Source organism: Phytophthora infestans, genomic scaffold (assembly GCF_000142945.1).
Source record: "Phytophthora infestans T30-4 supercont1.40 genomic scaffold, whole genome shotgun sequence".
In the NCBI taxonomy this organism is placed as follows: Eukaryota; Oomycota; class Peronosporomycetes; order Peronosporales; family Peronosporaceae; genus Phytophthora; species Phytophthora infestans.
This window is the reverse complement of record NW_003303719.1, coordinates 1,083,929-1,135,519: the sequence shown is the minus strand read 5'-3', so window position 1 is coordinate 1,135,519 and position 51,591 is coordinate 1,083,929. Positions and strand designations below refer to the sequence as shown.

The window sequence follows — 51,591 nt, the reverse complement described above, 5'->3', positions numbered from 1 at the left end:
TACGTTGGCTGAAAGCCACACGTTATGCATTTGATTAGGTTTAACTATGCTAGATAGTTAAAGAGATACATTTACCCCTAGGCGGCTTGGCCGCAATAATAGTAAAATAAATCACTTCTGGTTTTGAAGCATAAAAGTTAAGGTGTTAACTTTGAGCCCTGGTCTTGGGCTGTAAGTGTCCTTTGGATAAGGAACTTAGTATTAGTGACTCTTTGAGTCGAACGTCTTCCTCTGACGCTAAAGCTACGGCAGCCCCGCTGCACTTCTTCCAGTTGAGCACTGAATCATGCCGTACAAGCCACGGCATGCCTAATACCAGGTCAAACTTATCGTCCGGGTCCAGGACGATAAGATCTTCCACAAAGACCCGTTGTTTTGTACGAGAAGCGCACGTGTTCTACATCCTTCTCTGTTCTTACGGTGACACTAGTTGCTAACCGCACCTCCATAACACTTCGAGGTGTTTTAATTTCCGCGAAGCTCAAATTCGGGAGACCTTCCAGTCAAACGAGGCTGTTCGACGCACCTGAGTCAACCAAAGCACGAAGAGAGCCTGCTCGCTTCGACGTTACTTTCAGAACAGGGGTTAACGGTAACCAAATATCATATGATATTTTTGATAGTAATAGTACTATTTTCGAAATTAAATACTAATAGTAATTCATTTTTGCAAAAGTTAACAGAATATTTTAATATTAACTCGGAGAGCTTAAAAATATTAGATACTACATGATAGTTTATGATATTTCCCCCTTAAGTACGTTTCTTGCCACCTTACCCTCTGTGAGCCGAGCGGAGCCAAAAATCTTTTTCGATCAGGTTCTAGAAAAGCAGTAGGCTTTAAGACTGACGAGTATTTGCTCTAGTACTTTACTGTGACACAGACAAAGGCGATCGAGATGGAAAAATGCAAACGCTTGCAGCTGTTTAACGTTGATAGAGCGAAATCAAGACATTTGTTCTTGTTCTCTACCGATCTCCTCGTCCACATCGTGCGTCTAATAAACCTGCTGCCTGTGGCGCTAGATTAATGCGCTCAGCAGTGCCAACGCACGACGCCAACCTTGCCGTCACTCTCACAATTGTCCCTCTCTCGCGGTTGATTATTAATACTTCAGCTAGTCGAGCAGTAACGACATCTGATTGGTTAATTTAGCCCGATTACGCAATCTTTGAAAAATATAATATTGTATCAGCTAGTATTAAGTTGATATTTAATAATATCATATTGTCTCAGAAGAAAATATTAGGTGATATTTTTTATATTAACTGGTCTACAATTGATATTTTCACAATATTAACTTCACCGATTTTGGAGTTACCATTAACCCCTGTTTCAGAATGACAAGATGTGGCTTGCCATCTTGCTTCTTGCAGCAAGAATTTCTCTCGCTGGCGGCTGCACTCATCAGTGTCGCGTGTCCGTTGTAGTCACGTGCGACTGAAATATCAGTAGGGCTCTCCGCGTCTACTGGTTCTCCACGTATTTTATTTTACGCGGCGATGTCGCCCCTGGCCGAGTGCACAGGCGCTGTGTACTCACGCGCAAAGTGTCCGATGTACCCACATCGGCAACACCAGACTTGACCCCAATACGCTTTTGGCGTCTAACAGCAGAAGCATTCGAGAGACCCATAGGCTCTGAGCCTCCCGCTTTCATCATTGGACGTGCCATCCCCGGCACGTTCGCATGCAGCTCAGCCTGCTTCAGGCTAAACGGCTCGTGCATCGCAAGAACAATCGCAGCTTCGAGAGTACTTGGGTACCATCAGAAAAGATAGGTCTTAACCGACCCACCTGTCATGCCCTTCATGAGCGTGAAGACCTTTGTCGCCTCGTCAATCGTCTTGGTTACCAAGCTCGAGAACAAGTACCGCGCACGTTGGGCGTAAGCATGACCGTCATGCTTACCTTGCGGCAGGTCGGGAGACTCCGCTCTCGACCGGAACTCATTCTGAGAGGGATCAAACACTTGTCTGAGTTCGTCCTTGAATATCACATACGTGCTAAAAACGCACGTATGATCTGTGAGCCAGCGGCCATACGCCCAGATTCTCGCGCATCCGCCAAGGCATGACATGGCGAACGCATCCTTCGACGGTTCGTCAGTGATATGACGAGCCGCTATGGCAGTGTCGACTTCGACAAGCCATCGGTTAAGGGGCTCGCCCTCTTTCCCCACATATCCGCTCACGTGCAGTTTCAGCGACTGCACGCACGGTGTCGTCCCGGGCGACACTTTCGCAGCAGCAGCATCGCGCTCCTCGCTCACGATGAAACCCAGAGCAACACTGTGTTGCTCTGTCGGCGACAGCGTACGTAGCATTGTTGTCACGGCTGCCTCTCCAATGACTGTTGACAGTCTTTGGAGAGCTTCCCACTCAGGATCCTCCAGCTGGGGACCGTCTGCATGCACAATGAGCGTAACAGAAGCACTTGGGCTACGCATGGACAAATTACCGTCCATAGGTTGGTTCTCCACCCTGTGTTCGTATTTCATACAAACTCATCAGTTAGGCGGTCGTTACGTTAAGCTGAAGTAGTGGGCTACTTCGGCTTACACGTTAGCGCACGTGTATGAGGAAGCGTAAGTTGCGTTTCACTTAGATTAACTAAACTTTCGTTTGAAAGTATAAAATCACTTAAGCAGGAAAGCAAACCCGATTTCCGGTTAAAAAAAATGGAGCTGTTTATTTGTTTGTTTGGGGTTTCCTCCTAATCTAATCCTCTAAATGAAAGGTACTTATCAGCAAATGCTTGACAGAATCCTACTATTGTACTATAGCTGAAGATATTGACTAACAACCAATGAATGTCCTAAACACATGCATACCAACAGTCTGCCAAATGTAACCATTGTTGTATATCACACCAACGTGGAAAACCTCTTTCGTAGCCAAGTGACTATGTGTAGCCACTTGCGTGTAACCCCGTTACATCTGGCACAGGGCTCTCAGACCTTGAGAGAAGATAACGCTGCGCTTCATGCGCAGCTGGTGTGGCAGCAGTCAGAGGGAACACGGTCGTCGAAGCGGCCGTGTCACTAGAAATCGCTGCAGAATAGTAGCAGCAAAGTAGGTCTACGTAGAAGATAGGTGGATACGTGGGTGTCCTAAGCGCAGTAGAAGGAATACTGCTACGGTGATCTGGGTCTACCAGTGTCCGTGAAGTCCGGTTAGCCAAGTCTTGAGGAGATGCATTGCGCTCGCGCTCGGCAGGGCGAGTGGGAACCGCGCCGAGTGCCTCGTGCGCAAAGCGGCGGGCTTCGACCGCGTTCAAAGGCGGTCAGAGCGATCAATATGCCGATTATTGGTCAAAGACGTTGCGTCCGTGATTTCGCTGCTGGGAGTAGCCGCAGGAACATCGCTGTGACCGGAGTAGTCGGAGCGCTTCATTCCAAGAGATGCTGGGACCCAAGGGTGACGACCGAAGTTGATAAAGAACAGCGTCATACCAGTGGAGAAAGTGGACGGCATTATTGATCGCAAAATCGACCATGGGGAGGAACGTGCACCAAGACATCGCGAGGCCCCACCATTGTCGCAGTTTTTTTGGGTCTTCAAGCGTGGGGCAGGCGCACATGGCTGCTACCTTCTTCGGGTCAGCACAAACGCTACCTTGATGACATACCTATCAAGGACTGGGATCTTGGGAACGTAGAAGGTGCACTTCTTCAGGTTGGCATACAACCTATTATCCCACATCACTTGGAATTGCAGGTGTTGGAGATAAACCTCAACGTGAGGCAGGCCGTCCTTGACTGGTTAGAAGCCCAAGGGAAAGAAAAATATCATCCTTGGCTCATCTTGCACGTCTGCTCGCGAAAAGAAGCCAGGCGTGCTAATCGGGAAAGATGACGAAACGGAAGGGTACCGTGTTACTCACCAAGGACCGCGTGGTACAAACAACACATCACGTTAAGAACGTGGAGACACTAAGTGGAGTGTCAAATGCACAGATCTAGCGCAAGATGTACACAGAGCTAACGGATGAAACGATTAGCACGAGTGACATGAAGGGCGTGACTGATACTGGTGTCTGCGTCGACCACTGACCAGACATGACTGTCAATCGTGCGTAAGGCCAAGACTGGCAATGACTCCACGATGAAGCACGGAATGAAGACTCCCTATGGGAGTTTGTCTAATGGGCCCCTCCATTACTTAAGTAGGTAGATTTCTTTACATAAGTAGGCGTGTGCTGAAATACTGTCATTCCATTGGCTGATATGTGAGGAGCCAGACCCATTATTAGTCAATTGGAATATGACGTGTATTTGAGTGGCCAGGGCTGTGACCTTGGTCCTAATATATAAAGTAAGAGTTGATTTTCCTTAAACCGGAGACTCAGTCGTTCTATTGCGAGCTTCCTCAGCACTATAGTGCAAGCGAGTAACGGAGTAAAACCTGGCCCGTTACACCTGGTAGCACTTCGTAGTCCTTCCAATGACCGAGTTCGATATTAGCCAGGAGCTCAACCACGCTGCTGTCCCCCATCGCACTTGGATCGGGTAGAAATCTCTCCACCGCCTGGCGGCGGTGTCCGGAGAAGCCGTCGTCACGTCACTGCTGCGCTCAGCGACGCCGGACGCGTTGCGGCACAAGCCATGGAACGCTAGCTTGCCGATGCAAATCGGCGAGTGTCAACTCCCTCACGTATCTCCACGAATGACGTCGTAAACCTAGAGATGTCCACCTACTTCGGTGTCAAAGAAGTCAGACGTCCGCTGAACCGTTGGTTAGGGCATCGCCATCAGCTCGACGTTGATCGAGGCGTCTTCCGCGGAGGTCCACTTCCTCCTCTCGCGGCTGTCTGGGAAAGCCAAGGAATGGGCCCTCGGCAAGTTGGTCGTCGACCCCAGCGCCTTCTCCACTCTGGATACCGTCCAGAGTGACCTTCGGCTTGCGTTCGAGCCACCGCAAGATGAATCCCGAATTCGGGCAGACTTCTTCGCCCTTCGGCAAGGCACGATGACCATGCGCGACTACGTCCAGAGGACACGACACCTTGCGTCGTGCATCGTGTCCAAGCCCGTTGATATGGTCTCTCAGGTTCATGTGTTTGTGCTCGGTATGCGCGAAGGCATGATGCGCTACTACCTTACAAGATCGGACCCCTCTTCACTCGAAGAGGCATTTGCCCTTGCACTACGCGAGGACTACGTGGCTGCGGCGTCATACGCTGACGCGCTGCTCACATCAGCTCGGAAAGCTGCGCCCGAGCCCATAGACATCGACGCTATCGATGTGACGATCAATCGTCAGCATCATGTAGCGCGTCGGAACGGTGCTCGGAACGGTCGTTCTCTCACCTGCTTCCGTTGCCGGAAGGTCGGTCATCGCGCGGCGGAGTGCCGCGCGCCAGCTCCAGTGCTTTCGCATGTAGATTCCGAGCCCGTGAGCTCTGAACAGCCAAAAAAGCAGTCAGGATCAGTAGGTGCGGGGCGCTGGAATGGAGGTGCGGGGCGCTGGATTGAATTCCGGGTCTCCCGGTGGCAACCCAACCTCCTAGTCCTCCTGTGCTACATGCACACTTTCATTCCACCACACGCCGAGGGATCAAGATTGATCATTGTCAGTCTTCATGTCGCCGGCGCCCGGCGACCACTGAGAGCGCTCCTTGATTCAGGAGCGACCAGCAACTTCTTCCGCGCGTCGTGCTTGCTGGTACTCCCGTCGGACATCACTGTGCGCAAAGGTAGAGGGGAGGTCGCTGTTAAATTGGCCGATGGGAAATCACGGCGAGTCGCACGGCGCGAGATTACACTTCCATACATGTTCGACGGTCTCCGAAGCAGCGACGACTTCCTCGTCATTGAAATGAATTACGCGTTTGACTGCATCCTAGGTATGCCGTGGTTGTCGTGCTATCAATCAGGGATCGACTGGTTGGCCCTGTCGGTCAAGCGTTGCAGTGGTTATGTGAGTGAGGTGTTCACGCACGTCCTGGTCGCCCAGTAGGATTGGCCTCACGTCACCATCGTGGACTGGTCATCCACAACGCACATTGTGCACAGAGTGAGCGATAGCATTCTCTGCACGGCTTGCGCAGTGCTGTTAAATGATGAATCCCCGCGGCGACGCGAGGATGAAGACCAACTGGCGGTCGAGCCGGTGGTTCCGCGGATGTACGCGATGGTCGTCGAGCAGGGGCTCCCGTTGACCAAAGAGATGACGGTCAAGCAGGGGCTCCCGTTAGTTGAGCCGGTGGTTGAACAGTTGGCGCTCCCGCTGAACACTACCACGGTCAAGGGAAGGCTCCCGCTAGAGGGGGTGAGATCTCGTCCAGCGTGAGCGACTCATCATCCTCGAGTTCGCACTCGAGGCGGCGAAAGAAGACATCGAAGCGGCGTCGGCTGAAACCTCGCCGAGAGTCCATACCAAGTGACAGCTCACCGAGAAAGATGGTCTGCGTGCTTGAGTATGTGGAAGGTACCTCCGGTCGCCGATGAACGCTCGAGCTTGCAAACCCACCTCGAGAGGTGCTGTCGATCACTCGACTTCCAGGTATTTCTTCCTTCGCGATCTCAAGGACGGTAAAATCGAACGGGTCTGTCTGATTAACGCCGATTCGGCGTCGCTCGAAGCGGGTGTATTCAGTGACGATGACGCTCCCTCGTGCCCAGAGAGCGCCAGATCGAAGTCGGCCCGCGGGGAGCGCTTCGCAGCGCAATCCTGAGAAGCGCTACGCGAATCAGACAACCCAGTCTACGAGTCCGCCCGCGAAAATGAAGATGTTTTCCGAATAAGATCCGAGCTGAGCTACCAGCTGACCGAGGAATTCGCTACGAGATCGATCTCGTGTGACGCTGCTGTGGTCGCTCCCGCGAGATCAGGTCCCCGCTATCGATGACTTCTTCGAGAGCCGCCGCAAGGCGGGTCGTGTGCGGGAGAGCACACATCGCCGCACTCCAGTCCGACCTTCTGTGTTAAAAAAAAAGCCACGGGTGGGTGGTGTATCGTCCCATGTCTTCAACAAGATGAACGACGCTACCATTCCTGCCCAGGCACCGATTACTCGAAAGGATATGGTGATCGACGCTATGTCGGGTAGTGAGGTCTACAGCGCCATGGACTTGATTGATGGGCTCTATCAAATCCTCATGAGGCTGAGTGACATACCGCTCACAGCGGTATGCACTCCCAGTGGTATGCTTTAGGAGGGGTTTGTTATGCCACAAGGCTTGAACAATACCCCCGCCACGCTCATTTGCATGGTCTCCCATGTGCTGCGCCCGCTCCGCGACTTCGCACCGAGTTAATTCGATCACATCTTCGTACACAGTCGCGCTGAGGGAGGCCTCAGCGCGATCGAAGTCCACTTGAAGCATCTGAGGCAAGTCTTCCCAGTGATGCGCGAAAACAAGCTGAACTTGAAGAGGTCTATCTTCTGTGCCCCAGAAATTCCGGTGCTTAGCTACTTTGTGAGCAAAACCGGCGTCCGCAACGACCCCGAGATAATGTCGTCGATATGTGCGTGGCCTAATCGAGCTGAATTGCGTCAGTGGCTGGGTCTCGCAAAACACCTCCACAAATACATGACCAATTACGGCGGTTTGATCCAGCCGCTTTCTTCCTTGCTGAAGAAAGATATGTCGTGATAGTGGACTTCCGCGCATCAAGCTGCCTTGGACTCGGTGAAGAAGAGTTTTGCTGAGGCCCCGATCCTCTCGCTCCCAGATGACTCGAAACCTTTTCACGTCGTCTGCGACGCGATCGACTTTGCCATCCGCTGTGCGCTGATGCATTTTGATGATGAAGACCGCGAGTGCGTCATCAGTAACCAGTCCAGACAGATGAAGCCGGCCGATCGCGAGTACCCTGTCCACGACATGGGGCTCCTCGCGATGCGCTACGCTCTACTCAAGTTCAGAGTGTACTTGTTGGGCATGAGGTTCTTCGCGGTGTACACCGACCATGCATCGCTGAGGACAGCGATGAAGAGTCCTCACGAATTCTTCTCGGAGTACAACTTCGTGGTTCATTACAAGCTCGGCAAGAATAACATTCTCGCCGACGCTTTATCTCGGCGTCCGGCTACGACCCACGCGGCGCATTGGGTCGACAAGCTTCGCTCGATGAAAATGATGTAGACGAGTGTGCTGCGTGCGGGGCGTCAGGAGTAAACCTGACGCACGCCTCCCCGGAATGCCACTTCGCGACAAAATCCGAGCTGCTTACGAGCATGACTCGACGTACTCCATTATCCTGCAGCTCCCCCGGTGCCGATACTGGGAGTTCTTTCACGCTCCGTTTCCACCGTTATCGGCTTGAGGATGGACCGCTGATGTACGTACAGCATCGACAACTTCGATGATCCACGTGTCGTTGATCCTAACGACCCCTATCTGTGCTTACGGATTATCCATGAGCTTCACGGAGCCCCGCTGAGAGCTCACCTTGGTCGTGAGAAGACGTTTGTCGCTGTGTCACGTGACCTATATTGGCCCATCTGTACAAATGGGTACGCAAGTGGGTGTGCGTCTGTGAGATCTGCCAGCGCTTAAAGCCTTCTTCATCGTTGCAGACTCCCCTGCGTTCTCTCCGTCACCGAGGCCTGGCGCTCGGTGTCGGTGGACTTCATCTTCGGGCTTCCACCCGATGTTAAAGGACGCACGGGTGTACTTATGTTCGTCGACAGCTTCAGCAAGATGGACCACCTGATCCCGTTGCCGGACTTGATCACCGCGGCTTAAACTGCGGTGCACTTCGTCGATGCTGTCTTCAGCCATCATGGGCTTCCTGAATCCATCGTCTCCGACCGCGACCCGCGTTTCACGTCGGCCTTTTGATCGAAACTATTCGATTTATTGGGCTCGAAGTTGTTGATGTTTCCGGCGGCCCATTCGGAAACGGACGGCTAGACTGACTGCGTAAATCGTTTTCTAGAAGGCGTTCTTCAAAGCTACGCGACGTCGTTCTCCTGTTGGAGCTCGTTCCCGCCTCTTGCCGAGTTCGTGCTGAACAACGCGGCGCACGTGTCGATGGGATTGGCGCCCTTCTTCGTTAATAACGCGCGCCACCCACGTGTTCCCACTCTCCTCGCCGTGGGATGTCCCACGGCGCCGTATATCTCCACTCTGGGTGGGGATGAAGCTGCGGACTAGCCGTCCACTCCTGATTTGACATCATTGACGACAGCGCCAGTGCTGATCCAAACGGTATCGATACCGGTTGTCCGTGATTCCTCGAGTGTAGTCTCAAAGGCCGCTTCGGCTAACGCGGTTACACGCACCCAAACTAGAGGATTCTGACCGGGCCGCACAGCACAGTGTCTCCTCTTGCAGCTTGGACTAGCCGTAACCTGATCATCCCCGGAGCTGCTTCGAGCGCACTTGCGTCAGCTAACTACGCGTCGAAGTGAGCGACGTGACCAATCGACTCCGCAGCCGTCTCCAACTTCGTACTACAACGCCAAGCGGTCAGCCTCTGTGTTCAAGACGCACTGCAGGACGCAGTGGACAAGCAAAAGGAGGGCGCTGACAAGACTGGCCGCAAGAACACGACTACGTTTACGACAGGGGAACGAGTACACCTGTCAGCTGATGGTATCAGAAACTCTGCGATTACCAACCTCGGCTCGAATAAACTCGCGCTGCGCTTTATTGGGCCGTTTACGGTAACCAAGGCTATTGGTGACGCCTACACGCTCGACATTCCTTCGACGGCTACATCCAACGCTCTACGTCAGACGTTTAAAGAAGTATCATCCGTCCAATACCCCGGACGCTGATTCGTCCTCGAGTGGCGCGGCAGCTTTCCAGCGAGGTGGCCCTCCTCCTTTTGATCGATTCTTCGGGTGCTCAGCGTAGGATCGTTGAGCGAATCGTCGACCATGACCTTCGCCAGTGCTGTGGAACTCGCGACGGACAATCCTAGGAGTCGCCATAGGACCACGCCCTGCGGAACAAGGAACGATACTATCGCGAGCGTTGGTTACGTCTCTCCTCGACGGAAGATATTTGGGAGCCACGCAGTCGCTTGATGGAGGATGTACCAGATGTGGTGAGCGAGTACGAGAAGTTACTTACGCCCAAAGCGTGAGTGGAAAAGGTGAACCGTCTCTGCGTGTGTGCGTAGATGCTCACCGCAGTAACTAAGAAGATAGTTGATGTCGACTCTGGGTTCGAACCAGCGACCGTCGGCGCGTGAACGCGCCGATGTACCACTGAATCACTCGGTGAGTGAGCCGAGCAAACGATTGAGTGAGTTAGTAGGATATTGAATGAGTGAGTGACTCGACGGGACGTGAGCAATTCGCAAGCTTCTCATCCTCCTGTCGCTCGCAGCGTTGCGAGTGTTGTCCAAGCCTGCAAACCTCCGTGTTTCGGCGTCGCAGTCCTTTTCGCAACTCATCGCTCATTCAACTGAGCGAATCTTCACGCGTAGTTGCTATTCAAAATCTCAAGCGGCTGGTGTAACGTCATCGTGTTTCTCGTGGATTCAACGTCTTGAGCGCTTGGTCGTTGTGGAAGTTCCACGTCGTCAGCAGCTCCTCTTGGCTCTGCTTGATGCGTCCTCGCCGGATAAAAACGGCTGCTGAACGTGGACCTGCCGACGTGCTCTCGGTGGAAATTGAACTCTCGTGAACTGCGCGAGAGCAAGCAGCGTTACGCAGTCGGACTACACGTCAAAATTCTGGCCGAGGTGGCGGGGATGACCACGTAAAGACTGAAGCGTCGCCTCAATAGAGCCTCGCGAGACCACGTCGAAGTTCACCAGCGTCGACACCGACACCGGTTCCGGCGTTCTCCCACGTTGTGTCTCGAGGTTACAGATCGCTGCGCACCCTCGTCGCCGAGCGTGACTGACAACCAGCTGAGGCGTCAGTGTCTTGGTGTCGCGAGCACCGTCGCCGCCGTCGCTGTCGTCTCCGCTGTCGTTCCAGGTGTATTCTCCAATGTTTTTCGTCCACGCTTATGTTGCTTAGCCCTATTGCTGCCGGAAATTTACTTGGATTTTGTATGGTAAATATCCCACAGAAAAATGTAAAACATGCATATATGCTGGGTTTTACTCCGCACCCCGCAGCATATTATATCATATTGCTTGGGTTTACCAAAAATTATTGCAATTATTGTAGTAAACCCAAGCAATATGCTTGGTTTTCCGCAAACCACATGATTCGCTCAAACTAAAAATCCTCACACTTTGGCTGAATAAAAAGTGTAAAACCAAGCATATTGCAGGGATTTAGTGGCAATGGCAGCAATAGGGCTAAGTGCAACATTAAGATGGGGTAATCAAACGGGCCCCTCCATTACTTAAATAGGTAGATTTCTTTACCTAAATAGGTGCATCAGCATTCGACTAGCGTGTGCTCAAATGCTGTCATTCCATTGGCTGATATATGGGGAGCCAGATCCATTATTATCCAGCTGAACTATGACGTGTATTTGAGTGGCCAGGGTTGTGGCCTTGGTCTTAAAATAAAGTCAGAGTTGAATTTTCCTTAAACCGGAGACTCAGTCGTTCTATTGCGAGCTTCCTCAAATCTATAGTGCAAGCGAGTAACGGAGTAAATACCTGGCCCGTTATAGTTTGAAGGTACCGGCGCGTGCGATTGTGGGTGCCGTGTACCACAAGGATCCCAAAAACTGAGCACAGCCATGTATTCCGGTGACCGTGATAAGTGGCGCGCGGCTGCGGCGTCAGAGATTACGTGGCTGTAAGACAGCTAAACGTGGGAGCTGGTGGCACGAACACACAAGATGAAACCGCTGTACACCAAGTTGGTTCTTAAAACAAAGACGGACGCGAGTGGCAAGGCGAGGTTGGTTGCCTGCGGAAACGAGCAAGTGTTCGGTGTCAACTACACAGTGACGTTCTTGGCGGTCCTGGACGTGACTTCCACCAAAGTGATTTCGGTACAGTCGTTGTTCTGGGGGTTCCGGCTCGTCACGGTGACATACCCAAATGTCACATGAAGGCCGAGCCAGAGCCTGACAATGATATCTACGTCTAGGTAGATGTCTATCAGCACGTCCCGCAGGGCATGACTGTAGATTTGAGCAAACTGCACGATTATGGTGCAACCAACAAGAATAATGTCGTAGTACGTCTTCGCCGAAGTCTATACGGGCTGAAGCAAGCTGGACGTCTGTGGGCCAGGACGCTGCATGATGAACTCATCAAAGGAGGATTTGTGCAGTGTATGACGGCCACATGCGTGTACTATAGGTCTGACTAATCGGGCGTGACTATTCTAGGCATGTACGTTGACGACCTACTCGTCGCTGGAGCGAGTGAAAAGCGAGTAAACGCGTTGTTCAGTATGCTTGCGACCTTACAGATCAAGGACTGGGTATGGTGAATAAGCTTCTGGGTACGTGAGTGAGACACGTGCCCAATAGATAATACGCTTTTGATCAGAAAGCAACAATTGACGAGCTCCTTGACAAGTCCGGTTTGAAAGATGCGCATGCCGTCACAACCCCAATCGCCTCCGAGAACGAGAGCGAGTTCCCCGGTGGCGACACACCACTACCAAACGGAAGCACAGTCGATGGCGCTACTGTCAAGACATTTCAGTCGACCGTGAGGTCGCTGCTCTGGCTGGCAATGTGGACGCGCCCGGATATTGCGTATGCGGTGCACAAGGCGACGCGACACATACATGCGCCGACCAAGAGCGACTGGATGATTGCATAATGTATCACACGGTACTTGAAGGGCACAAAAGAGGTTATGCGAATCGCCGATGTGATTGGTTCCGTGACAGACGCACTGCAGCTCTATAGCTACCGTGGCGCCCTACGCGGCAAACAAGACTGACCGCAAGTCTGTAAGCGGTGTCATGATGAGTAGGAAAACGCAGTTGTGGGGTGACTCTGCAAGAAACAGTCGATCGTGGCTCTCTCGGTCATGGAAGCAGAGTTCGTTGCCGCTGCTCATGTTGCACGAGAGCTACTGGGACTGCTGCGAGATCGTTCACGAGCTTGGCATCCCCGTTGTAGAGCGGGTGGCGATGAAGATGGATAATCAAGCGGCCATCAAGCAGGTGAAGAATAAACCCAGCTCTAGCAAAGCAAAACACATTGATGTCAAGTACAAGTTCATCAAGAATTTGGCTACGAAGGGCATCATCATTGTACCGGCGTACGTCGGCAGTACAATGGTGCTCTCCACAGCCGTTTTAGTCAGCAAGTCCGAGGCTGCGTGAATTGTACAAGCTGTGTGCGGTGGACACGGAGGTAATCAGAAACCAGAGGGTGCGAGTGAGAACGAGGCTGGCTGATCCACCCCAACGTGATGGAAGGAGTGTTAAAAGGCACGCTTGGTGCTAATGGTGATCCCGTTGGTGAGTGTGTGCGCTAAGTACGTTGATCAGAAAGCTGACAGGTGCTCATTACTCGACCGACGAGGCCATGGCGTAGCGCGCACTCCGAGGTACTTGTAATTAATTCTAATCACTTCAAAACGTACTTCCTCGTGCTCAAGTCTGTCTCTTCTACTTCCTCTGCTTGCCCATACCTTTTAACAGTTAGTGCATGGTATTGCCTTCTCACACAGCTCTCACTCCTTTGTCGCAGCGCTGCCGTATGCCGCCCTCGGCATGTTAGGGATTATAATTGTAGGTTTAGTCGGATAATCCTGATTGGCTGATATTTGATAATGAAATATTTGATTATAATTGGCTAAATATTTGATGACAGTGAGTATTTCGCCCGACTGGCTGACTGACTAGACAATTATACTCCCCAACATGCATAAAATGGACATAGCTGACGGTCTTGGCAACACTCGCTCGGACTTAATTTCTAATCCCAGACACAGCGCCTTGCCGAGTCGAGGACTTAGAGGCCGGGGTGGGGCAGGTCGCGCAGTGCCCCCCCCCCACCCACCCCCCGAGCGCAGCGCAGCAAGCGAAGAGAGGGGTGGGCCCACGGCTATAAGTCCGCAGACGAGTGCAAACGCGCTAGTGTCACCTTTACTCCAATTTAACCGTACTATACTATACTATATGTACACGTATAAAAGTCGATGCTATGTCACCTCAGTCGGGCGAAATAACGAGTGACATATTTGATAGCATGATGTTGTTTTGTTAGTGAAAGAAGTGAGCTTATTTGGATAGATGCAGAGAGCAGCAAGAGAGCTAGCAAGGGGTGGCGCAGCAGAAATGTGTTTTCGCGAAATCCTATCTCTTGGTAGCATGAATGAGGAATCTATTGAAACGGAGCGATAGTCGAGGTTTTAAATACATAACTATTCGACGCTTGTACATTCCATTCTAACGAAAAGGAATGGCGTTACCGCAAATATAAATACAGCACCACGACACGAATTTTGGCAACTTTAGAGCGAAACGCAACCACAACGGGGCATGCACTCGGTATTATATTTTAATTTACCCAAGACCACGTGGCCTTCGTCGATAGGTTTGTCTTAATTTAGAGGTTCTAGACTGATGTGAGCCACATGTACATGATGTGGGACACAAGTATTCGCACATTTTGGGACTTCTCGATTGCTGGAAGATCTCGATCATCGCTATGGATCAGAAGGCTTTACCACTTGAGTTGGTTCGTGCAAGGCTTAGTGAGCTGGAGAAGATGAGGACGGTGCTCGTTAACATACAACGCAGTATGGAGGAAATCATGGCAGCTCAGATGGAGTTTCAGGGTCGTATTGATGAGGAGGAAGCTTGCCTTTACCAGCTGAAGGCGGATTTCTTCGAGGAGGGGGCAGCTCAAGATGACGATCTTTCGTTTGGAGTTTTATTGGAGATGGCTATTCACAAGCTGAATGCATAATGCAGTGAACACGGTCTGTATTAAAGACTTAATTCAGGCTAAAACACTTACTCGAGTTCTTTTTGTAGATTCTGTAGAGTCTTGCTTGTTGTGGCTGCGTCGGATTCGGAGATAGGTTGTTCCTTGGACAGATGTATAATGGCCCAAAGAATTCGTAGGCGCATCACTTTGATGTCGTGCTTGGTGACATCGTAGCTTTGTTGTGTGGTGTTTCCAGTAAGGTAATTGTAGCATTGTGCTATAACTAATACGCCGCAGCTAGATCCATCTGGTTGTTGCGGTGAAAACACCCACTCAACGTCCTGGATCTCCAATTCCACATCCGGCATCGAGGACGCGTGCCACCGCTCGAGGAACCCGCGTAGGCTCTTTTTTGCTTTGCTTTTTGGGTGATTCACTTGTTCAGTAACACCCTCCCAGATCTTCATCATGTCCTTGTGATAAGAAGCATTAATCAAAGGCTCGTACATGTGTACAAATAGTCGTACACTAGTTGCCGTCGTGTGAAAACGCGTGATAATGACTCCCCAATGATTGCCGTCCAGGTGTACTGCGTGGAGGACAAAGTTAAGTTCTCCGATAGATACTTTTGGTGTAGAAGGCCACCCGATATCCCACATCAGTGACGAGATCACGTAGCAGCCACCAACAACCCCTCCAATTGTTCGTAAACAGAAGTCTATGTGACTGTCATTAAGCCAGCCCCGACATAGACCACCGAGAATGTTTTCGAAAGTGATCGATCCATTTCCGTGCAGCGTCCGAAATTCCGTTAGTAAGCGACTTGATGCAAACTTCCCAATCACTTCGTTGGCCAAGTCTTGATGTCGATTGCAAATAGCTACTTCTTGTAAGCCTTGAGTCTTTGTCTCTTCTTCTAAGAGGCTCACATTTGATGGGATGATTCGCCAGTTTTGCTCTAGCCATTTCCGGTCTTCAATCCACGTTCGTCCCTCTAATTTGACATCGTGGATACAGTCAAAGCTCCTACAAGCTTGCTGCGAGATGTTGTAGATGTAGAGCAACCATTCCGTTAGTGCAACCCGGTTGTAGCAACCATAATATGGCAACCTTATTGGTAAAACAACCTTACCTGCTAAACTTCCAGAGTTTCGGATCAATAGTGGCGACAATATCAAGGACGATCCCTTGATTCTTCACGCTATCTTCGAGTGGACCCGGCGAGTCCTGTTCTATCCATGCTGTCGTGACGGCGGCTTGGAGTGATCGACTGATATCAATTGGAACTGCAAATGCGTGCATGTAGTCCGTGTGCCGCATTGCTTCCCACCGACACTCGATGCTACGGGCTCTCAAATAGGGATCTTCAAGCTGAATTGGATACTTGGCAAGTGTATCCATGACAAATTTCAAGTTTTCCGTGTTCCTTGCCCAACGTACAAAGCGATCAAGAGTCACAGTAAGCCCAGCTGGGTATATGTGAATAGCTAGACGGGGTCGACCGAATGTCAACGTAGTTTGGCGGAGCTGCTTCGTCGTCACCCTGGAATTACCGCGACGTTTAGGCGGAGGAAGGCTTATGATATCAACAGCACGGCTTGCAATTGTTGGTACTTCCGGATCTGGCAGCGACATATTAGTATCATTGACGCGTTCTGGGTTTGCACTGTCCCCTTCAGACTCAGATGCTTCAGACTCAGATGCACCTCCACTATCCGTGCAGGCTTCTGTAGAGGGCGAAGCGGATTCTAGCTCGTCCATAAGTTTCGCTGTTTCCATTGCCTCAAGTGGGTCAAGCGAGGAGCAATCGTCTTGATCGTCATCGTCTTCGATACTACTACCGTCATCACGATTACCATTGACTTCGCGGCTGATACCAATCTCCACCGTGTCCTTCCAGGCAGAGAGTTCTTGATAGAAATCAGCGCTTGATAGACACGATAAATGTTCCAGCAGAGGCTCTAACACTGCTTTTGCGTATGAATACTTTCCTGATGACGACAAAACCACCTGGTTGGCACGCTCCTTCCTGTGAAGGCGAACGTAGGCAATCTCTTTGGGTATCTTAGAAGCTGTCATACAGGATCCGTGATCATCACTTTGTTCCGCAACCTTGTCATCCTCCGGCAACTTTACTTTCGGCGACCTTAACTTGGACATTTGCACAATAGGTTTCAGTAAGTCGGCCGCCGCAGCAAGGTCTTCCTTTGCTTCTAAGGCCACCGACAAACTCCATCGTTTGTCAATCGAAGTAACAGGTAACATATTGAGCCGAAGTCCAGATTCTGCCAAATGCATCATGTGTCGGCAAGGTGGATGATGACTCTTGAAGAATAAGCAGATACATGTCCATTCTCCATCGTTGCACACAAGTGTTTCATTCCCACAGTTGACCTTCCAAAACGAAACACTTCCAGCAACTCGTTTGCACAAAGCGCCTGCCATAAGGTTGACGAAGCGCTCCCACTCCTTCTTGACCGTCGAAAATATATCCGCAGACAGTCTATTAGCCACAGATCGCAAAAACTTTGGCACCGTCTTGGGAGCACGTGAAGCTGAGTGCTGATGTCCAATAGTGAAAACAATTTTCTGCGTAATTGTCATTTGATGCTGAAGCAACCTAGCAATAGTCTTGTCAATTCTCGTTTTGTGACCAAGCAGCATCTTGACTTGATTCCAGTTTGACTCGATTCTATTCGTTGTGGTATTGCCAGCAGTAAAAGCCTTCCCTCTAGCAAAATTGGCCCACATGTCACGGCACGAGTTCCAGTTTTTATCGAAGTACGCAAAAAAGGCTTCGCGCTTCTGGTCATTACAATACTGCCGCAGTGCGTCGTAGTAGAAGTTGTATCTGGTACTAGAGGTACTAACATAAATCAAAGGCAATCACAAATTAGCCTCCACATACACGGTGAAAAGCAACCTTACTCACCTGTAAAGTAGTTTGATCATTCGGACCAGCAGTTCCTCACATTGCGAAACTCTTAGGCGATACAACGGACGCTTCATTACCTTCTTCCAGGAACTAATCGCATGGAACTGACATAACAGAACCTTGGCTCTCGGAAAGACAACCTTTAATACGCCCCACTCAGCAAAATCTTTGTCAATTACCACCGATTGAATGTGCTTCCAGCCCGAGTTCTTCTCCTTGAAGTAGTCCAAAATTCTGGACATTGTCAGTGCTTGCTTGTTGAGACAAATGAAATCAAAAACCGGAAACCCTCGACCCGTAGCTGTGGTGACAACCAAACTTCCTAAAGGTCAAAACCAAAACAAAGTTGAGTTAATCATACAGCAACTTTAAGTAGATAAGGTTGTTATACATCAGAATAAAGTTACAACAACCATAGCTGTACGCACCCAGATGATAGCCCAGATTATTCGTTCCGTGGGTAAAGTCCATCGCTAACGTCTCACCCCATCGCTCGAACATTAGCTTCTGCACGTTTGTCTGCAAAACGATCCCGGTTGTAACGCCAATTTGGTCTTGCATCACGAGAACATCACTGCCATCCAATTGGCGCAGCGCGTGCAGCATGTCCTTCAATCGGATTTCAGCAGAATCCCTCCCCATGATATTGCGAATGAGGTTGCGGGTCTGCTGTGGAGTAATCTGGCAGCCTATTATTTACATATACAGTCATACGAAGAACATAGTAGCAGACGTGTTAAATAAAATTAAAATAAAATCTGACTTACATACCAATCCGCTCATTCAAAAAGCTGGAGATGTGCTTCGAAGAAACACGTGCATCCGCCAAGGTTTTCACGTCCTCACGATCCTTCTCGTCCAATGGTAAGATCTTAGTCGTCAGATATGACGAGGCTTCAGACGCAGTGGTAGGGTGGGAATGGGTGTGATTCTGGACAAAGCAGATAGCGGTCGGTAACTATAATAACACCCATAATATCCGATAGCAAACCTCGTTGCGAATCTTGATAGTAAAACCCTCCGTAGATGTCCGGATCACAATGGCTGTAAACTGAGCCTTGCACCCGCAATAGCGAATCTTGCGGTTGCGGTGTCCTTTAGAGCGAGAGCTCTGTGAAACCCCGTGTGTACAGCGAAAGATTCTGCTGGCCCACTGAAAGTCGGTGGGTATCTGATCGTCGTTTGTACTACACAATAAAGCAACACATTCACGAGTTAGGTTTTAGCACGTAAAAAGCAAAAGCAAAAACTACCTGTTGTAACACTCTGTAGTTTGCGAGCTTCGAACCCGGAACTTGAGATTGTTTTGGTCCTTGTAGGTTTCAAGCACCTTGTCAAACTCTTCCCAGCTGTGGATAGGGAGAGAGGGAAACGGCGGAACAACGTTGATGATCTCCTCACGGTCCAATTGCATGAACTTCAACTCGTCAATGTGTTTGCTTGACCGTTTTCGAGGAACATACTCCGGGCGCGTCGACTCCGGTATAGCAATGTCCTTCTTACAGTCTTTTGCCGTCTTGTCCCTCGGAATGTTTGCAAGGGGTGCGTCTGACACAGTATTTTCTTTCTTAAAGGGGGGAGGCGAATAGTGAGGAGAAAGGCTCCGCTCCTCGGTGGAGACGTGCGGTGAGTGCAGGCGTTTTGCGCCGCAAAACACTTTCCCCTTCCCGATTGCTAAAAACAGCATTAACAGATGTGGTGAAGATGTGGTGAGTGCCTCAATTAACGGCAACCATAATGTTAAAGCAACAATATCTAACGTACTGGACGGCTTTTGCTGCATCTTTCTGGCCCTCTTTATCTGCGATTTCCCCTTGCGACCTAACACACAACATATACGCTGTTAGAACCATTAACGTTTCACATAAAACGACGTCTCCATCGAACTCTGTGGGGCAGGATCATCCAAGTCATCAGAAGACTGGTCGACGTCTTCAGACTCTTCGCTGTCGTCTGGCAGAAAGTTGGCATCGCTGCTGTCGTCCTTTTCCATGCCAAGAGCGGCATACATGTAGTTCAGCTCTGTCTGCTTTCCCTTTCGCAGGGCCCGCCCTAAAATGTTTGTACAAGAAAGGTTAGAAAATTCTAAAACGGTATCTGCAGCAGATCAGCTCATCCTAACCATGTGGCGGCGCACCCTCTGCCTCACTCATAAGCGAGTCTTCTTGGAGGGCTGTGGATGGAACTCTCCTCGCGCTTCCGTGTGCGGTCCAGCTGTGCAGGGCTCACCGATCGCGCCGCCCGAGGTCTGGATGCTTCTAGCGTCGCGCAGTTCTGGAAATATGAGGCCCTCCGCTGTCGTACTTAACGTGATCACTTCAAATTCGTATCTAAGCGAATACGGTAATTTAGAGAAATAAGTTTCCTTGAAATTTTTGAAACTGAAATACAGCAACCATATTTGTCTCAGATTGGCTAAAACAACTTTAAGTTAAGGTTGCACGAACCACTCCGACCGAAAAGTCAATGATTAAGAAAAAAAAATACCTGTATTATACAATACAATTTAGTTTAGTAAATTCCACAGGTTTCATGCCGGCCATTGATTGGCGTTGGGATCTGATGGACAGACGTCATTCCTCGTACCGACTCGCTCCGATGGTGGTGGCCAGTGACGTTTTCCCGCTTGTGCATGCTCTGCTGACCGGCGCCGGTCTCAAGAAGTCGGCGGCCGCGCTGGCCAAGGAGGCCAAGCTTCAGCCCAAGGCCTTCAAGAGCGAACACGACCTGCTGGATGTGTACAATTTCTATCTGATGCACAACATGAAGAAGGCCAAGGTGCCGGCCACGTCGGTGGTGGACGCGGCCAAGCGGCCACAGAAGAAAAAAGCAAAGAGCAGCAGCTCCAGTGACAGTTCGGACTCGTCGAATGATAAGAAGACGCCGGCCAAGAAGGTCACGTCCAGTAGTGAGGAATCATCGTCGGAGGAGGAGGAGAAGCCGAAGGCCAAGGCTAAATCGGCTGCTAAGAAGGCGGAATCTTCGTCTAGTTCCGACTCGGATTCGGACGATGAATCGGAAGAGGAGAAACCGACCAAAAAGACAGTGGCCAAGAAGGAAGAATCCTCCAGCTCGGACTCGGATTCGGATGACGAGTCGGAAGAGGAGAAGCCGGCCGCTAAGAAAACTGCCGTCAAGAAGGAGGAATCTAGCTCGGATGACTCTTCCGACTCGGACGATTCGTCGGATGAGGAGGAGAAACCGGCCAAAAAGGCTGCTCCTGCCAGCAAGAAGGCTGCCAAAGACTCGAGTTCGGAAGAGTCTTCCGACTCGGATTCGTCGGATGAGGAAGACAAGCCGGCTAAAAAGGCGGCCGCTACGGACAAGAAGGCGAAAGCTGAAGAGAGCTCGTCCAGCTCGGATGATTCTTCGGACGAGGAGGAGAAGCCAAAGTCCAACAAACGTAAGGCTGAAGCTCCTGCTGCTGAGAAGAAGAACAAGAAGGCGAAACGTGACGAGTCCAGTTCAGACGACAGCTCGTCGGACTCTTCGGATTCTTCGGACTCTGATTCGGATTCCGATTCGGAATCGGAAGATGAGGAGGCTCAGAAGAAGGAGGCTGCACGTCGCGAACAGGCTGCCAAGGCCGCTCTGGAGTGGCAACCCAAGAAGATCGAGAAGGTGGCCACCGAGGCAAAGACAGCAGGTACCCCGTTCCAGCGTGTGGACGGCGAGTTCTGGTCGCAGAAGATCGTGGACGACACGCTGCGTGACAACAGCTACGAAGGCACTTTCGGCGCGGACGGTGTCGGTGTGAAGGCCAACAACAAGTTGCTTAAGACGCGTGGTAAGGACTTCACGAAGGGCAAGAACAAACTCAAACGCTCGACGTACATGTGCGGTGCCATCAGTATGGCTTCCAACTCGTTCAAGTTTGAGGACTAGAGTCCGCAGACCCTCTCTAGTACAACCCATCCTATAGAATATAATTCTCGTTACATTTTTTTTTCAGTGGCTCTCAAGACCGGATAGTAGTGTCTGTAGTTCTTCAAGTCCTCGAGTTGACGGCTGCCAGGTGTTTAAAGACAGGAATTCATCGCTAGATGAGCTGGTACTCTTCGACAAGTTAATAGTCATAGCGCCTGTGTCTGGAGCACGCAGGCCAGGGACGTATCGACCATTGGGACGTTCTGGTGTCTTGATTTTATCGCCAAACATCGCGGCCGACACCTGCTTAGTCCGCAGTTTATACGCGAGCATTTTAGCTTGTAGCAACTTCTTCTCTTGTAGCAAAAGTGAATCTATCGACGGCGTATCTTCTGTAGCATTCGAAAGCTTAATGGCACGCTCGATATCTTTCTGGGCGAGATGGAATTCGTCTTTTAATCGGTTGGCCTGAGCTCGACGGTAGAGCGCTTTAACATTGTTTGTGTTAATTTCGAGAGCTTGGTTCGCGTGATGCACTGCGTCGTCCAGATGCAATGTCTTGAGTCGACAAGCAGCAAAGTTAAGCAGCAGTTTAAGTTTCAAGGCATCCGCTTGTGCTTCCTCTTCGTCGGTATCTGGGAACACATACTCGAAGTACACGAGTGCTTTGTGGTAGTGGAAAGCTGCTCTCTGGTACTGGCCATGCTTAAAGAAGAGGTTGCCCAGTACTCTAAGCTCGTCACAAGCTGTAGTCTTTTCCTGGGTTGTCATGTCCATTAGCTTTTGCTCCTACACAGCAAAAAACGGAAATACCACAAATAAGCAATTGTGCCACAAATAAATGCCATATTTTGTGTGTGATATCTTACGGCCGAGTGGTCGTGGTTGCAGCCCATTTGCGCCTTTGCCGCGCGCTCACTGCGTTCTCGAGCCTCTTGTTCTTGTCTCGCGAGATCCTCGGGGTCCTCCCACGCATCCCACTTCTCGTACGTGCGAGTCCAGTTGTAGCCATTTTCTAGCTGCTGTTTGTGGTGCTTGTCCTCAACTTTTGTCACCTTCGACTTGGCGCGGGCCACACTTTGCTCCGTCTCCACTAAACGCTGCTGGGCCTCGACGGCGTGACGCTCCTTCTCCACGGCCATCTGCTCCAGCATCCGGGCCAAGTCCGGAGTGAACCCGCAAGACATGGCGACAAAGTCCCAAGAATGTGCAAATGATTTTGAGCTCATTGCAATTTTGGGTACATTCATTAAAGTACGAAATGCTTAAGTTGAAGCGCATTCATTCTTCCTCACATGTCCTACGTAAAAAGCAAAGAAACAATTGAATTTTACTAAACTGAGCGAACTGATAAACGAACTACATAAGTATTATCTTCGAGGAGGACAATTCATAGTCACTGTACGTGCTAGTAAAGTAGAGAAGCTGGTGGGATACCAACCATTTAATGACGGACGCCGCCATCCAGAAGAATATCATTCTGGCGCTTTGTTGACGCTCTGAAGTGCACGAACATAACGATACCAGCCACGGCTGCAATGCCCAGAATGAACATACTGACCATACCGAGCGTGGTCATGCCGTTCGAGGCTCCTCCTCCCTCCTCGGTACTAGTGGTCAGAGATTCCGTCTTCTCCTTAGTGGTGGTGCCTTCTGATGTACTTGTCTTCGTTGCAGACGTGTCAGGCTCGTTTTGAAAAGTTGAACCGGTTTCCGAGCTCGCCTTGACTGTTCCTGGGCCTTGTTCATCGTCTTGCGTTACCTGTGACGCAGATGAGACCTCAGTCGACAACTTTGTGTCGGTCGCCTTCTTCGGTGTTTCTTGTTTTGTTGAGGATTCCGACGAAGAACTGTCGTCACTGGAGACAGAAGAACTCGTCTGTGACGTCGATGCTGTGGTTTTCTTAGAGGGGGTTGATGTGGTTGCCTCTGGTGCGGGTGTAGGCGACGTCGAGAGGCTTGACTGTGCCGTCGGCGGATTGGAGCCGTTGGCGATATCTCTTGCAGCATTTATTAGAATCGTCTGGATATCCGCGACAAAAGCTGGATATTTCTGGTAGGTGTGTTTGCCTTCTGGGATCGCGGCGATCAGGTTGTTGGCATCGTTGCCCTCTTCGATACACAGATCACCGGACGCCACTGTTCCGTCGGGGCATTCAGATGCTTGGGACGCGTGGCTGTACCACGGCGACTTTCCGTCGTTTCCTGCAGGGGAATACTCACATACCACCAACTCTCCCCCTGAGCAGGTTGCTGTCGCACAACCGACACTAGTTGTTTCCGCCCAGAGTATCTGTGAGTACGAGTTGTAGTAGCCTACGCCCACATCCAGTCCGCTGGAACCGGGCTGTGTCATTGTATTGATCGTCGACACGCCTGTTTCCACCACCCACTGCTGAATTGCCTCATCGATGGCCGACGACGCGTTGGTTGACGACGTCTGAAACGCGTTAATACCGTTTCCGCAAGTAGCCGAGCACGTGGCTGCAGTCGAAGCAGCCTTAGTAGCAAGGGCAGCATCCCATCCAATGCGACGCATGTTGCCGGCTGACCATGGCAAACCCGTTGTGCGAAAGTAGTTGTGGCGGTCGATCCAGATGGCTTGGTCCGCTTCACTGTAGCTTTCGGCATTGACAACAACGACAGCAGCAGCCGAGACGACAAGTATTGTAGAAGCCTTCATGCTACAGCGAATTTATTGAGACTTTTGCGGTGGAATTCTCGGTGCGACCTACAGTGCTGCGCACGGAAAACGGAAAGTGAAGCTTTCGGGTCGTCGCGATGGACTGTCCACATGGCGAACACTTCCTCGAGTGTTTTCCCGTCCGTTTTTAGACACCTCAAATCTCTCCACATTGCCCGGAGCCAAACCGAATCAACTCAAGTGTTTGGCCCTGGGCCAGTGTTACACTCAGAATTCTGATAGTTCTGACGCTCGAAGATACGATCGATTCACAACGTATTAATCCTTTTAATCACGCTGCGCGGGATGCTTTCAAACTGTGTACTTCTTCCGCCTGTTTGATTCAGCACAAGCGCTCAAGCGCAAAATGCTCAGCTAAGCGGAGCGACCTTCTCACATTCGTTGTACCTGTCACTGGTTGCTTGAACACTGTGCAATACAGTCGAGGCTACAATTCACAGCGTTACAATGTGGTCCGACTTTACAAGATACCGAAACTTTCGGTATCGGTCCGAAAGGCGCTTGGTTAAAGTGTTGCACTTGGCTTGGGTGGAAGACAGCAGCGATGACGTTATAGCGTAAACTGTGTTCTATCTAGCTTTCACGCAAGTTACCATTGGCTTCGACTGGAAAACAAAATTACATGGTGTGACCCGTGACCAAGCCAATTTCTTCGAAGCAAGTATCTCTTATAGCTTTCGAAGTGTGAAGTTTCATTAACAACCAAGTACCAACTACAGTACAATTCACGTTATGTCATCTCGATGGCAAAGGATCGATGCAACTAGGACCAATTTCCATCGAAATGGAATGGTCATTGTAGCTACCAATAAAGCAAGCTTGACACAATAAGTACTCAATTCTAAACATGGCACAGGACTATGTTGACAGCACTATGACTACAGCATCAGACGTTGGTTGGGTGCAAAGTCCAGCTCGATTTACGTTTGACTCCAACGTTGACACGCCACTGCTCTAGCTTAAATGATCCGGATGCCGCCGTCGCGCATGATCTCGCGTTGCCGCTTCTGGTTTCTCTTGTAGCTCATGATCACACCGAACGCAGCCACGGCGACAATCGCGAGTACGATCATACCGGCCAAGCCGGCGGCAGAGATACCTCCGCCGGAAGATGCGACCGACTGGTTGTTAATACTTGAAGCATCAGCCGAACCAGCAGTCTTTTCGGTAGTAGCCGCGCTGGGTGGATTGGTGGCTGGCGAACTGGGTGTACTGGGTGTACTGGGTGACGTCTGTTCCGTCGACGATTCCGTCGTCTTCGACGAGGCCTGGTTCGTAAAGGTTGACCCGGTGTCGGAGCTCGCCTTTACCGTGCCGGGAGCCGACTCGTCCGCGTTTGAATCGGTCGTTTGTTGTGTTGATGAGTCCTTCGTTGAATCTTGACTTGTCTTGCCTGACTTTGTGCCGGTAGAAGAGGAATTCGAGCTCGAACTTGACGATGTGATGCTCTTCTCCGACCCCTGTCCGGCTTCAGTGACAGGGGAAGAGGGCTCGGAGCTTGAGCTCGAGTCTGATGATGTCGACGACGTGGGCGTCTTGGACGTGCCGGTCTTGGTAGCAGCACTGTCCTCTGTCGACGTGCCGGTCTTGGTAGCAGCACTGCTGCCCTCAGTCGAGGTGCCGGTCTTAGTAGCAGCACTGCTGTCCTCCGCAAACGAAGAATCTCCCGAAGACTGCGTAGTAGGCGCAGCCGGCGTTGCTGCCGGCGCGGTGGGCGCAGTGTCCGTCTGCTCCGTCGAGTTTGTTGCTGTCTGTTGCGTCGACTGCGTACCCGAACCATTAGCCAAAGCACGTGCTGCCTCAATCAGCACTGTCTGAATGTTAGCCACATAGGCCGGATACACCTCGTAAGTCAATTTGCCCGCCGGAATTGGGGCGATCTGGTTGTTGGCCGCGTCTCTCTCGACGATACACAGTCCCTGTGCCGCTGTTGTGCCGGATGGGCAATCCGAGGCCGTGTCGGCGTGGACATACCAAGGTGACGACCCATCATTACCTGCCGGCGAGTATTCACACACCACGAAGTCGCCACCGGAGCAACTAGCCGTTGCGCATCCGACGCTAGTGGTCGCGGCCCATAGAATCTGTGAGTATGCGTTATACGTGCCTGTTCCTACGTCTATGCCGGAAGCGCCCGGTTGGCTCAACGTCTTAAGCGTAGACATGGACGTCTCCACGACCCATTGTTGAATGGCCTCGTCGATAATGGACGACGAGTTGGCCGATGAAGACTGGTACGCATTGACACCTGCTGCTGAAGTGGCCGAGCACTTGGAGGCTGTGGTGGCGGCACTTGTGGCCAGGTCGGAGCTCCATCCGATGCGACGCATGTCCCCCGCCGACCATGGCAGACCTGTGGTGCGGAAGTAGTTGTGCCGGTCAATCCAGATTGCCTGGTCCTCGGCGCTGAAGCTGTCGGCGCGGACGGTCATGACCGCCACGGCCAGGAACGCGAGCACCGCTGACACCTGCATATCCGTATCGACACGACGCTGCAGGTTCGACGCTTTGATCGAAATGAAGTGTGAGGCTTCGTCCGATGCAGAAGCTTGAGCGGCACTGACTCTGAAATGGCAGAGCTGGTCTACCTTCCGACACGACAGCTGCCTATGCCTTTACAGTGAGAATCGGCAAAATCGCAGAATGTACGAAGGCATACCCTGACGAAACCGTTGTATTATTTATAGTTCTTTTGAGTAATTGGTGAGGAAGTGAGCCTCTTAAATATTATTTAGAGATGCTTGAGCAGTGCTGCAATTTGAGCAAGCTTCGGTAAGGTGGCCGTTTTGCCATATCGATGAGCCATTATCGCCATCGAATCGCCACCGACGGTTCCTGGCAGTGGAACGCTTCTGCGAGCGACTAAAGGCGCGTTCAGAACGTTTTACCCCGCCTCACCGAATACCCTGTAAATGAATCTGAACTCAAGTCCGATATCTCATCCGTTCAGCATCGGCCACGAAAGACGTGGGCACGATAACCTCAACATCATCTCAAAAACCGTCATACTCTTGTGCCGGCGTCAGCGTCCATACCGGTGCCTGAACACTTCAGCAGCGCAGTCGAAAAGGGTACATGCATTAATATTCACTCTTCAGGGCATTAGCGCCTGTATCTACATTATTCTGTTGATCAACCGAGGTTGATCGATGTGCGCTCTTATTATAATATACATGTAACCTCGATCATGCCGAGCCTTTGTGCTTTGCGAAAGCGGGAGGATCAGATTAAACTAAACCGGATTCGATTGACTTTATGCTCACTGGTGGTGGCCTCGCCGCGCTATTGTATCTCACTCTCTCTCTTCCACCTGCGACGACGCACACCGCGTACGTTTCATGACGTTGGCGCGGGTTTCCTAAAAATCGCCGAGCTTTTCTTGAAAATTACCTGGGACTTAAATGACTTGGATACCGCCGTTGCGCATCATGTCCTGCTGTCGCTGCTGGTTCTTACGGTAGCTCACGAAAACGGCCAAAGCGGCCACAGCCACGACACCGAGTACGATGATACCGGCGATACCTGCAGGGGAGATCGCAGCACCGGCCGTAGTAGCGACGCCCGACGCGTTCTTGGCCGAGACTGCAGTCGTCGGGTCCGCATCTGAGGACGCTGGTTTGCTGGTTTCCTGCTTAGTAGAGTCTTCCTGTTTGGTCGAGTCTTCCTGTTTAGTTGAGTCCGTGCTGGGGGTGCTGCCCGAGCTGGTCGTCGCCGATCCCGATGACGGTGACGATGCCTGGTTTCTAAAGGACGAGCCGGTGGCTGAGCTGGGCTTCACCGTGCCCGGTTCCTCATCTTCAGTAGGCGACTCTGGCGAGGATCCGGAGCTCTCAGCAGATGATGGCGTCTCTGCAGAGCCTCCAAGCAGTGACAAACTAGTATCGTCGAAGGTGTCTGTAGACGCCGAAGATTCTGTAGAAGAAGTATACGTGGTATCCGACGATGATGAAGTGGAAGACGCCTCCCATCCACCGCCAAGCTCTGAAGATGCGGTCTCTTCAGAGCTTGCGGACGTTCCCGGGGATGATCCAGAGCAAGACTCGACCTGCAAAGGAGTATCCTCCAAGGAACCGCTGGTATACAAATCGGTCTCCGCCGACGCTGCAGCGTCGTCAAGCGAGGACGAGGCTGTATCTCCAGAAGACTCGGTCAGCAAGTCCTCACCACTGGTGCCGCTTTGCGTTGACGAGCTGGTATCATCGGTCGTGGAACTAGACGACGTCCCCGTCTCGAGCGAGCTGGTTTCATCGGTCGTGGAACTAGACGACGTCTCCGTCTCGAGCGAGCTGGCGGTCTGTTCAGTGTCTGAGCTCGACTCCTCCGGGCTCGGCTCGTACATTGCTGACCCATCCGGGGCACTTGTACTCGCCGGCGCGTTTCCAGGCGTGTCTCTCGCCTTAGCCGCCTTCAAGATCGTGGACATAAGGTCAGCGACGAACGTCGGGTACACCTCGTACGTCCATTTACCGTCCGGGATCGGCGCAATGAGGTCGTTCTTCGAGTCGCCTTCCACAACACAAAGACCAAGCTGAGCTGTCGTACCGGTGGGACAGCTCTTCGCCTGCGCATAGTGTACATACCACGCCGACTTGCCGTCGTTTCCTGCCGGCGAATACTCACACGCCACCATGGATCCGCCAGAGCAGCTGGAAATGGCACATCCGACTCCAGTCGTCGAAGCCCAGATCACCTGTGTGTACGCGTTGTAGAGTCCTGCGCCTACAGCGTCGCCCTCCTTTGCCGGTGCGACAACGTTACCGATATTCTTAAGTGCCGGCTCAACAACCCAAGCGTTGATCGCGTCCTCTATCGCTGTGGACGGGTCAGTTGATGTGGACTCGTAGACGTTGAGGCCGGTGGTAGTTTTAGCCGCGCAGCTCGCAGTCGCGGCAGCGGCGTCCTTTGCGAGGTCTTCGTCCCAGTTCATTCGCTGCATGTTTCCTGCTGACCAAGGCAGAGCCTGCACTCGGAAGTAGTTGTGGCGCTCTACCCAAATCGACTTCTGTTCGTCTGTAAAGCCACCTTCAGACGTGGACTGCTCCGTTAAACCGGTCGAGCTACTCTCGCCAGACTCGGTCGGACTTTCCCCAGACGATTCGGTCGGGGTAGTCTCCTCGGACGAATCAGTCGGGGTAGTCTCTTCAAAAGAATCGGTCGGGGTAGTCTCCTCGGATGAATCTGTTGTCGAACTCGAGGAAGTCTCTGTCATACCCGAAGAGTCCTCGGTAGGTAAAGAGGAGGTTGTCTCGCCTGAAGATTGTGTCGTGGATTCCTCGGTGGAATAGCCCCCGAGAGAGCTAGTATCAGCTGACGAATCGGTGGTCAAGCCTTCATCCAAGCCTTCGATCGATGAGCCGGTCAAGTCCGAAGATGCCGCGAGCGTTTGCTCCGTGCTTGGGTCTGAAGACCCCGATGCGAGGTCGGATGTGCTTGCTGACTGAGCGTTAATGCTGACACTTAACGCAGCCAAGGCAGCCACGACGAAACCAGTTGATACTTTCATTTTGCTGTCAAATGGTGTCTACCTAGAATTCTTCACAGTGAAGGGAACTGATAGCGAGAAATTCGTGCTTTGTACTGTACGAAGTGTCGAGGTGTTGTTTATACGGACGGGCAGATCTTTTTGATGTGCAGGGGGATCGGACACAAACAAAGACTTTAGGTGCGAAATGTGAAAGCATGTCCCGTCGTGAACAAGCAGCCGGTGGGTAGGAATTTGTAATGCTGCGGCGAGGGTTTCTATAGACTCAAAGCAAACTCGAGCTGTATAATAAGATGAACCGTTGCTGGCTCTTGATGACAAAGGGGGAATTCCTTGCTTTGCTGAGTCAAAATCACAGGCTGCGATGTCGAGAACTTGTCCAACGTGTGGCGATGTCGAAGCGCCGCCTCGATCATCATCATGCCAAGATTCGGAGGTCATGTGTAGTGTTCGTAACGAGTTCATGGACATCAGGCGAAATCGAAAATCTTGCGATGGGGTCGGGCCGCGATCGCGAGCTTTTGGGTCACAGATGTGCCTGAGAAGTGGACGCTCGGGTGGTCGGAAGCTACGTTTGACGACCCGTGCAATGCAACGAACCTTTAAGTTTGCTGACTGGATTGACCAGCACAATCCACCAGCAGCTCCGATGCACAATGCTTCAACATCAACTGTTCTAGAATCCGGGCACCAAAGCAATCGCAAGCATTTCAAATGCCAGCGACAGCAGACAGGGTCAAAGCAGCCTGACGTACCTGACGTGCAAGTAAAAGCAATTGCATGTACTTAACAAGTACGTGTACTGTAAATTGGTTTCCACACATTGTCACAATGCATTGCAGCTCACAAGTAGTTCACTTTGTTCGCTGCTCCGACAAATTCATCACTCCTCAACAGTTGTTCAATCGGTTTCGTTTTTTATATTAATGAGTTCGCTCCATTGCAGGAGCTATCAAACGCAGCTTCCGACATCTTTGGCCCCAATTGAGCGGCGAATGAATTGTACAGGTACAGGTTTCTCGTGCGGCAGTTTCTTACATAACTATTATATTTTTACTGTTCCAGTCCAATCTTACATTATTCTTCTGTCTTTTGATGTTGCACATGGCGAAATATATGTAGCGGAAAACGCAGCACAAAACCTTCGTTTTGTATGAAAATCAAAGTGCAAAATGACCAGATTTACAAAAGGCCACTAAAAAAACAACGAGAAAACGTCGTGCATGATATGCAGCTGGCTATCTTTCCGATAGTGTAATAAGCCAGCTCTGTGCCCACATGTACTTCGGCTTACACGTTAACGGAGGAAGCGAAATATGCTTTTCACTTAGATGAACTAAACGAAAGTATAAATTTTCTTTAATCGGAGACTTAAGCCGATTTCCTGTAAAATTGAGAGCTGTTCAATGTGGTTTGCTTAGGGTTTCCTCCTAATGTAATATTATAAACGAAAGGTATTTGCCAGCGAATGGCTGACAGAATCCTACTATTCTAATTGGTTAAAGATATTGGTTTTCAACCAATGAGTGCCGTAAATACATGCAGACCAATAATCGTAGCCGTTGGAGTATCTCACAGTGAGATTCACACCAACGTGGTTAAGCTTCTTCGTAACGAAGAGGCTACATATAGCCACTTGCGTGTAGCCCCGTCACACCATCCCCTAAAACTCACTATTCTTAACACATCGCTCAAAGTATTGACGAAACCGTCGACAACCCCGAGCTCATTTCGCAATGAGCTTACCAAGGAAGATGCCCACGCAAGAGTCTGCTCCGGCCGACTATACTACGTCCGTGCCTGCACCCGCAAGCACCACCACTTCGGTGTCCGCGCAAGCAAACACACCCGCGACAGAAGACAAACTCTCTGTCGCTCAATACCACACTCTGCATAAGCAGAAGTGCACGCAAGCTAATACTGACAGGCCTTCCGTCGTAATGGAGGCTTCGTCAGTTATGTCTACTGAAGGAGACATACCCATCGACTATGGGTCTGACATTGAAGAAGCTTCCACGGAAGACGAGATTTCCTCCGCTTCAGCTGCCGACTGTAAGTCGACCGAACCAACGCCCGACCTCCCTGTTGGGTCGCGGCGAGCTCGTGACGATGTTCCGGACGTTCCAGGATCGAAGCGTTCGCGTAATAAAGAAGAGGCGCAGCCACCTGCATCGGTACCGCCTTCTTCTCCGTGTACTACACGTGCAGTACGCGCTCCCTGGATGCCAACCGCATCCAAAATCGCTGACAGGCTCGGTGCGACTTCGCAGCCGAACTTAATAGGACTGTAGGTGTGCAGCGCCATCAATGATGACGCTGAGACCGTCAGCATGTACATTGATCCATTAGCGAGTCAAAGACACGACTACTACATCGGACGCTTCCATGGGCTCCGATGAAATGCGCCGAAGAAAACTTCGCGCAAAAGCAAAGTGCCCGAGTGGATGGCACTTTGTCAATCTTGAAACGCATTTGCTGTGATCTTTAACACCAATGCGAAAGACTTCCCCGAGCATATTGTCCCGGCTCGCCAGCGCTTCGAGACCTTCTCGAAGCGTCATGTCATCGATCGCCTTTCTATTGACGCCATGGAGACAGGAATCTTCTGCTCAGTTCCACCTGAAACAAAGCAATCGCAAGCATTTCAGATGCCAGCCGCAGCAGACAGGGTCAAAGCAACCTGATGTGAAGCAATTTTTAATAAGTGAAATGGTCAATTTAGTAGCCGCTTTGAACAGCTTGCACACTTTGGTCGATATCATCAAGAGGAATAGCCCAATTGAAACGTTACTTGCGCCATCGAAAAGAGCAGCCACACAGCTATTTTGTGGGTTTTTACTGATTGAATGCTGCTGTTACTCGTAGATTGCACATTCACGCTGAAAGAGCTCGCAATCTCTCCCCGGCTGTCACCCCAGACGCCAGACAGGCTTCCACTCGTTCACGTTCCTCCAGGATCAGTGCCCAGCGCTCTGCACACGTCAGACGATCACTAGAATCCACTAGCGAGTCTTCTAGAGGTCGTGCTAGCACCTTACTGGGTTCTGGATAGTCTGGTCGATCAACTGCCGAAGGCTGAGTTGCAAGCCATTGCTCGTAGATTTCACATTCACGCTGAAAGAGCTCGCGGTCTCTACAACCATCGTAGGCCAACAGTTGCCAGTCTTGATTCTTCTTGGAATCCAGACGCGCATAGCCGTCACCTCGTGGCAAATCCCCATCTGGAATCCACATCGCGATCGAGTCGTGTGCTAGTAGGTACACAGCTCGATCAGACACGTTGGTCAACTGAATGCTCTGGGGCCGTCCACGTCGAAACCTCGTCACTGACGGGATTAACTTGTTCGTTCGACGGGCTTGCAAGTTGGGCGCTACGTTTGACGGACTTGTCAGTTTAGTAGCCACATTTGAGTTACCGGTAATTTCATTAAACTGCTCGATTCGTCTGATCGATCCGACAAGTCTTAGGGGTAGGGAACTAAAATCCTGTCTTAGGTCATATTTTCACCATTTCTGTATTATAAGCAGTTTATAAACTGCGACAGCCTAAACCCACGCCTCTACCACAGGTTCAATTTCCGTCGCTGGCACGTGGCCAGCTTTCTTCTTCCTGGACGACACTGATTTTTATCGCCTTGGTACGTCTATTTGACGCTTCTTCTTCTACAAGAAGCGATCACCTGCTTGTGCTCCCTCGTACTTCTCTGGCCCACTCCAATATGACAATTGGTTTTTTATATATCGCACCTAAAGGAACACGACCATTCCATTGGCTTAAATTAATCAAGTTATATGGCTAGGTACAGACCACCAATTTCATGGTTGGCGGAGGCTTATACGCACTCAGTCACTTTTCGAAATACAATCGTCGAGATGCCAAAACCACCCGGGAAGAAGGATATCACGCCTACGTCACGTCTTCGCATTGTGCTATTCCTAGCGGAGCGGAGTGTTCGCGGTAAGCTTCTCCTTGGAGCTATCTGTGCTGCTATGATAGAGTTTAACCTCTCCCGCAACAGCATCAAGAAAGTGTGGTGCATCCGTGGCGAGGTGGACGGTTCCGCCCCATCACGGGTGCAGCCGAATCGTGGAAGATATCTGACGTTGGACGAGGCTGTGCAGCTGGTACATTCTATACCTCTGTGCCAACGTCAGACTCATCGCTCCCTCGCCGTTGCAACCGGAATACCAAGAAGTACACTCCAGCGCCACCTAGCCGACGGAACACTACGCCGCGCCTCCTCTCGTGTAAAGCCTACACTTACGAATAACCACAAGACCAAGCGTCTTCAATGGGTGTTAAGTCACGCTGACTTGCCGCTAGGTATAGTAACATGCAATATATTGTTTTTAATAGTTATCTATTTTCTTAACTAATAAAACCCGATCGTGTTTTAAAATTTTAAGGTGCCAGGATGTATAGAATGCATCACATGTATGACACCGTGCATGTCGATGAAAAGTGGTTTAACCTATATAAGTGTGCCACGAAGTATTACCTGACTGCAAATGAGCAACTTCCCTATCGGTCATGTCTGAACAAAAGGTACATCGGTAAAATCATGTTTTTGGCTCAAGTTGCGCGGCCCCGATACGATTTCCACAAAAAGCAGCACTTCTATGGTAAGATCGGAATTTGGCCTATACATGTAGTTAAAAGGGTTGAAGCCCTTCGTAGCTCTGCTATTCGACCTAAATGTACACTTGTTACTAAGAGTGTGTCCATGACTCGGTCCTTTTACCGGAAATTTCTTGTCGACAAAGTTTTTCCTGCAAACCGAGCAGGTATGTACCTTTTTTTTTAAAATTATTTTCAAGCTAAAAGTATATATTAGTTCGCAGAGGCTCTACTATTATCGCCCAACAAGATAATGCGGGACCCCATGTTCTCGAAAATGATGCCCAGCTAGAGAAAGCAGGGACTATTAATGAATGGGAGATAAAGGTGCGTTGCCAGCCAGCACGATCACCAGACCTGAGCGTATTAAATTTGGGATACTTTTCGTCTATTCAAGCTCTACAATATCGTAAGGCCGCCTACGACTCGGACAGCCTTATTGTGGCAGTAAGAAACTCATTTGACGAGCTTAGGTGGCAAACACTTGACAAGTGTTTTGTCACTTTGCAAAAGGTCATGGAATCTGTTCTGATGAGCGGTGGTGGCAATGACTATAAACTCCCGCGCGTTTCAAGGGATGTTGCAGTCAATGGGCGAATGCCTCTGTCGGTGGTAATTGCTGCCTATGCGGTAACGCTCGGGTACAGACAGCTGTATGCTTAATTTTAATCTTACAATCTTAATTTCAGTTATTCTATTCGTAATTATTGGAATTTTTTACTCAATCGCTGATTGATCAATAAGAATCGTTGGTTTACACTAATGCTAAGGTTTTATACATTAAACCTCGCTGCCGTCTATTCGAATTCGTAGCGCTTCTAGCGCATCTCTGCGTACAAGAACGCGTCCAACTGCTCGTAATTGTCTGGTCTACCCGCCCTTAATAAATAGTTTAATATCGATAAATATTGATTGAACTGCGACATAAAAAAACTAACGGCTTCTAGATGACAAGGTGCTTGGGCTTAGATTACTCCACCATAATTGATGCTAAAGCAGGCTAAAACATATGTCCGTGTGTGTCATGACTGGGGCTTTGAGCTGGTGCGCTATTCATTAATGGGCGAGCTCTGGCTCTCGAGCAATCGACCAAAACAGAAACCATCATATTGGAGTGGGCCAAAGGAGTAGTACTTAGAGCGGTTTCGTCAACACTAAAAAAACTCGTACTGCGCCAATTTTGTACTCTATCATGACCTTAGCTGGGGACGAAAACAACACTGCAAGATCGCGCTCTTCCACCTCGTTATGGCACTTAGAGAATGGCTGTGACGTCCTTAATGTGAGGGACAAGTGACGCTCAAGGAAGCGGCGCAGCCAGCCTTCCTCCATCGACAAGCCGCACACCAGCTGATCCACATGCTGCTCCTTCTCAAGAAGGTCGTGGCGGCTTACAAGGTGTCCGACCTGCTGCCTCCCATGCTCCTAGTCTCGGAGGCTTTCTTCTGTATCTTCTGGTAGCATAGGATGCGGACCGCGGCGGTTGGGCTTGCCTTTCCGAGCTAGAGCGACGTACTACTTAAGCGTGCAACGGGGAATCTTGGTTTGTCGCTCGTTGTCTTCATAGTGGACCCCGAAAGCACCTCTTAAACGACAGCGTCAGAATAATGTGCTTGAAGCCTTCTCATTTAGCCAGGCTTGGAAATGGGCGGGAAATGTCCAGATATAAAGTGCTTCAGGTTTTTACTTAGGCGGAGCAATTGTAGTTTTGGCAAATCAAATCAGGAACCGTATGGCTACATTGACGGCATTGGCTGAAAATAGGTCGGCTACTAAACTGGCAAAAGCTACTAAATTGACCATTTCCCTTACATGTAGTGATGTGCATTGGTTTCTTCGATGTTGTCAAAAATACACTGCAATTCACAATCAGTTCACTTTGTTCGCTGCTCCAACACCTCAGCACTTGCTAAATAGGTTACAGTATTATATTTTAATGAGCTCGCTCCATTGCAAGGGTCATCAAACGTAGCTTCCGACCACGGCACATCTTTGACCCCATTTAAGCGGTGAATGAACTGTACAGGTAAATGTTTCTCGTTTCGCAGCTATACCTAGCATTCAATCTTAATGTTCCAGTCCAATCGTGCGAAATACATGTAGTTACTTTACATAAAACGCCGTACAAAACTGTCGCTTCGTATAATCGCTCAGCAAAAAGAAAAGCTGCCACGCAAAATGAAGTTTTCATTGCAGTTTTGATTTAATTTAAGCTTTGCATAAAAATTAACCGAAAAAAACGTTTTTAATCAGGGTTTTCGAACGTTTTTCAACCAATATAAATTTTCGCTAAAGCTAAAGAGAAAGGGCACGATGCAAAGCAGAAACCTTCCAGTCATTAATACCATATTTTGCTCAAAATGACCGGGTTCTGAATTAAAACATTTTTAATGTTTTTTCTCGTTTGATTCGCGATAATCCAAAGACGACCAATCAATATTTAAAAGAGATTTGGGCTATTTAGTTGCTGTGAGATACTATTATACATGATACTTAATGCAAAATGTGCTGCTTCAGCCTTTAGCTACCAGCCCTGTCGGTACAGGTCCACGTGGACCTCTATAACATCGAATCAAATCACGCCATTCAAAAAATTGAATGTCTCTCACCCAATCAAAAACATAGCTGGTGACAACTACTCCCTCTAAAATCTAGCTCAAGGTGGTACAGAGGGTCTCATGGAACTCGTTAACAGCGGTGTGTGCGGCTGGTTCGGGATTGCGCCTTGTGAGTGGGACCGCTGCCAAGAGGCTCTAACTTACTGCAGGTTGCGTGCAAAGCCAGCTAGTGCATCAGCATCATCGCAATAAAGTGCTCCGCCAAGTACTTGGGCGATACTATCTTCACCTTAGCGACGGAAGCTTTCAAGGCGCTATTCCTCCATGTGTGGCAAGCAAGCTTATGAAATATTGGCCGGATGAGCGGCGTAAGGTGTGACTCATGTACATATATTATGTGCTTACGCTTCCGGTAGTTTGATACTCTCAACTGGTGTGATCGTTCTGTTGCTGTGTTTGCGCGTGAAGGTTACCGGCTCACCAGCTGACGCTCGGCACTCTGTCAAGTGAAGTCCGTAATTGAGGTGTGTTTCTTAGTACATCGCGATGATGAAATGCAGTAAAGCACTCGACATGAAAGCCCCTCTCACATTTTGTGCACCCGTATTTGGCCTTCTTTTGGATATTCTGTAGACTGCACAAGTAACAAAGCAGTTTCCCGTTGCTGTGCTCCGTTGAGTTCGGAGTGATAATGTGCAGTGACGTGTCGATATCGACAACGTCATCAATGGTCTCGCAAGCACGCTTTTATTTCGCTGCAGCTCACGCCTCTACTTATTGCGTTTTTTGGGTTTAGTTCGCGAGTCGGCCAGCTTTCACGTAGCTCGACGCCTTTACACTAGCAGGTCGGACTGTTTTGAGTAGCGTGTGAAAGTTGATAATAGCAATATCGATGAGCCACGAAAATATTTTCATCCCTAGACGCTTTTCACGGCGGCGGATAGAATTGGTGCTACGCAGCTGATCCACTCTGTCGACCTCGTTCATGCAAATGTTGTAGGCAGCAATTGGAGTTGGGACCATAAAATCTTTGCGATGCAACATTCGATCTTCTGTCCAGCGACGTATAAGGTAGGTGCCGTGACAGCAAAACGTTGCCTCAGGTGAGCTCGAGGGTAAGATTATCTTCGGCGGTGTAGATTTCAGATCATTGGTGTAGAAAATGACGACTTTCCGATCCTTGTAAGCGATATAGCCAGCTCGCTCTGCTGGTATAATTGTTGGCGTGAATGTTGCTCGAATTGCTTTAGCAGTACGCCGCTGTTGGTTTTGATGAACCTGCTTCTTTTTCTCCCAGCCACGCTCAGGACTAACAGCAGCAACTAGCTCCCAGCCATTTTGTGAGACACCATCGACACGAGCTACTACTGCTGACACTGCCGGTTTGATCCATTTATCAACCAAGTTGATACGAACTGTCCCCAGAAGATGCATTTCACGTCCGTGAACTTCAACAACGCCTGTGCAAATGTGTGGCGAAAATAAAAGCTGTCTGATACAACTAGACAGTGGCCAGTAAGAGAGCGCAGCGCACGCGCCTGGTGCCCTGTCATGGCAATCCACAGCGCCGTAGCAGATTCCGGCTTTATAGTCACCTCGTCGGCACGAAAGTTGGCGTTCTTAGGGTAGGAAATAAGCCTGTATAACGCTCAGCAGGTGTTGATGGCAGTGTGTTGCCCGAAGCGTTACCATACAACGAGTGAACGTAGAGGGAGGACCATCCCACAGCATCATTAAAGCGGACGCCATACTTATCCGGCTTCAAGGGCATAAATCCCCTTGCCCGCGATCTGGCCTTAGTTCGAACAGTCATATAGTCAATACTGCTAATGTCCACTGACACGGCATACTCTGCAAAGAGCTTTTGGAAATGCTTTCATAATTCCTCTACAGCGCCACAGCGGGTCTCTTTCCTTGTCAAAGGTTGAGTGTTCTGATGGGTGTAGCGTCAGTGCTCCACAAATCTGCTGAAATCACGTTCTTGACATCGTTTTAATAAAGGCAGACTGGCCCAGAAAGCGGCGATCAGACCAAAACTGGGCAATCTCATTCAATGGACAAATACTCAATGTAATTGCGAGACCTATATAGGTGCTGAACTCCCTATCAGTAACAGCAGTATGGCCGTCAAAGACCAATAATCGACGTCCATTTACGCTGTCGATCTTTCAGTGCGGACCTGAAGAGCAACGTAAATACACCGACTTCTCGCTGGGAATCGTATGGGTTTGTCACTTGGTCTGATATAGCAACGTGTAGACTGTTGGTATCACGAAGAGAAGCGATATACTGCTCTGCAATGACACTACTTTCTTTCCCGATAGCCCACGAGCTTGCACAGCAGTATCACCAGCAGCGCTCTCCGCTACTTCAGTACCGAAATCCTCTTTTCGAGTGTGTTCACCACTGGCTCCAGTGCTTGCAACATTTTGAGCAGCATCACTGTCGACTCCTGATAAGTCTTCTTCCGCGGCGTCGATTTCCCAGTCGCCTGTCAGGTCGTCGACGCTATAATCTTCTGTCGACATAGTCTTCGTGAGGTCTGGGTCGAGTCTTTGTAACTGAGGAGGGGGGGGGGGGTACCTCTAACAGGCTTATATCATTGCGTTGCTGTCGTAACGTGACGCCAGGAGATGCTTTGGTAGGAATCCGAGTTGACCTTTACTAACGCCACGACAATGCAAGTCTATAAGTGGTGATGACTTTTGGCCAATACTATCAGTTTTACACATCTGCTTGAGGTCCACAGGAAACGTGGTAGCTGAAGGGTGTAGGATAATGCGTCCTAAGACACGTCCTAAACTGTCCTATTTGTCCTAAATTTTACAGGGAGATTTTGGAGATGTGTCCTAAAAAGCGACTAATCCTTCGTTACAGAATATTATAATTTGTGTCCTCCAGATTGTCCTAAACCTCAAATATTAACTTTTTCCGGACTATCTACGTAAATTTACGTAAGAGTTACTTAAAACTCACATTGGCTTTACTTTTTGTCCTGGGGCACACCAACCATTTCTGAATCTCCACTACTGCAGCCAAGCATCATGGACCATTGCGGCTACTCCTTCTGCAGCTAGGGCGCTCGCCTATCTGGCCTCTGCTGCCACCTGCGGAAGCAGTGTCTTGTCCGCTCTGCTCACGAGCGCAAACATTCAACAGTGCGGCACGGACCACTGAGATCCCGGACCAGGCCACCATTGACAAGATGTGCGCCTCGACTGCCTGCAACACCCTGCTCGCTGACGTGAAGGCCATGAACCTGGAGGAGTGCCAACTGCCGGTCGGTGTCGGTTCCAACCTGAAGGCCGACCTGGTAGTCTACGTGCCGTCCAACTGCCCATCGACGTCGGCTCCCAGCCCGGATTCGCCTGCCACAAACGCACCTGTTGTCGACACCCCGACGACGCCAGACAACTTGACGAACCAGGCCGAGCACACCGCCGCGCTAACCAAGACCCCCATCGCTTGCTAACCGCGTCTTCGGATCGACTTGCAGCCAAGTAGCCCTTGCGAGTACTTTGCTGCTTTTTGAGCCCCCCCCCCTTTGTCGTCACGTTCTGATTATTAACCGTCGTTTGCTGCGCATGTTGAAGTCGCTCAACCGTTATTAGCGGCTATTATTACCTTCAATGACTATCATCCTTTGAAACACTTTAAAAATATTGTCACACACTTTGTAGTAGAGAAGTTTTGTTGAGGTGCTTTTCGCGCACAACAAAGAATCGGCTGCTCTTGGAGAGAGGGGCTTTAAGATGTTTATTGTTTCTAGCTAGGCCAGTTGAGGATATGGCTTGAGGACAGTGCATGTTGGGCTTGGTGTTGTCCTAATAGGACAGTGGAATGAGTTGCAGTCTGTCCTATTAGGTGTCCAGTTGTCGAGTGTTTTATTAGGACACGCGGACCCTGGCTTGTTTCGTCCTAAAACTCATTGTGTTGTCCTAAATATGGGTTTGTTTATGAGCCGAATTGCTAGTTTTTTATCCCAGGTTTTAGGACAATAGGACACTTTAGGACTCCTAGTAGGACGCATTCTCTCCTACCAGCTGAAGAAGAAAATTATTTAGTTTTTTAAATGTTTCATAAAACATACCATGGCTATATTTCAATTGGTTTAGACACGCTATCTCCAGCTCAAGGATAGATGCCAGTGGGCACTGCCCTTCAATAAAAGATCCTACTGAGCCAAGTAAACTGAAGTTTGGTGTACGGCTAGTCTAGCGTCTATAAGGACAAAGTGTACTGGAAGCACGACTGTTACGTATCTCCTACAGTAGATATTTGTGACGGAATCACACAGCACCTTGCGCTCGCGAAAGTTGGAGTTTGAGAGTATACAAACGCTCAGTCCACAGTAGTTCACAGGTCCCTTTTGGTCTCGAACAAGTCTCCTTCCTTTAGGGAGATATGCTCGAGCACTGTAGTTGCTATCTCTTCGCCCGGGTCAGCAAAACATCAGCCAAGCAAAACGATGCGCTTACAAATGACGTAACGTGATAAACAAATGGAGCATCATCATACATACTGCTAATAAAACTGTCGTGACGACAGCATCTCGCAGCGAGGTGCTACCCCAACAAAACATGGGGCTACCGCAGCTGATAGGCTCGTGTCCCTATTGCGCTTGCACTAGATTAGTATGTTTTACATCTAGATTGCAGCTCAATCAGCGGCCACGGGCTGTACAGTAACCAAGCTCGCAACCTGATACCCGAAGATTGATAGTGATAGAGTAAATAGCTGACAACTCGCTCAGCTGCAACGAAGTCTGTCCCTAAGAAGGGCGGCGACTGCCGCAACAGCCAAGCTCGAGCGCCGGGTGCCCTTCAGAGTAGATGCATAGACTGGAAGATTGAGTGAGTAAAAAGATGTTAGATGACATCTCGCTAAGCTGTCGCGGCAACGAAGTATGCCCCTGAAGAGGGAGGGGGCTACCTCAGCAGCCAAGCTCACACGCCGGATGCATGATAGCGAATGGTAAGTAGCCTTACCCTTCGCGGGGACGGTCCGCTTTATGTGGTAGCAGGAGCGAAGATCATCGGGGACCACCGTGTCCCAGCAACTTGATAAATGACTGGTCAGTGGTGAAATTTCTGCGAGATCTGGTCAACACATCCTTGTCTCCGTTTTCGTTGAGAACTGACTCTATTAAAAACAACTGTAATAATAGCACTCATAAACTACTATTGAATTGGTTTTTAAGCATTTAAAATTAATTAATTAATTTTAGAAGCACTTTCTCATGAAGTATCACGGACGAATAATATTTCATTACAACTACTTTTATTTCTTAAAAACAATAAAATAGCATTACCAGCCCAACTCTCTACAGTGTAGTTATTAGTTGACCGGATTTATATTTATACCGCTCTACCATGGTGTTTGATAGAGCTTTTATACTATGGTACTTTTGAGCTCAACTCAATTTTAGCACCGGGCCTTTATATATTACGGGGCTTTAATGGGGTAAAATCTGCTACATGTACATGTTTAGATTCTTCTCCTCTTACTAGTTGATCATCTTCGAGGCCATCATCCCTTGCGACCAGCAACAAGCAAACTGAGCCCATCGGATGAAAAGATGTCGAGCGTGCAGCTCGTCTTCGCAACTAGCCCAGGTGGCAGTTGACATCGATAATATTGTCATCCACCTCCAAGAACTTAATGCGTGCGCCGCCTTCATCGATCCACTCGACGCCTGGCTGTGGCTCTTCAGCTGCTCGAATCCGCATATTTTCCTTCGAATCTGCCAGAACGAGAGAACATGTGAACGAGCGCTTGCCGTTGGCTTCGACCTTGAGTTGCCGATTAGCGAACTGGAAGTAGCGAGTGTGAACTGGGCCAGGAATGTTGCAAACCAAAACGTGGGCATCGATTGCGAATGACTGCAGCACTTGGATGCTGACACTAGATCGTTGACTGTGGCTCCAGTTTGGTGGCGTAAACACAAGAGGCCACCAATTCAATTCTGACGGAGACACAGCAGCGTCGGCTTGATCGAACGAGCAGCTAACACGAGCTGACAGTCGGACGTGCCCAACGAGAGAGTCATCAGATGCTCTTCGTGTCAGTGGGGCGTGGTACACTGTCCATCCAAACATCTGACCAGCAACTGACGGCTTGGCATTAAACTGTTTGTCGCAGTTTTGTATGGCAGCGTCGTACTCAGCTTTAGAGAACGGGTGGAAGTGGATCCATTGGGGAACGGGACGCGCCATCCGTCCTCATGTTGAGAAGAAGGGACCCATGGCGACGATTTACTCGCCGTATACACGTTCGGTGAAGAGGTGTCATTGGCCTCTGGAATCACCCCGATGGCTCGAGCTTGTATGAGAAATTGAAAGCGTTCTTGACTGTGAATCTCCTTCATCATCTCCACGTTCTCTGTGCGTAGAGCATCACACTCGAGAGCGAGACGATGCAGTGCTCGGTACAGTTCACTTGAATTGTCGCCTTCTTGGTTCATTGTCGCCAAACATTTCTTGACTTGAGATTCGAGTAATTTGCGTTCAGCTTGTAGCTGTTGGAACTCGCTCTTCTTCAAGACTCGCAGACGTGCCATACTCTCGCAACGCTGCTGTCGTGTCATCACTGCTTTGATTTGCTTGGACCATTCTTTCGTCTTCGAGTCGGCCCAGTCGTGAAGCTGCACCCAAGTCTTCTCATCTATCTCTTCTATAGATGAGGTGGCGGCGTCTACGCGGGCTGTGGCTGAGAGCATACGCGCTTCTTTCTGACGAAGTGGTGAGGTTATTCCGTATCGATCACGATTAAAAGTAAGCGTGACAGTTTGTCAGACTGACCACGAAGTTGGTGAGACTCTATCGGTTTAGGCAACATCAACGGTCGAGTCTACCTCTCCCATCCTTATAAGAAGATCAATTTTAGGAAATGCTCCGTGTGTACCTGTAACAATAGACACACACTGGGCACTTTTAATTAGCCCAAGTTGTCAAATACCGCTAGGTCTTCCAAAAGGCAGTAATCTATTCAATTTAGAGGGGGAATGAATGCATCCTAGTTGCTCAACGAACACATGGTACCCCATAAGAATTGCTTACGGCATCGCGTTGATGGAGATTCAGCTCTGTCGTTGGATTGAGCACACAGATGTGATCCGTTACTGCTGGTGCCACTGGTTTTTACATATATATTAAAAATACGGTTACTCACAAAGAGACAAGAAAAAATTAAAGTAAATAATTTCATTGAGTCATGGAGCTCAACGTAATAAAAGCATGATTCGGCTCTAAGGATGTAGCACTTATCAAGGGAGCTTCCAAGGCCTTGACACAGTGAGTGATTCGCTCTCCAAATCGAATACGCAGATGAGAAAGTTACAACCAGGTCTGAGTTGGGGGCGGGGGGCTTGCTTACATTTCTATTTCTAACCAACCGTATTTGTTCATTTTTTTTCTTAGGTCAAATGTAAATTATCATACGAGCTGCCCGACGTCTTGCCTGTTATCGTCTTCGAATCCCATCATAGTTTTATAGAACTAGACGCATTTGAAGTCCTACTTTCTACGTCACTATCAATACCACAGTCTGTCTGCTTTCGCATAGCTCTACGTCGCTATGCCGAAGCGAAAGCGCAGCATATATTTATCCAATTTAAGTGCGAGTAACAGGGCTAACAACCGCTTACAGAATCGAAAGGCTACGTGATCAATGCGTGGCAGATGACAAAAGTGCTTTAACAACTGAGTATGATATCAAGATGATCATGTTCCAAGCCTCTATAGTCAAAGGGTCCACCACGATTTCTCCGGCTAATTGCGACTCCCATAGAAACGTGACATCATTTCTGTATTCATTATCATCTTGAATGAGCACGCAAAGCCTGAACAATAGCAAAATTGCACCTGAAGAGTACCCTACTCCATTTTAATATTGCGGTACGGCTTGGTTTTGAGATAGAGTCTTGGAAATACTCGCGTCATCCCGAACTAGGCTGCAACTTTTCACTGGCTCTGTTCACGCATAATTGCCTGCATAGGGGGGCCCTCTTAGTCAGTGACATCAACCACATCGTACTGAAATAGGGACTGCAGCGGAGCTCCTCACACACTCGACCATTCCTTAAGCGAGGAGAGACTATTGAGCCAACCTGGCTACGACACAATGATCAAACTGTCGCTCGACTTACTGTAATTCCTGCTGCATGGTCTGTGGATGATTCTGATTCTTGCTATAGAACCCAACAGCAAATGAAACAGTATTTCGAATAGAAATTGGGAGCTAAATGAGTTACGGCACTCGCTGCCTTCATTTCGTACAACTTCCGGTCTCGTTCCAAGTGGACAGCTCAAAGTGGTTAATATGCCTTGACAGTTTTTGTTTTGGAATGCTCTGAGATTACATTAAAAAAATCGATTATTTACAGTAACACGGCCGTCATCGCGCGCAATCATTGATTGCGTGCCAAAAAAAAAATCAGAAAGCTTTCTTCTTCCTTCATGTTGATTCTGTACATGTATTAATGCCAGTTTCCTTGAGATAATACAGTAGAGGTATCATTTGTATACTGGGCCAGAAATTCTTCATTGATCGTGAAAGACTGTAGGTCTGGAAAGCAGATCACTGACTATGACTCCACGAGGTCGCTGATTGAAAACTCGGTGGCTCTTAAGTATTTATAAACTGAGGAGACACAGCAGGTCGGCTTTATCGAATGAGTAGCTTGCAAGTCCACACTCCCACGTGACGAACGAAAGGTTATTTGATGGTCCTTGCGTCTGCGGGGCGTGATACACGTCCATATAACAACATTGTTCAATGTTCAGCAACTGAAGTCTTTACATTAGATAGATCTACCGGATTTTCCCTGGTAATATCTAACTCAGCGCTCTAATAGACGAGAAGAAGGGACTCGAGGTTATTTCCGTTGAACGCCATCAGGAGTTGTAGCCTGGACAAGAAGTACATGTAATTATACTAAAGGGTATCTAGAAGCAAACCCTTAGCCCGTGTACCGACGACATCATGAAGTCCGGAGAAGGCATTTCTACTACGCGAACACGAGTTCCTGTGAAAAAACTGTACGTCACGAAACTCATCTTGGTGTTTATAGGTTTTTTTGCACAGGTATCAAGTTGGGCCGAGGTCACTATAATTTTGTACGCTGCGATTATGGTAAGGTTTAGAGGTGGAGGTGAAATTTGCACGTTAATAGGAAAAGCAATGTACGCATACACTCCCAAGCTAGTGCGGAAAGCGGTCGAGCTGTCTGTACGGGTACAGCGACATCACTTTTTAAGCGCCTCTATCTAGACAAATGAAATGGGCGGATACTATCAACAGTGATTTTATTGAACGTGTGAGAGCACATACTCAGCGTGAATCGGCGTACAAAGAGGCCCTTCAAGAGTTCGAGAAAGACGCATACGCTATGGTATGCAACGTGCTTGGCCCAGTGTATTATCGATTTATCTTTGTACTACGCAGATTGTCGCGTAAAAATACTAACGGAAAGCGCGAGGACTGCTACGTCATGATCATTGCAGATACGAAGGAGAATGCACTCAGTCGAGCAGCTGAAAAGACAGAAAACGTCGTTCATTGAGTACAAGAAGGAGGAGCATTTGTAACCTTTACGGAGGTAGACGATGCCTCGGTGGACGTGAGCTACGACCATTGGACAAGTTGCGAAGATCAGCGACACGCGCAATTTCTCTTTGTTCAGTGGGCACAATATGCTAGTTGGTGGTCAGAAGGGTCAGAATTTTTCCAAGCGGATGATTCAAAGAATCGTGAATCAAGTTCTGGTTAGCACTAGGTTGATCAAAGTACAACTTGGATGGATCAACTCCTACCTTAGAGCTGCACCATGAGGTGATCTTCGCTCAGATCTCCTCATGATTACTTTTTATAAAAGAACCCACTAGCGTCAACGATGCTTTCACTTTGCTACGAAGCCCAACGATACGTTACCGGTATTTACCGCCCCCTAACCTTGCAGCGTGTCTGTCCGTCCGTCTGTCAATAAGTCCGTCCGGTTCCTTTCTTGCTGCTTTTTCCTGCCTTTTCGCATGACTACAGTCGGCCTGTCTAATACAGTTTCCTCCCATCTTTCCGACCGCGCCTACCTTTCTGACTCGACTTAACTATGCCAAAATTACAAATATATCCAAAAGCGTGACGCAATTAACTCGCGCCCTGATTGGGCAATACCTGCCGACCTGCGACACTGACTGGATCTGTCGCACGATCAGACCGCCTCTCTCCCTCGCGATTGGACGTAAGGTAAACATTTCTGCCCCGAACGAAACACATTGATTGGATGCAAACAGCCAGCAGATACTTGATTATTGCATTCAGCAGCGCAAAACCTGTCGTATGTAATGCAAATCGGGCACAGTAACCACTTAATTTTCTAAGAGCTCTGCACACATAGAGATATGTAATATTATTTATGTAGACTTCACAGACCAGTATTTTGTAAGAGCTCTGGGATGTAATTTTCCACACACTTTTCAAAGTAAAGACGATATTGATAATATTAGTATTATTAAAATAAGCTTCACAGGCCGCAATTGTAAGAGCTCGGCGATGCTATTTTCCACAGACTTTCTAAAGTGGAGACGATAGTATTTTTTAATATTAGAGTAGGCTTCACGACCAGCGCTTTTTGTAGGGACCTTGCGAATATATATATATTTTACTTCACCTGGCACTCAACACTGCCACCGTGCAATGAAGGCGCGCGGCTGCACGGTCATTGCGCTATCTGCTCCCGTGCACCCCACCCGACGAATGCATGCGCGCACAATAATAGTCTTTTAGTCAATTTATATTGCATGTAAAGTATGTTTTTGTTTGGAAATCTGATATTAATATATTAAAGATAAGCCCAATATTAATAATATAAAACATTTTACTATTTAGCTTAATAATAAATATCAGCCTTTTATTACCGTGCTATTGGCTAATATTTGGACGAAAGTAATTTGTTAAAACAATATATTTTGCTAACATACGCACAGCTTGCAAAATGGTGGGCCCTACGTGCAAGCAATGTGAGGCGAAGATTGACCCGCTTCTGCTGAACCCGCAACGGTCTACGACGGATGCCCGGCCGCGCTGCGTCTGCTGCGGGAAGCTGCAGTACGGCTACGCGTTCCGTACAATCAGCGGGCGGGACATCGTGCGGCGCTGTATTGCCTGCGAGAACGGCCCAAAAGCGGCTGAGTTTTGGGAGGACCCCCCCCCCCACCTGATTCGGCCGAAGTGCGCCGCCAGGAAAGCCTGGCGAACGTCAAGAAGGCAATGGGTCCTGACTGGTACCCCAAGAAGAAAAAGAGGCACAGCCGCCCTCGCAAGCTGACCGCCCGAAACGTCAGGTACATTGATTAAAAGAAGCAGCAGAAGAGCAAGTAATTGGTAAGTATACCCTTTTAGCCCCTTACCCCGCATAGGTTTGTATACTGGCTGACGGTGCAAGGCTTGGGGTCGCACATACTGTAAGCTGACTGTGGCGCTACCAAGCGTGTTGACGCGCCTATAGAGCGTAGCGCGCTTCAAAATATAATAAGACATGGAATCAACTGTGCACCGCTGCAAGTTGGTGGTTCCTATCCGCATACGCGTCACCGTAGATGGCACGTACACTCGCTCACGTGGGCACACGCAAAACCATGCTATCTGTACCACCAACCCTAACAGTTTATATTTCACTAATGTGCGCTCACGAATGTAAGCTTCAGTATTGAGTGAGCACTATGCGCGATGAATATGCTGCTGTCTACATGGACACAAGCACGTCTATGGTAGTGTTGACCATACAGGTGTCGTCGCAAGTCGATGTGCCTGTACGCAGTACTGTATTTTAGTTTCCTGTGTATAATGGTCGAGACGAGAGTCCGGTTGAGTCGCGAATGATTATAAGATGTACCCGCCGCGCGCATATTTCGCGCTGACTACTACCTACATACGCGCGGTCAGCTTGCCTGTATCACCGCGGTTATGACCTACGTCCAGTTAGTGGCGCGCTTGGGTGATCCATCAGAAGCGTAGGCGCAGAAAGCTAGCACCACGATGCAAAAGTACCGATAAAGAAACAGTGACCCCATGCATAGGTTAAGTATCTTGAGCGCGTGGCAAATACACTCATTAACGACCTCGCGCTATATGCACGGACACATCAAATAGCACGCCGAGCGGATAAGTAGGCAGCGAAAGTACTCCATCGAATGTACACGAACTATTATTCAAATCAAGTCTAAGCATCACTACGATCTGATACTCTGCCTACAGCCATATATCTTCGTATGTATGTCGTATATATCAGACCCAGTATAATGTCACTCGGAAAGGATTTACGCCACTTTGTCAGTCAGTAGCTATGCCAATAAGTCAGATAGTACGTCAGCTATGCAAGTAAGATAAATTCATGCGGAAGACAGTGGAAATACCCTTCCGTAACATCACAAACAGCTCAGCAGAATAATTTCAAAGCATAATATTGATGTTTGTGGCGACCATCGGCATATACTACCTATCCTAAAAGATACTTCGCGCGCGGAGCTGATTAACATTGCTCTATTCGACCGTCGCAATCGGTGATATGTGTCGACTGACTCACGGCGATGACGTGCAGATGGGTAAAATACGTTTAAGTAGGCGTACTTACTCTATCTACACTGGGATTCCTCACCGATCAACGTATATTTCGTAGCATCATTGATACTGACCCGTCTTCCGTACAGCATATATTAGCTTTGCAACCACGCGCGCCTCCGATTCGTGTCATTTTGAGAGCAGCGCTCAAACGAGATTATAGACAAAAACTTCCCGGGTAAGACGGTTCTCTTCTTGCAGATCACGTTAAACCCAGGCCATATCTATCATAACATGTGAGCACTAAAGATACTGTGTGCGGTGTTGTTTTGGAGCGTAATATAAGTAGATCACAGTATACATGTACTATATGTTGCTTCGCTTTGAGTAGAAATTCTAAGCCCACCGCAGCGCAGCGGAGGTGGTCGGCCCTCTCCACACCAACCAACCATGCCCTAGCGTCCGCGGAGCGGGCGCCCAGAGCGCTAGTTTACCGCCCCCTAACCTTGCAGCGTGTCTGTCCGTCCGTCTGTCAATAAGTCCGTCCGGTTCCTTTCTTGCTGCTTTTTCCTGCCTTTTCGCATGACTACAGTCGGCCTGTCTAATACAGTTTCCTCCCATCTTTCCGACCGCGCCTACCTTTCTGACTCGACTTAACTATGCCAAAATTACAAATATATCCAAAAGCGTGACGCAATTAACTCGCGCCCTGATTGGGCAATACCTGCCGACCTGCGACACTGACTGGATCTGTCGCACGATCAGACCGCCTCTCTCCCTCGCGATTGGACGTAAGGTAAACATTTCTGCCCCGAACGAAACACATTGATTGGATGCAAACAGCCAGCAGATACTTGATTATTGCATTCAGCAGCGCAAAACCTGTCGTATGTAATGCAAATCGGGCACAGTAACCACTTAATTTTCTAAGAGCTCTGCACACTTCTCATATAGAGATATGTAATATTATTTATGTAGACTTCACAGACCAGTATTTTGTAAGAGCTCTGGGATGTAATTTTCCACACACTTTTCAAAGTAAAGACGATATTGATAATATTAGTATTATTAAAATAAGCTTCACAGGCCGCAATTGTAAGAGCTCGGCGATGCTATTTTCCACAGACTTTCTAAAGTGGAGACGATAGTATTTTTTAATATTAGAGTAGGCTTCACGACCAGCGCTTTTTGTAGGGACCTTGCGAATATATATATATTTTACTTCACCTGGCACTCAACACTGCCACCGTGCAATGAAGGCGCGCGGCTGCACGGTCATTGCGCTATACTGGTCCCGTGCACCCCACCCGACGAATGCATGCGCGCACGATAGATAATTGTTTAGTCAATTTATATGCATGTAAAGTATGTATTTGATTATAAATCTGATAATATTAATATGAAAGCAAAGCCAAATAGTAATAGTATAAAACATTTTATATTTTGCCTAATGAATAAATTCCACCCTTACAGTACCGTGCTATTGGCTAATATTTGGACGCAAGTAATTGGTTAGAGCAATATATTTTGCTAACTTACTCACAATTGTGGGCCCTACGTGCAAGCAATGCGAGGCGAAGATTGACCCGCTTTTGCTGGACCCGCAGTGGTCTACGACGGATTTCGGGCGCATTGCGTCTGCTGTGGGAAGCTGCAGTACGGCTACGCGTTCCGTACAATCAGCGGGCGGGACATCGTGCGGCGCTGTAATGCCTGCGAGAACGGCCCAAAGCGGTTAAGTTCTGGGAGGAAAAGCCCCCACCACCTGATCTGGCCAATGTATTATCCAGTTATCACTACCAACACTAGATTCGAAATTCCCAACCTTCTCGGAGCTCGTACGGCCAATGTAGGTCCAGTTCTTGAGGGCAGGAAGGCACTTGCGTGCTACTGTGCAAATTGGGGTCTGTATTGATATTTAAGCCTATACCTGCCTGGATTTCTACCTTCTATGTCTTTTATCTGCTAAATCCCTTACCAGGCCCGGCTGCATGTCCCTTCTTCCCTTGACCCATCATCCCAGCTGTGTTATCTTCAGATCCACCGGATCCATGACGTAATCATCATGGTCACCCTATTATGGGTACACTCATCCGGATCCAGGTCGCTTATATCCACTACACTGTAATTGTACACTCGCCGTGGATCCGTGCTCT

The 51,591-nt window shown here is 49.3% G+C and overlaps 6 protein-coding genes and 1 pseudogene across 6 annotated transcripts; 2 read left to right on the top strand and 5 right to left on the bottom strand.

The window, feature by feature from the left end:
* Positions 1-20,249: 20,249 nt before the first annotated feature.
* Positions 20,250-21,536, top strand: PITG_15749 (uncharacterized protein; the record flags this gene model as incomplete). Its single annotated transcript, XM_002897969.1, has 4 exons — positions 20,250-20,447; positions 20,709-20,746; positions 20,804-20,833; positions 21,008-21,536. The coding sequence occupies 4 exons, from the start codon at positions 20,250-20,252 to the stop codon at positions 21,534-21,536; spliced, it is 795 nt and encodes a 264-aa protein (XP_002898015.1).
* Positions 21,537-21,599: 63 nt separating this feature from the next.
* On the bottom strand, positions 21,600-22,705 carry PITG_15748 (uncharacterized protein; the record flags this gene model as incomplete). The annotated part of the gene is made up of 3 exons (XM_002897968.1): positions 21,600-22,307; positions 22,388-22,533; positions 22,597-22,705. The coding sequence occupies 3 exons, from the start codon at positions 22,703-22,705 to the stop codon at positions 21,600-21,602; spliced, it is 963 nt and encodes a 320-aa protein (XP_002898014.1).
* Positions 22,706-22,962: 257 nt separating this feature from the next.
* PITG_15747 (SCP-like extracellular protein, putative) lies at positions 22,963-24,201 on the bottom strand (the record flags this gene model as incomplete). The annotated part of the gene is made up of 1 exon (XM_002897967.1): positions 22,963-24,201. One exon carries the CDS (start codon positions 24,199-24,201, stop codon positions 22,963-22,965), a length of 1,239 nt encoding a protein of 412 aa, XP_002898013.1.
* A 980-nt stretch (positions 24,202-25,181) lies between these two features.
* Positions 25,182-26,771, bottom strand: PITG_15746 (SCP-like extracellular protein, putative; the record flags this gene model as incomplete). The annotated part of the gene is made up of 1 exon (XM_002897966.1): positions 25,182-26,771. The coding sequence occupies one exon, from the start codon at positions 26,694-26,696 to the stop codon at positions 25,182-25,184; it is 1,515 nt and encodes a 504-aa protein (XP_002898012.1).
* Positions 26,772-27,619: 848 nt separating this feature from the next.
* PITG_15745 (adhesin-like protein) lies at positions 27,620-29,725 on the bottom strand (the record flags this gene model as incomplete). Its single annotated transcript, XM_002897965.1, has 1 exon — positions 27,620-29,725. One exon carries the CDS (start codon positions 29,723-29,725, stop codon positions 27,620-27,622), a length of 2,106 nt encoding a protein of 701 aa, XP_002898011.1.
* A 10,263-nt stretch (positions 29,726-39,988) lies between these two features.
* Positions 39,989-40,346, top strand: PITG_23060 (annotated as a pseudogene; the record flags this gene model as incomplete).
* Positions 40,347-42,486: 2,140 nt separating this feature from the next.
* Positions 42,487-43,598, bottom strand: PITG_15744 (uncharacterized protein; the record flags this gene model as incomplete). Its single annotated transcript, XM_002897964.1, has 2 exons — positions 42,487-42,962; positions 43,043-43,598. 2 exons carry the CDS (start codon positions 43,596-43,598, stop codon positions 42,487-42,489), a joined length of 1,032 nt encoding a protein of 343 aa, XP_002898010.1.
* Between the last annotated feature and the right edge of the window lie 7,993 nt (positions 43,599-51,591).